Source organism: Coregonus clupeaformis, chromosome 15 (assembly GCF_020615455.1).
Source record: "Coregonus clupeaformis isolate EN_2021a chromosome 15, ASM2061545v1, whole genome shotgun sequence".
Taxonomy (NCBI): Eukaryota; Metazoa; Chordata; class Actinopteri; order Salmoniformes; family Salmonidae; genus Coregonus; species Coregonus clupeaformis.
In genome coordinates, this window is record NC_059206.1 from 59,192,050 (window position 1) to 59,264,138 (window position 72,089).

General features: G+C 43.5%; 1 protein-coding gene across 1 annotated transcript; it reads right to left on the reverse strand.

Annotated features, from left to right (window-relative positions):
- Positions 1-299: 299 nt before the first annotated feature.
- On the reverse strand, positions 300-57,782 carry LOC123492680 (transmembrane protein 132C-like). The gene is made up of 3 exons (XM_045225458.1): positions 57,282-57,782; positions 10,037-10,955; positions 300-369 (listed from the first exon to the last, which is right to left on the reverse strand). The coding sequence occupies exons 1-3, from the start codon at positions 57,328-57,330 to the stop codon at positions 300-302; spliced, it is 1,038 nt and encodes a 345-aa protein (XP_045081393.1). The 5' UTR covers positions 57,331-57,782.
- Positions 57,783-72,089: the final 14,307 nt, after the last annotated feature.

Consider the following 72,089-nt stretch of genomic DNA (forward strand, 5'->3'; position numbering starts at 1 on the left):
GTTATCCACCTCTGCCACTGGATATTTACACTGATCCCTACTTTTATAATAAAGGCGCACTGGGACAGGTCTTGCTATGTCTAATCCCTATGGTCCAGAATCAAACACTCTCCTCACAATGTTTAGACAGAGGGAGTTGGGAGTAAGAGAAGTGAGAACACACACACGCACACAAACACCCACACACAAGTCCACTACGAATACACACGCAGGTACATTGCACGCGTGTGCGCGCACACACACATACACACACACACACACCCACACACATACAGACACACAGACACACACACACTGTGTCAGAAGCCCTGCTCAGTTTGAGAGGTGTGCTCACAGGAGGGCCTCACAACTACAGAGCAAGGTGTCTGACTAGAACCCAGGGGAGACACTGTCAGAGAAACAGTTCCTAGACATGAGAACCACTACAAAGACTCAGTTTGGGCATTTCCCTGTAAAAAGCACCATGAGCACTAACATATGAAGTTCATAGGAGCACATCAAATTTGGTGTCAAATGAAAGTCTATATATTTTTTGAATTTAAGGCATTTATAAATGTTTCAACCATTTTCCACCCTAAAAATTAAGAATAAGCAAAGGCTTTGGTTTCTGGTCAAACAGATGGAAAAGGGGTCTTAGAAAACATCTAGCAGAAAACATCTACAATGGGAATTCGTACTAGTCACAAATCACAGTTAGGTCACCTGCTACTGTCCTCCCTTCCACTGGCATACTGTTATGTTCAGCTCAATGTTCTCTTTCTGTCGCATGGTGGTCAAAGCAAGAGTGTGAAAACAGTCTGGACAACCCCTCCCTCTCTCTCTCCCTGTCTCTCTTCGTACTCTCCAGTTAATGTCACCGCTCCCAGCGATTACTGACACATACCCATGAGGCCCCTCTTTCCATTTCCGGTCCGCACCAACCAAATGTGGTCTTGTTTGGGGGCGGAGCTCATTAGAATAATAGCCTGTGTGCAGAATTATACCCAAATATGCAAAGGAGGATATAAACATGTTCTACCTTTGTGTTCCTATTCAGGATACATCACCATGAAGAGAATGACATTCATAATGATGCATTTCAGTATAGTACAGATCAGGGACCCATGATGTCATTCTGTTACCGTCATTCTGTTACCGGGTGTTGATCCACTTCACTTACTGTAGTTCAATAACCAAAAGAGAGTTTTTCAAACTCAAGATGTCATATCATAGCTGATACCCAATTCTTTCTACAGACATCTTTGGATCTTAATTCAGAGTAGATATTTCACATAAAAACTGAGGGAGATTTTACTGTCATTCTGTTACCAAACTTTATATATGCACTGTTCTTCGAGTAAATGTGTTTTTGTAAATGTTTCTGTGGAAATTGTTCAAAGTAGTCCTTGTGCATAGAGTTGTATGGTTTGTTTAACTTTGCAATCAATGGATTTGTTTGGCATACTTTTAAAGTGAAAAATCTGCTTCATTCTGATACAATGGAGTTGCCCAATTACAAAACCTGCCTTCCAGTGTATCCACTCTAGAGAAACCCCTGCTTATACGCCTGAAAGGCCCAATATGGAGGCTTTGATGGTGGGCTGGTGGATAGCGTGTAGATGGCTGATGTGTGTTGGGTGTAGTTTGTAGTGTGTGTAGCTCTTATGTGGTAACTCAGGCCTGAGATGCTCTGTGTAGTTCTAAGCAGCTACTCCTATGTTAGTTCTGTCTGATGATAAGATTTTAGAAAGGCAACACTTGATTTTTCTCCCTCACGGGTACCCAACGGGTGACTGTGTGTGTAACCATGCCAAGTTCTTGGAATTATCCCCTTGATTTGGGGACTGGTGTGTGATATTGGCATTTGAGAGGGCTATATGAGGGCTGCTGATTGAGAGGCTTTCTGGAGTTTCAAGTCGTGTGTGCGTGTGTGTGTGTGTTTGTGTGCATGTGCGCGTTTACAATGTGCTTGTGTGTGTTCACGTGTGTCTTGTGTGTTTATATGTGTATGTATGTGCATGTGGCTTTGTGTGTGTGTGTGTGTATTTATGTACAGTGTGCTTGACAAACAGGATCTATGTTAAGGGATCCTGTGTATAGCGGGTAACACTTCATCATCTATTCATGGACCCTGGGGCAACTCTCAACCCTCTCCTCCCCTACAGTAGATCTCTCAGGGCAGCTGATTTTACTGCATATGTTCCAGTCAACATGCATCTCTGGGACTGGACTTGATCCATGGGCGTATGGTAATGCAGCAGCAACCTGGATAGTAATTCATGTTCTAGTCATTATTTCAACTATGATATACTGTATTTCATACTTGACTTGAAAGACTCTCATATTATTAAATGGATGAAATGTGGTTGTGACGATTGTTCTTTGTCTGCCATCAAATAAAATGCATGCCTTATCTCAGGGATGGACAGCTGCCCATGCGTGGCCCCCCTTTTGTAGATCCGCAGATCAATTTCCAAAAACATACTGTATATATATTTTGGGACTCAGTCGAGTCGAGTCTCAACTTAGTGTTGAGAGTTAGAATAGTAGAATACACAAGGTGCAATTTTGAAATTTGGTTGTGCATCAGCAGTTTTTCTCTTGTTATGGCAATCACTGACAGTCTCTCAATTAGCCCATGTCAGATTGGTAAATGAGTCTAGCCAGCTATCTAAACTTGTAGCAATCATGGTCAAATTACAGACCGGAGGCCCCCATTTATTTTGTGATGATATTCAAAATGATTAAAACATTTAAAATTGCAGCAAACTTGCTTTAAAACTGCAAAATGGTCTCTGCGCCCCATGGCAAAATGTGTAGAATTGCAGAACAATAACTCCAAAACGTATTTTTTGGGGTTGTATTTGCTGGTTCTCTTTGCTGTTCTCTTTGCTTTTTTTTTACTTGACTGTGATAAGGGCTCGGGAAAAAAGTGTCCTGTCTGCTTCTACAAGCAAGCACCACTGCTGAGGTCACAGCCTTTTTAAAGATTGTGTTCCATTATATAATATAACCAGTTGATATTACGGTTTTGATAAATACATCTTAAATGGCACAGTTTTTTTAATTGACTGAATATACAGTATGTGGAGCAATTTAGCAGTTAGGATTTGTTATCTGTTGCGGTTATGATAAATTAGGCATTGTTGCGCACTGTTGGCATATAGGCCTAGATAAATGTGCACATATTTTTTTCGGGTCTTGTGTTATAAGGCTCGAGTTCAATATCATTTATTGTGGCAGAACCTAAGAAAAATATATGTTCTGTTCATAAATATGGAATCCACCGTGAAGAAACAGTGTAGAATTGCAGGAAATGGTTTTAAAAATGATTTACAAAAATGATTTGTTAAAGTTTAATAATAAAAAAAATGCACCCCTACTTTCAGACAAAGTCAGGCGCCATGCACACACACACACACACACACATACACACACACACACAAACACACACACACACACACACTCCTATGTTTGCTAATCATTAAGACCACACACATCATTTAAGACTACTGTAAATTCATGATCTATTTGTCAGGCTAAAGCTTCCCAGTGGAATCGACTCCTTGCCTCATTAGCAATCTAGAGTGGCTGCCATTGAAATGGGATTTGCATATTTCATAATGCAAATGAAAACAATTTCCTCGTGAACAAATTAACACAATTTTCAAAAGATAAATAGCCCCAGCTGTTTTGTAACTTTTACTAAACTATCAAATTTGTTTCCGCAGGTTCCCCAAGGGACATATACTAATGCATGCTAATGAGCATGCATTAGGTTATCAAAGGTAACTGGGAAATTCTCACACACCGGGGCACCAAATCCAGATAGTGTGTTGTTTTCAAGTTAAATATGTATATTTTGTCGGCAAACTATATTTTATCAGGCAGTTCATCCATTCAACCAGACATGTTATGCTATCCATAACCAATTCATATCAGGGGTTAGGCTGATCTTTAACACTGGTCAGAGTTACTGGTAATGTGTCTGTACTGTTGGATATAGGCCAGCGGATGGCTGAGAGATCACAGTGGAGAGAAAAGGTTGGAGTAAAGATTTTTTCTCCTCTGTGTATTATCGTTAAAGGTCACTAAGATAGGCTTTGCCTCCATTTTCCATACTTATTGTATCTAGCTGTCTTTTTTTACTCTTCCTCCTTCTCTCTCCCCCTCTCTCTCCCCCTCCCTCTCCCCCTCTCTCTCCTTCTCTCTCTCTCCCCTTCGCTCCTTCCCTCCCTCCCTCTCCACTTTCTGTTGTGCATATCTCCCTCCATGTATTGAAATGAAGCGGGACTATGTGCTGGAGGCATTACAGACCCCTAAACCTGATAAGCTGCCATCTCAGTTTACTCCATCCTTCCTCTGGAGCTGATGAATACAAGGGCCTGAAACAACAGTTTATCCACTGTGTGTCACTTCCTGCCTCCCTCTGCTCTTTTGTGAAGACTTCCTGTTTACTCCCACTCCACCACTTGTCTTCTGTGAAGACTCCTACTGTGGTGGGGTTCAAGGGCACTGTTGGGCCCACACTCCATAGAGGATCCATCTAGTGTGATAGTGTGATGGTGACACAGAGACAAGTGCCTCTAAGGCTACAGTACGAGTCACATGCTAGGGTCAGACTCTTTTCTCCAGGCCCTTTAAACTTGTGAATTGCCTTGCAGACGTGGCTTGGAGGCTACTGAGGCACAGAGTTGAAGAACCGAGGGTGACGTTCCCCAGAGTTTGAAGCCCTCTGGTCTCAGTGAAGAGTTGGTGTTGGGTGTTGAATTTAGATCTGACTTTCTCTGGTGTGTTAGGTTTTGTATTTAAGAATGTGTTTTTCTTAGAGGCTGGTTGCACTGTAGACTGTTATGCAGTTAACAAGAAACAGTCATTATGTACATTTCAGGGTTCAGTCTTCATGCACAACAATATAGTCTGAACCAGAAACCAACAATATTGTCTACTAGAAACGACCGGCCAAAGACGCATTGAAAAGGAAACCTCATACCGTCGCTACCTCCCTTTCTAACACTGAACGGCAAATCAAATTGTATTTGTCACATGCGCCGAATACAACAGGTGTAGACCTTACCGTGAAATGCTTACTTACAATCCCTTAACCAACAATGCAGTTCAAGAAATAGAGTTAAGAAAATATTTCCTAAATAAACTAAAGTAAAAAAGTAAATAAAAAGTAACACAATAAAATAACAATACCGAGGCTATATACAGGGGGTACCGGTACCGAGTCAATGTGCGGGGCTACAGGTTAGTCTAGGTCATTTTTACATGTAGGTAGGGGTAAAGGACTATGCATAGAAAATAAACAGCGAGTAGCAGCAGTGTAAATAGTCCAGGTGGCCATTTGATTATTTGATCAGCAGTCTTGTGGCTTAGGGGTAGAAGCTGTTAAGGAGCCTTTTGGACCTAGAATTGGTGCTCCGGTACCGCTTGCCGTGCGGTAGCAGAGAGAACAGTCTATGACTTGGGTGACTGGAGTCTTTGACAATTTTTCGGGCCTTCCTCTAACACCGCCTAGTATATAGGTCCTGGATGGCAGGAAGCTTGGCGTTGTCGTGCCCTCTTCACGACTGTCTTGGTGTGTTTGGACCATGATAGTTTGTTGGTGATGCGGACACCAAGGAACTTGAAACTCTCTACCCACTCCACTACAGCCTCGTCGTTGTGAATGGGGGCATGTTCGGCCGTCTGTTTCCTGTAGACCACGATCAGCTCCTTTGTCTTGATCACATTGAGGGAGAGGTTGTTGTCCTGGCGCCACACTGCCAGGTCTCTGACCTCCTCCCTATAGGCTGTCTCATCGTTGTCGGTGATCAGGCCTACCACTGTTGTGTCGTCAGCAAACTTAATGATGGTGTTGGAGTTGTGCTTGGCCACGCAGTTGTGGGTGAACAGGGAATACAGGAAGGGACTAAGCACACACCCCTGAGGGGCCCCCGTGTTGAGGATCAGTGTGACAGATGTGTTGTTGCCTACCCTTACCACCTGGGGGCGGCCCGTCAATAAGTCCAGGATCCAGTTGCAGAGGGAGGTGTTTAGTCCCAGGGTCCTTAGCTTATTCACTTTATTATTCAGGTAGTTCTCCATCCTTAGCCCTGGCCTGTGTGTCTCTGAGGTCTGAGCTGGTCAGTGTGATCCGGCCTGATTGGTGGTCAGACATTGATCTGCTGTGATAAGCGTGTGGTTTGGAGAGAAGCCCTCGTCAGCTTCTGAAGCTGCTGGCCCTGGGTGGCTAAGCCTTGATCTGCCCAGGGGTGTGTGTGTGTGAGTGCATATGTGTTCACGTGCATTTGCACATGTTAGGTGTGTGCATGTGCATGTGTGCGGTGTGTATGTGTGCCAAACCCATGTGTGTATGTGGGTTGGGATCCTTGTCATGTCCAATAATCCCAGAATCCTCTGATAACAGGAGTCCTCCCCTAGCAACCCTTCCCTCCTGCCTGCTCTCTACCCCAATCGCCTGCACATTGATGATTGTGTGGTCCGATCACGCTGCTCATAAACAGTTTAATCCTCTTAGTCTGAATTTGAGCAGCAGATAAGCCCTGGCTGAAAAACACGTCCAAATGAACCAGCCTAGACCCTGCATGTATACCAGACACACCATACACTGGCTGAGAGGAACTCACTGTATAGTAGGCTAAATGGAACACCAACAGCATCAACTGAACTGCTGATTAGTGAGTTTAGGACTTAAGTTCACATACAGCAAACACCCTGTGGGAACCATTATTCAAAACATATAACCTTGGAAAATATGAGCAGCATGACTGTAGAAAAGTTTAAGGAGAAATATGATTCACATTCCCTCTCTCTCCCTCTCTCACTCGCACACACAGCACACACTGACAAGTGTATTAAAACAGGGGTTCTCAAAGTGGGGTACTGACGGGGTCAGCGGCCAGATCTAAAAATATTTAGATATTTTTTATGAATATTACTAACAACAGATTTTTTTTTTAATTGGCCAAGGGATCCTTGGAATAAGTTTAAATTGTGTATGTAATACGATACAATACAATACAATACAATACAATACAATACAATACAATACAATACAATGTCATATTATTCATCTACAATGTATGTTCTTAACCCTGGACAACATGGGACTGGCAGGCTCACAGGGATATTGGTATCCACAGTACTCCATCAATTATCAATTTTTCAACTCTATACTTCTTTTTTTTTAACATAAATGCACTGTAATTTATTATACAACTGCAAAGTTTTCTCACTGCCTCGTGGCAAAATGTGTAAAATTGCAGGATATTAGCTTGAAAACTGCAACATTTTCTCTCCAATACTAAGATGCGGGCCTTAGAAATGTCCTTCCCAGGGCCTGAGATTTGGTTCATCCGGCCATGCACTGCCAAAGTCATAGTAAAACTCCTTGTATGCTATTTTTATCTAACTCAAGTTGTGTTCTGATTATTACATTTACATTTTAGTCATTTAGCAGACGCTCTTATCCAGAGCAACTTACAGTTAGTGAGTGCATACATTTTTCATACTGGCCCCCCGTGGGAATCGAACCCACAACCCTGGCGTTGCAGGCGCCCTGCTCTACCAACTGAGCTACAGGAGGATTATGTTGGGAAAACGAATAATAAACAGTAAAAATAAAAATAAACATTGGCAAAAGACAGTAATACAGAAGGTAACCTCCCTTCATGCCTACTTCTCAAATGCTGTACATATCTGGCAGCCTCTTTAAATCATTACTGAAGACTATAATTTTGTTATATTAGCAGCCCACATGAGTGGGTCCCTGATGAATTTGCTATCAGAAAAGGGGTCCCCAGCCCCAAAAGGTTTGAGAACCCCTGTTTTAAAACGCACACAGACCAAATACTCTGGAAGTTCATCGTCAGTCGGGTCAGAAAAATGAATGAGGCTTCTTAGCAGATTTCCTGTTCGCCCAGATTGACAAATTGGTATGGGCCCTTTGTCAGAGCTCCACTTTGAGCTCACTAGTGTTTTTCTCCGCTGTGATTACAATCTCAGGCATGAAAGTACACTAATGGAAATGCATATTTTCTTACATTTCCATTTGCACGGCCCGTGGGATGTCGCTTTGTCACTTTCTAATTAACGCTCAAAGCCCAATTAATCAATAAAGAGCTTCCCTCTACTGCTGCACACTCAGTTCAACTGAACTATTCCTCAGCGTTTAACTGTTTTGATGTTAGGCACAGCAATAAATGTCTATAAATTGCTCAATATATTTATTTGAGTAAATAATTTACACTGAGTGTACAAAACACTAGGAACACCTACTTCTCCATGACATAGACTGACCAGGTGAATCCAGGTGAAAGCTATGATCCATTATCGATGTCACCTGTTAAATCCACTTCAATCAGTGTAGATGAAAAAAAATGGATTTTTAAGCCTTGAGACAATTGAGACATGGATTGTGTATGTGTGCCATTCAGAGGGTGAATGGGCAAGACAAAATATGTACGTGCCTTTGAACAGGGTATGGTAGTAGTGTCAGGCTCACTGGTTTGAGTGTGTCAAGAACTGCAACGCTGCTGTGTTTTTCATGCGCAACAGTTTACCGTTTATATCAAGAATGGTCCACCATCCAAAGGACTTCCAGCCAACTTGACACAACTGTGGGAAGCATTGGAGTCAACATGGGCCAGCATTCCTGTGGAACGCTTTTGACACCTTGAACTCCATGCCCCAACTAATTTAGGCTGTTCTGAGGGCAAAAAAGGTGCAACTCAATATTAATGTTTTGTACAATCAGTGTATATTTTTTGTACAATTATTGATGTTTATACATGTTGTTATTATAAGAATAACTAGTATCTAGCTGTATGCACATATAGTGCATTGATGGTTCCAAACTTCTTCCATTTAAGAAAGATGGAGGCCACTGTGTTCTTGGGGACCTTCAATGCTGCAGAATCTTTTTTTTACCCTTCCCCAGATCTGTGCCTCGACACAATCCTGTCTCGGAGCTCTATGGACAATTCCTTCGACCTTATTGCTTGGTTTTTGCATTGACATGCACTTTCAACTATGGGACCTTATATAGACAGGTGTGTGCCTTTCTAAATCATGTCCAATCAATTGAATGTACCACAGGTGGACTCCAATCAAGTTGTAGAAACATCTCAAGGATGATACATGGAAACAGAATGTACCTAAGCTCAATTTCGAGTCTCATAGCAAAGGGACTGAATACTTATGTAAATAATGTTTCTGCTTTAAATTTTTTGTACATTTGCAAAAATGTCTAAAAACCTGTTTTCGCTTGTTATTATGGTGTATTGTGTGTAGATTGATGAGGGGAAAATGTATTTAATCAATTTTAGAATAAGGCTGTAACGTAACAACATTTGGAAAAAGTAAAGGAGTCTGAATACTTTCCAAATGCACTGTATAGCACATACATGTTTTCAGATGATAATATTTATTTAAAATACTTGGTATGAGAAGGAGTAATGATTTCAGCAGCTGTGTTGAAGTATGTTCAACTATTTCCAATCATAAAGCAGATTAGTTGGGTGTAAAGAATCTCTGTAAGATTATCAGCCAGTGAATATCTTGCACAAGCATGACATTTAAAAACCAAAGAGTGTGAACTGTGAACATATTTGATGAATCACCATGAAACTCCATGGAGATGACAGACGAGTCACAGCTCTCTGAGCCTTCTGGTTTCCAAGCAAACCCAAAGTGAAAGACAGTATGTATAATATTGTTCCAATATTGTATATTCTGTATGATATCTATGTGGACTTGTGTCTGTATTCTGTTTGTATATTATCTGTTGCTGACAGCACTTTCTCACTAAGGCAAATTCTGGGTATATGTAAATGTACTTGCCGAATAAAAGTGATTCTGATCAAATGTATGTAAAAGTGATTCCTTGTAAATGTAATGGAGAAAAAAAATTTTTTGAATTGAATGGAACGGCACAGTTTATGCTTTATGCCTGATCTCCCTTGTAAAAGAGGTCTTCTGACCTTAATGGGACTTCCTGGATAAAGGTTAAATCATAATGCCTCACTTTGACTTAAGGAGGCCCACTCACCTGAGGGTGAAAATCTGTACAGGTGACAGGATGGAGAGAGCCAGGAAGGTGGAGACTGTCTCCCTCTGTCTGATTGGTCTAGAGGGAACCATCACCACAAAGTTACTGTCCAGCCTCAGCTCTGACATGGGCTGGAACAGACGCACGCTCCCAATGCGCTGCATGGGTGTGGGCCCTGAGAAGTACCCCATGGGCCCCTGGTGCTCTGTGCGCATGGAACTGCTCTTCCTTGAGTCCTCTGAGCTGCACTCCCCAGTCTCCGTGGACTGTACCATGTAGTAGAGCTCCACAGGGGTGCCCTGGGGCTGCTCCGGAGATCTCTGCCTCCCGGGCCTCACGGTGGGGGGGCTGAACCAGCTAGCCAGGGGCTCCAGCTCGGCCACACACATCCCCAGCTCCCCCTTCAGACGACACGTGCCCCGCACCTCCTGGGTCTCGTGGAAGGCAAACATCCTGACACAGGGCAGCCTGTGGATAGTGGTATAGTCATCCCAGTCCCTGCCTCCCACATAGAACAACACCTGCACCTTGGGCCAACTGGGGTGAATCCTCTCACTGATGATGAAGGTGTGGATCTTCCAGTTGTAGGTGAAAAGGGATGGAGAAGAGGAGGAGGACGACGACAGGGAGGTAAAAGAGGGTCCATTGAAGGGTCCGGGGCTCTGTAGGAGCTCCAGGGGGATGTGTTGCTGGACAGACAGGGGTCCATAGCTGGCGTTGATGGAGGGCATCTGGCGGGCCTGTTGGATGAAGAAGGGCTCGGTCCTGGCCTGCAGGCTGGAGTTCCTCATCAGATCCTGGTTGGCCTCCTTTAGGAAGAAGGCTGCCTTGGCATTGAGGACCTGGTAGCTGACGGGCAAGTAGCTGGGCATGGGGCCGTACCTCTGTAGACCATCAAGAATCACCCTGCTGTCTGCCACTGGAGGAGAGAAGAGGGGGGAGAGGTTAGCTATCTACCTGTTAACCTCTATAACAAAGGGCAGAGCAGAGAGATGGGAAAGTGAATGAAAAAGGTTCTTTATGGGAGAGAGCAATTCAGGACCCCGGACAGCGTACTAAACACTGAACATTGTGAACATACAGTCTCTTTATCACTATGCTTTCCTGGTCATACACATTGCTATTACAATGTCTTAAAAACAAATTATTTGCTACAAAATGTTCATATGACATCCCCTTCATGCATTATTGCGCTCATTATATGAAGTAGCGCATAAAATAACTTGCAGTTAAACAGAGAGACTAGAAGACCATGGATTAGGAATCAAATCTCATCTACAGTGATAGACTGTTTCTACTGATAGACACGGTTCCTTGTTTAATCCTGTTTACTCACTCACTTAGTCAGTCAACTCAGTCACTCAGTCATTCAGTCACTCACTCTCCTCTGCTCTATCTGAACAGGTTGGTTCACATCCTCCACACACTACTCCTGTCTTGAGTCTGAACTAGACCCTGTTGTCGACCCTGACACACCCAGAAGGGCCTCAACCCCCCCAACTCCTCCACCTCATTTACACCTCCCCACTCCCCACTTCTGTCTCTCCCACTGATGTATGAAGAACTGGAGACTGTGTCCAATATGTTCGACCGTTGTTTTCAAGGTATTCTACTCATGTTCGCATACGCTGATTCATGGACCGTATATATCCGTGTCGCATCCTGTTTACACAGATCAACATCACATGCGCAATAGCACTCAGTGCGCACAGGGAGCAGCGTGAGTGGCGACGACTTCATCACGTCATCCGAAAACATGGCAGACTGAATTAATATAAAATGTTAATATCCTCGGCTGTGAGTGATGGATTTTGGGGGGGGGGGTCTGAGCAACAATTATTTGAATAATTCAATGGATGTTTTATGCACAAAGGTAATGACTAAAGTGTCTTATCAGGGATTTTCAAATCTGACTTCTCTATGTGGCCGTCTATGGAAATTGTATTTCTGGGCCGGGCGTCAGTTAAACTGCAGTCCTGAAGCAAGACTGTAGGTTCAGTTGAAACCGTGCTTCCAGACCGGAACCCTGTCGCCTTGGTCTCTCCCTTCCTCCCCCTTCCCCCTCCCCACTGCCTCTTCCCCCTCTCTCCCTTTGCCATCAAACTCCAGATGTTTGGTCCGATGGAGGATTCCGGGAGAGGCTATTGATTTCCCGTCGTGGCCGAGCGGTGCGGCGGGGAGCGGGGAGACACGGCAGTGATTTGTGACAGCCCATGGCAGCCTGGCAAAGACCAGCCTGGAGGACCGGGCACCACAAGCTGTGGTCGGAATATTGAGGGCCATAAAGCACAATGTCTGTCTGTCTGTCTGTCTGTCTGTCTGTCTGTCTGTCTGTCTGTCTGTCAGAGTTGAACAGAGAGACTTCAGGGATATGAATGATGGTTGATACTCGAGTTTCAGTACATGAAAGTAGGCTACGACTACTGTGTGATGTTACACAAAGGCTGAGTACAGAGGGAGAGCAGTCAGATGCTTAGCCGTGATGTAGCATGCCTCACAGAGAGATAGAGAGGTGTGTCTGTCTCTCAGGGAGAGTTGCCACACTGTTCTAGTTTTCACATACAGTAGTCCCTTGATAGAGACACATAAACTACTTCATTACAATCAAAGTGCTGTAATCACTTCCTAAACGTCAGAATGTTTTTCTTCAGCTTCAAACAGCAATTTAACAATCACTATAATCTCACTCCTATAGAAAACATACAGTATTATGCATGATTATCATGGTTGATCAACGCTGCATCATACCATTACAGGTAGTACCACACAAAAGTAGAAACAATTAAATGTGTCTGCCACCATGGCGAAATGCTGCCACAACACTGCAAAATGTCAGTGGGTTAGGTTAAATGTGAGTGGGTTATATTGGCTGCTTCAGTCTATGCCCTAGTATGCCCTAAGTATGCCCTAGTATGATTCCGTGCAGTATGACTTAGCGGGAGGCCTCCTACACTCTACTGCAGGTTGAGTAAAGGCACCGAATGTGGATCTAGTGTTTGTCTGCAAATCGTTCAGCATACTGGGTTTTAGGGACCACCCGCTGTAGACGTCTGACTGATGCCATTTTTCACACGATTCTACATGTACAAACGGTACGCACTCAGTTCGCAAATTACATTGAGATGCTAAGTACTCTGGGCCAGCAAACGCTACTGGTGTGTCTGAGCCCTACAGGACTTAAGGACCATAAAGGAGAGTAATCCTTGCTCCCGTGTGTGGCTAATCTAGCTGTGCCTATGCTGCGCCTCCACGGTCAAAGAGAGATGCCACAGCAGGATGGGGTGGGAAAGAGTGGGGAGAAAGGTGGAGCATGGATGAGAGGGAGAAAGACCATAATGCATTGCAAGCTGTAGACAGAGAAAGACTGTGAAAGAACATCCTCAGCTCCCTCAGGAACAGTAAATGAAAGTACATGGACCAGTTGATATAGTAACCAATAATCAATTCCACAGGAATAGTCAAACCCATGGCTATAATGTTATGATCAGTAGACCGCAACCCCAGCATCTGTTGTATTTTTATATATATATATATATGGCCTGACCTTACAAATAATTAATCAAACAAAATCCTCCTCGGTGTTGGGGCGGGGGTCTCTTCCTATGAGCTTTACAAGCTGTGTACCAGAAACACACCCACCCACTGAATACAAAGTGAATATGAGAATATAAAGGGAAATATACACAAACAAAATTGTGTATTCTTCTGACTCAAACTAGAGTAACAGCATTATCGTACATATTTTACTGTCTCTATGTGAAATCGCTTAATAATAAGCACTTACAACATCAAATCAAATCAAATTTGATTGGTCACATACACATACAGTGGGGGAAAAAAGTATTTAGTCAGCCACCAATTGTGCAAGTTCTCCCACTTAAAAAGATGAGAGAGGCCTGTAGTTTTCATCATAGGTACACGTCAACTATGACAGACAAATTGAGAAAAAAAAATCCAGAAAATCACATTGTAGGACTTTTAATGAATTTTTTTGCAAATTATGGTGGAAAATAAGTATTTGGTCACCCTCAAACAAGCAAGATTTCTGGCTCTCACAGACCTGTAACTTCTTATTTAAGAGGCTCCTCTGTCCTCCACTCGTTACCTGTATTAATGGCACCTGTTTGAACTTGTTATCAGTATAAAAGACACCTGTCCACAACCTCAAACAGTCACACTCCAAACTCCACTATGGCCAAGACCAAAGAGCTGTCAAAGGACACCAGAAACAAAATTGTAGACCTGCACCAGGCTGGGAAGACTGAATCTGCAATAGGTAAGCAGCTTGGTTTGAAGAAATCAACTGTGGGAGCAATTATTAGGAAATGGAAGACATACAAGACCACTGATAATCTCCCTCGATCTGGGGCTCCACGCAAGATCTCACCCCGTGGGGTCAAAATGATCACAAGAACGGTGAGCAAAAATCCCAGAACCACACGGGGGGACCTAGTGAATGACCTGCAGAGAGCTGGGACCAAAGTAACAAAGCCTACCATCAGTAACACACTACGCCTCCAGGGACTCAAATCCTGCAGAAGCAACAGTGTGTGAAAACCTTGTGAAGACTTACAGAAAATGTTTGACCTGTTTCATTGCCAACAAAGGGTATATAACAAAGTATTGAGAAACCTTTGTTATTGACCAAATACTTATTTTACACCATAGTCTGTCATAGTTGACGTGTACCTATGATGAAAATTACAGGCCTCTCTCATCTTTTTAAGTGGGAGAACATGCACAATTGGTGGCTGACTAAATACTTTTTTTCCCCACTGTATTTAGCAGATGTTAGATGTTATGTAGCGAAATGCTTGATAAAGGGTAGCCTTTTTTACGCTAAATTCATTCAGTCTAAACAAGAATATTCAATAGACAGCTCCTAGATGCTTCATGTGTGTTTGAAACTACTCATTAGGAAAATTACAGTCATTTAGTCCTTTTTTACCTTTTACACAAAATATGTTTCCCCATAAAAACAGTTGTATTCAATCTCTGACACTTCCAGTTGAAAATGGTACATGAAGCACTTTGCAATCACTTGATGTGAGACTGGTCTACAAAGAAAACATTTGTCTCTGGTCATAAGTGCACTGGAACACTAAGGGCATGTTAACATTAAGCCCCCAATCAAAATAAACAGAGACAGACAGTTAGGATGTCTGTCTCAAAGGTACACTACCGGTCAAAAGTTTTAGAACACCTACTCATTCAAGGTTTTTCTTTATTTTTACTATTTTCTACATTGTACAATAATAGTGAAGACATCAAAACGATGAAATAACACGTATTGAATCATGTAGTAACCAAAAAAGTCTTAAACAAATCAAAATATATTTGAGATTTGAGATTATTCAAAGTAGCCACCCTTTGCCTTGATGACAGCTTTGAACACTCTTGGCATTCTCTCAACCAGCTTCACCTGGAATGCTTTTCCAACAGTCTTGAAGGCCAGGTCTTGTATTCCCATTTGAACTTTGTGGTGCTTTAAAATGTTGGGAAGCGCAGTAATAACACATTTAGATGATAACTCAACTAAAAATCAAACATTGTTTTTCTAATGGAATTTGGGAATTCAACAAACTTCTGGCTATCTTTTTGAGTGGGTGAATAAAGGTTGAAATCTCATTGATCAACGTCTCAACCAAATATTAACCAAATGTTCACGTTGAAATTATGTGGTGTGCCCAGTGGGTTGTCCTTGAGGTAAAATAAAAAGAGATGCGCTTTGATATGTGCTATTGTTGGACAAGGCTCTTACAACCAAAATCCAATTAGATATTTTTGAATCTTCAAGTGTTCGGTATAAATGTCAGCAGCTCTTCTGGCAGAAGCACAGCCATTGGCAAACTGGAGAAGTTTAAAAACCTTATCAAAGACAGTTACTGACAATGCCTCCATACACAAAAGAGAGAGAGAGAGGGAGAGAGAGAGAGAGAGAGAGAGAGAGAGAGAGAGAGAGAGAGAGAGAGAGAGAGAGAGAGAGAGAGAGAGAGAGAGAGAGAGAGAGAGAGAGAGAGAGAGAGAGAGAGAGAGAGAGAGAGAGAGAGAGAGAGAGAGAGAGAGAGAGAGAGAGAGAGAGAGAGAGAGAGAGAGAGAGAGAGAGAGAGAGAGAGAGAGAGAGAGAGAGAGAGAGAGAGAGAGAGAGAGAGAGAGAGAGAGAGAGAGAGAGAGAGAGAGAGAGAGAGAGAGAGAGAGAGAGAGATATGAAAACAGCAGGTCCGGGACAAGGTAGCATGTCCAGTGAACAGGTCAGGGTTCATAGCCACAGGCAGAACAGCAGAAACTGGATCAGCAGCAGATATGTGAGGGTATCTAAACCCATCGAGCATGTCAAGTGACTCAGCTTTTTTTAAACAAGCAAAACAACGTTTTGCTTCGTGTGGACTAAAGATAATACTGGTTGTTACCAGACCACAGGGTTTCAGCAAACTACAGCAATAGCTGATCACAAACTGGGACCGGGGGTTAATCGGATCACTTACAGAGCCGGGCTGCACTTCATCTTTCATCGCCAGGCAACACATTAATACTGCAATCGATACGTTAAATTATATTTCCCACACAATTTGTGAAAAATTGAGCAAAATAAGGCATAGTGACTAGGCCAACTCCTCAGACTTGACTGCCCTTGACCAGCACAAAAACATCCTGTGGCGTACTGCATTAGCATCAAATAGCCCCCGCGATATGCAACTTTTCAGGGAAGTTAGGAACCAATATACACAAGCAGTTAGGAAAGCAAAGGCTAACTTTTTCAAACAGAAATTTGCCTGTAGCACTAACTCCAAAAAGTTTTGGGACACTGTAAAGCCCATGGAGAATAAGAGCACTTCCTCCCAGCTGCCCACTGCACTGAGGCTAGGAAACACTATCACCACCGATAAATCTACAATAATCGAGAATTTCAACAAGCATTTTGCTATGGCTGGCCATGCTTTCCACCTGGCTACCACTACCCCGGCCACCAGCTCTGCACCCTCCGCTGCAACTTGCCCATGCCCCCCGCTTCTCCTTCACACAAATTCAGACAGCTGATGTTCTGAAAGAGCTACAAAATCTGGACTCCTACAAATCATCTGGGCTAGACAATCTGGACCCTTTCTTTCTAAAACTAGCCGCCGAAATTGTCGCAATCCCTATTACTAGCCTGTTCAACATCTCTTTCGTAACGTCTGAGATCCCCAGAGATTGGAAAGCTGCCGCGGTCATCCCCCTCTTCAAAGGGGGTGACACTCTAGATCCAAACTGTTACAGACCTATATCCATCCTGCCCTGCCTTTCGAAAGTTTTTGAAAGCCAAGTTAACAAACAGATCACCGACCATTTCGAATCCCACCGTACCTTCTCCGCTATGCAATCCGGTTTCCGAGCTGCTCATGGTTGCATCTCAGCCACGCTCAAGGTCCTAAACGATATTATAACCGCGATCGATAATAGACAGTACTGTGCAGCCGTCTTCATCGACCTGGCCAAGGCTTTCGACTCTGTCAACCACTGCATTCTTATTGGCAGACTAAATAGCCTTGGTTTCTCAAATGACTGCCTCGCCTGGTTCACCAACTACTTCTCAGATAGAGTTCAATGTGTAAAATCGGAGGGCCTGTTGTCTGGACCTATGGCAGTCTCTATGGGGGTGCCACAGGGTTCAATTCTTGGGCCGACTCTTTTCTCTGTGTATATCAATGATGTCGCTCTTGCTGCTGTTGACTCTCAGATCCACCTCTACGCAGACGACACCATTTTGTATACATCTGGCCCTTCATTGGACACTGTGTTAACAAACCTCCAAACGAGCTTCAATGCCATATAACACTCCTTCTGTAGCCTCCAACTGCTCTTAAACACTAGTAAAACTAAATGCATGCTCTTCAATCGAACGCTGCTGGCACCCGCCCACCCGACTAGAATCACTACTCTCGACGGGTCTGACCTAGAGTATGTGGACAACTACAAATACCTAGGTGTCTGGTTAGACTGTAAACTCTCCTTCCAGACTCACATTAAGAATCTCCAATCCAAAGTTAAATCTAGAACTGGCTTCCTATTTCGCAACAAAGCCTCCTTCACTCATGCTGCCCAACATGCCCTCGTAAAACGGACTATCCTACCGATCCTTGACTTCGGCGATGTCATTTACAAAATAGCCTCCAACACTCTACTCAGCAAATTGGATGTAGTCTATCACAGTGCCATCCATTTTGTCTCCAAAGCCCCATACACTACACACCACTGTGACCTGTACGCTCTTGTTGGCTGGTCCTCACTACATATTCGTCGCCAAACCCACTGGCTCCAGGCCATCTATAAATCACTGCTAGGCAAATCCCCGCCTTATCTTAGCTCATTGGTCACCATAGCAACACCCACCCGTAGTATGCGCTCCAGCAGGTATATCTCACTGGTCATCCCCAAAGCCAACACCTCCTTTGGCCGCCATTCCTTCCAGTTCTCTGCTGCCAATGACTGGAACGAATTGCAAAAATCTCTGAAGCTGGAGACTTAAGTATAAGTTGTCAGAGCACCTTACCGATCACTGCACCTGTACACAGCCCATCTGAAATTAGCCCACCCAACTACCTCATCCCTATATTGTTATTTATTTTTGCTCATTTGCACCCCAGTATCTCTATTTGCACATCATCTCTTGCACATCTATCATTCCAGTGTTAATACTAATTGTAATTATTTTGCACTATAGCCTATTTATTGCATTACCTCCATAACTTGCTACATTTGCACACACTGTATGTATATTTTCTGTTGTATTTTTGACTTTATGTTTTGTTTTACCCCATATGTAACTCTGTGTTGTTGTTTTTATCGCACTGCTTTGCTTTATCTTGGCCAGGTCGCAGTTGTAAATGAGAACTTGTTCTCAACTGGCTTACCTGGTTAAATAAAGGTGAAATAAAAAATAAAATAATAAAAAAATAGGCCAAGATGGATGAGGTGAGTCATATACACTATGTATACAAAAGTATGTGAACACTCCTTAAAATAAGTGGATTTGGTATTTCAGCCACACCCGTTGCTGACAGGTGTATAAAATCGAGCACACCGCCATGCAATCTCCATAGACAAACATTGGCAGTAGAATGGCCTTACTGAAGAGCTCAGTGACTTTAACGTGGCACTGTCATAGGATGCCACTTTTCCAACAAGTCAGTTGGTCAAATTTCTGCCCTGCTAGAGCTGCCCCGGTCAACTGTAAGTGCTGTTATTGTGAAGAGGAAACGTCTAGGAGCAACAACGGCTCAGCCTCGAAGTGGTAGGCTACACAAGCTCACAGAAAGGGACCGCTGAGTGCTTACATTTACATTTTAGTCATTTAGCAGACGCTCTTATCCAGAGCGACTTACAGGAGTGCGTAACGCGTAGAAATCGTCTGTCCTCAGTTGCAACACTCACTACCGAGTTCCAAACTGCCTCTGGAAGCAACGTCACCACATTAACTGTTTGTCGGAAGCTTGATGACCAAGCAGCCACACACAAGCCTAAGATCCCCATGTGCAATTCCAAGCGTCGGCTGGAGTGGTGTAAAGCTCGCCGTCATTGGACTCTGGAACAGTGGAAACGCGTTCTCTGGAGTGATGAATCACGCTTCACAATCTGGCAGTCTGACAGACGAATCTGGGTTTGGCGGATGCCAAGAAAATGCTACCTGCCCCAATGCATAGTGCCACTGTAAAGTTTGGTGGCGGAGGAATAATGGTCTGTGGCTAGGCCCCTTAGTTCCAGTGAAGGTAAATCTTAACGCTACAGCATACAGGGACATTCTAGACGATTATGTGCTTCCAACTTTGTGGCAACAGTTTGGGGAAGTCCCTTTCCTCTTTCAGCATAAAAACGCCCCTGTGCACAAAGCGAGGTCCATACAGAAATGGTTTGTCGAGATCGGTGTGGAAGAACTTGACTGGCCTCCACAGAGCCATGACCTCAACCCCATCAAACACATTTGGGATGAATTGGAACGCCAACTGCGAGCCAGGCCTAATCGCCCAACATCAATGCCCGACCTCACTTATGCTCTTGTGGCTGAATGGAAGCAAGTCCCCGCAGCAATGTCCCAACATCTAGTGGAAAGCCTTCCCAGAAGAGTGGAGGCTGTTATAGCATCAAAGGGGGATCAACTCCATATTAATGCCCATGATTTTGGAATGAGATGTTTGATGAACATGTGTCCACATACCTTTGGTCATGTAGTGTATATTTTATGGACATCAGCAATACATCTTCCCTTATGCTTCCCCCGTTTTAATTAGCTTTGAAACGGCAACATATTCTCTCAGCCTCATTGCAAAATGTGTGTACAATTGCAGGATATTAGCTTTAAAACAGGAACATTTTCTCTCAGCCTCATGGCAAAATGTGTAGCATAGCATGAGATTAGCTATGAAACTGCAAATATTTTTCTCTTTGCCCCAAGGCAAAATGGCAGGAAGTTAGTTTTTTTCCTCACAAAAAAGCATTCCTAAAAATAAAATTAAAAATGATGGTACGCCACTGGCCAGACGTTGTCTATCTGAGCATGTGCACTCCGGTCTTGATGAGTTTGTGAGGCGTGAGGGAGAGGAGACGTGTGAGGAATCATAAACCTAAAGTCAGAGGAACAGCTAGCCACAGACAGTCATCTCTCTCAGATGAACGAGCCTCCATTACATCGTAACACAACACATTCCTTACTGCCATACTGATGGTCATTATCTAGGAGAAAGGGTATGAGGAATATACAACAGAGACTTATCAAGGACATTGCTAAAAGTATTTAGATGCAACAATTCTAGTTATAGTCATCAAATCTGTCCGTAGAATGTTTGTAAAATATATTTCAGCAGTCATAAAATGTACATGAACTGGGGATAATTAAGTTGGAAAAGCAGACAACTGAAATTAGAAAATATATTTAGTATCAAGGACTTTACTTAAGGAAGTATTCTACTTCAATTCTTCACCTTCATCAAATCCGTGTAGAATGGAGAAAACGCTTTTAAAAAGATAATTCACATTAGTCTAGGCCTTCATGAGATGGAGCTGAATCAAGTTGTTTGTTGCCCCAATTAGGGCCTAGGGGTAATTGTTCTAAAGCAGGATGCTTCAATTCCTGCTTCCCTGGTTGGACATTATGCTTTTCAATGATATAGGAATCTTTAAGAAACGCTAATGGAAAAAAAAGACCAAGTCAGGCATTAGTCATGCATGGCTGGGGAAAACTCTTTCAGCATCTGCCTAGCTTCCCTTAATCTACGAGGAAGCAATTTTCTGCACTAAAGTTTGCAGGGAGCCATCTCTCCCGAGTGGGGTTACTGAGCAATGAACAGTGCTCCGGCAGTCGTGGCAGAGGGAAAAACAGAAGCTTTCCGCTTTAAGACACATTGGGGACCTGAATGGGCTTTTTATGACACTTCAATCCTGTCCATTGCCTGTAAACCTGATGCTGTGCATTGTATCGAGGGATCCAGGGAGGGGAATTGCAGTGGAGGGATCGACGCTGCCTGCAGCCAGCCACCATTTAGCCGAGATGAACTAGGGAGGACTGACTCTCAAAGTGAAGTTGGCCAAATATGCTGAGATGAGCAATGCAGCAGTTACCCTTCCTATAAAGGCAACTGGATGGCTCGGCTTGTGTCGTTTATGGCCACAGATTGGGAAGAGAGCATGGGAGCCAGTCTTCTTCCTCTTTCCCATGTCAATGTGAAATTATCATCAGATTTCGCTGTTCTCTTGTTGCAAGCTGCCAGCATTCAAAGTGATTGAAATAAATGTGGTGATGACAATGACAGATTATATGGTGCTTTGCTCAGACATGAGCCAGGCCCTGTGTCATAAATAACAGTGTCTGTAGACACATGGTAATCACATCCAAGTAAATCCATTTCAGGTGTAGACCCCGGCATGATGTTTATTGGCAAAACTGGGAAATTAGATGCAGTGAATAAGGCTGGAATAATGCAATGGGTTGCAGGTGAGGAGGGTGAATAATATACCTGCATTTACAGGAAGGTTACTTTGAATGAGAGTCAATGGTCCTTGAGAACAAAGTAGGGATTACATGATTTCGAAGGATGCAACAACATTATATGGTCTGACCAAGATTCCAACATGTCCATTATAACTAGGGCCAGGCAGAATGTACACAAGGGGATTAGAACTAATGCATACCTTTGTAATTAATTCAAATCAAACTACAGACTGTTGGACCTCTAAAAGTATTGTCACAACAACCCTGCAGATTCAATCTGATCCAAATCATAACAAACAAGAGCATTCAGAAGAGGGTATTGTCAAATTCTCCCAGGAAGTGGAAGGCTAATGTCAAAGGCAGGAGGTTATGGTAACAGGAAGCTATATTTAATTGCTATCAAAATACAATGAAAGATGACTAATTGTCAAAACCAAGGTCTCTTGATGGATTTTGTGATATTATAAATTGACTATTTCCCTGTATTGAGAAGGATACTGCACTTCTGAAAAGTATTCTCTGTACTTCGAACACTGAGGTGTTGAAAGCATACCCATGCTGTTCAGACAGATGCTGAGCTGCTGAGTGTACAGTATGAACTGAATATATTTAAACACCAATTAAACCAAAGCCTCCCCCCAATTTTCACTCAGCATAGGGGGAGCTGCTTTGTCCGACAGCAACAGTATGAGCCGAATTGCTCTGAAGATTTTACATTCATCATAAACGGGGAGGAAATTAGGTGAAAGAGAGTGATTTTGGGTATTGAAAGCTGAGTGATTTTGAGTAAAATGAAAATACAGTTTGTTTTGAGGTTAGACTATTGGATAAAGGTTTGTTATTCTAGTAATCTCGTTCACAGACACTTCCTCCAAAATGCCCAAAGAGTCTGGTGGACCAATGCATCAAACTTGGCCTTCCTTAACCAATACAATTGGCTTAATCGGTTTAACCTACCAAACAATAATCTCCCACAACACCTTCACCCTAACCCTTCCCCGTAAACTAGCACACCCAGGCTTATATGCACTGTGCGCAATAGCCTGGGGACAAGGTTATTATTTTAGTGACTGCTGCTGTTGAAGAGGTGGAAGATGAGGCGGAGGAGGAAGAGTATGATGTGAGCGTTTTCTCTGTGCAGCGCCAGTAACTCTCTGTAAACATAAATATATATTGAGCCAGCTCGCTCCGTCGTATGGATGATCAAAAGTTTTGCCTCTAAAGCCTGAAATCTAATATCTGTGAGAATAGTCCAGATCCATTTACAGTCTGGGTGTAAGTAGTAAGCAGCCGCTGGCAGAGAGACAGGATTCTGTTCATCAGTAGTATAGTGGAGATGGGGAAATCTGCTTCTGACAGCAGCGTAGTGATAAACAGCACAGGGGAACAGAGTCTGGGCTAGGATGGCCCTGAGGAATTAAACATGTGCAACCAGGAGGAAGGAAAAGCAGTATTTCAGTACAGCTCTGAAACTCTGAAATGAAATGAACTCAGGGTCCACTGCATGCAAAGCTCAGAGCGCACACGCTGACGCGATATCCTCTCCCAAAGTGCCACAAAGAATTTGAGTCTCGCTTTGTTTCGGGGGGTAGAAAACGCCTCACTGTCATTTTCACTCAACTGTGAGGCATGGCGCTATCTTTCAGGCCTTCCTCCCCCAGTCGCCTGATATTGTGACTAACAGCAGGAAAAAAGTTTGATAATTACCACTAGCTGCCTCAGGTTTTGCTGAGAAAAAGCTTTTCAGAGAGTTTCCTTCTTTTTACAGCCAGTCATAAAATAAGGAGACGCATCATAAAATGTCTCAATACTCTACCACCATGGCACTCTTTAAAAAGCTGTCTCTTCATGGAACATCACTTTCGGGTGAAATATGGAGCAGCAGTGTCCAAGGTAGCATGGCCCATAGGCAGAGAGTAAATCCTATACCTGGTTAATTCGGAATCAGCCATGTCCTCTTCTTTTACAGAAACAAACTGTCTTTGTTGGGCATTAAAGAGCTCACTGAACTGAGATGTGCCATTGAGGAGGACTACTGTCCATATCGTCATAATGGGCTCTTAAGCTTGCATTGATATTGCTAAACAATGGATAAGCGGCTATTGTAGATACAAACACCTCCTGGAGAGGCAAATCTATCACACTGTGATACTTGTTGGTCTCAAAGTAAAGTGGGCCCAATTAAATCCCATCTATTACTCTTAAAACCATTAGCGCCCACCTCTCCAGTGCAGCCAACATGGTTGACTCATATAGACTTCAAGATCCCACACTGGCCAGGGTCACATGACTGTAAGCTGCAGGATATGCAAGGATCAAACTTCTCCCATACAGAGGTCTCACATAAGGGCCCTGGCATCATCTCAGAAAGAGAGTACCACACATTTTTACATTTTAGCAGACGCTCTTATCCAGAGCAACTAGGGTTAAGTGCCTTGCTCAAGGGCACATCGACAGATTTTTCACCTAGTCAGCTCAGGGATTAGAACCAGCGACCTTTCGGTTACTGCCACAACGCTCTTAACCACTAAGCTACCTGCCGCCCACACCAAAGGCAATAAACATCAAGCAGATTACACTGCATCTGACGACAACACAACTGATGTGTCAAATACATTCAGAAAATCAACTAACAAATAGTTAGTCCACCCCAATGGTGGAACAAGCTCCCTCACGACGCCAGGACAGCGGAGTCACTCACCACCTTCCGGAGACATTTGAAACCCCACCTCTTTAAGGAATACCTGGGATAGGATAAAGTGTTCCTTCTAACCCCCCCCCCCCCCCCAAATTGTAAAGTGGTTATCCCACTGGCTATAGGGTGAACGCACCAATTGGTGAGTCGCTCTGGCTAAGAGCGTCTGCTAAATGACGTTAATGTGCCCTTGAGCAAGGCACTTAACCCTAATTGCTCCTGTAAGTCGCTCTGGATAAGAGCGTCTGCTAAATGACTAAAATGTAAATGTAAATAAATACATATCTAGAGAATGTAGAAACTTACAAATATATAACATATAATAAATAAAAGTGCATAGGAGACTTTAACTGACATTAAACCTGCATATCATTAACCTTCCTGGCAATCTTTGTTACAGAAAGTATTTTTATAATTTTTATAATTTTCATAGGAAGTAATCAAATCAAATCAAATTGTGTTTGCCACATGCGCCGAATACAACAGGTGTAGACCTTACAGTGAAATGCTTACTTACAAGCCCTTAACCAACAATGCAGTTTTAAGAAAAATAAGTGTTAAGTAAAAAATAGATAAGTAAAACATGTATTAATAATTAAAGAGCAGCAGTAAAATAAAATAAAATAACAGTAGGGAGGCTATATACAGGGGGTACCGGTACAGAGTCAATGTGCGGGGGTACAGGTTAGTCGAGGTAATTGAGGTAATATGTACATGTGGGTAGAGTAGGTTCCATCATGTGTGCATATAAAATATATTCTTCTGAAACCCTCACATCACACGAAGACAGCTTTGTGACATGGGAGAGAAGAGGGGAAAGAAGGAGTGGGTGTATAACTGGCACTATAAAAGCGTCTTCAGAGCACTGTAAATGACTTCTAAATGGCTATGAAATGACAGCTCCTTCAAGTAATACAGTGAGGGAAAAAAGTATTTGATCCCCTCCTGATTTTGTACGTTTGCCCACTGACAAAGAAATTATCAGTCTATAATTTTAATGGTAGGTTTATTTGAACAGTGAGAGACAGAATAACAACAAAAAAATCTAGAAAAACGCATGTCAGAAATGTTATAAATTGATTTGCATTTTAATGAGGGAAATAAGTATTTGACCCCTCTGCAAAACATGACTTAGTACTTGGTGGCAAAACCCTTGTTGGCAATCACAGAGGTCAGACATTTCTTGTAGTTGGCCACCAGGTTTGCACACATCTCAGGAGGGATTTTGTCCCACTCCTCTTTGCAGATCTTCTCCAAGTCATTAAGGTTTCGAGGCTGACGTTTGGCAACTCGAACCTTCAGCTCCCTCCACAGATTTTCTATGGGATTAAGGTCTGGAGACTGGCTAGCCCACTCCAGGACCTTAATGTGCTTCTTCTTGAGCCACTCCTTTGTTGCCTTGGCCGTGTGTTTTGGATTATTGTCATGCTGGAATACCCATCCACGACCCGTTTTCAATGCCCTGGCTGAGGGAAGGAGGTTCTCACCCAAGATTTGACGGTACATGGCCCCATCCATCGTCCCTTTGATGCGGTGAAGTTGTCCTGTCCCCTTAGCAGAAAAACACGCCCAAAGCATAATGTTTCCACCTCCATGTTTGACGGTGGGGATGGTGTTCTTGGGGTCATAGGCAGCATTCCTCCTCCTCCAAACACGGCGAGTTGAGTTGATGCCAAAGAGCTCGATTGTGGTGTCATCTGACCACAACACTTTGACCCAGTTGTCCTCTGAATCATTCAGATGTTCATTGGCAAACTTCAGACGGGCCTGTATATGTGCTTTCTTGAGCAGGGGGACCTTGCGGGCGCTGCAGGATTTCAGTCCTTCACGGCGTAGTGTGTTACCAATTGTTTTCTTGGTGACTATGGTCCCAGCTGCCTTGAGATCATTGACAAGATCCTCCAATGTAGTTCTGGGCTGATTCCTCACCGTTCTCATGATCATTGCAACTCCACGAGGTGAGATCTTGCATGGAGCCCCAGGCCGAGGCAGATTGACAGTTCTTTTGTGTTTCTTCCATTTGCGAATAATCGCACTAACTGTTGTCACCTTCTCACCAAGCCGCTTGGCGATGGTCTTGTAGCCCATTCCAGCCTTGTGTAGGTCTACAATCTTGTCCCTGACATCCTTGGAGAGCTCTTTGGTCTTGGCCATGGTGGAGAGTTTGGAATCTGATTGATTGATTGCTTCTGTGGACAGGTGTCTTTTATACAGGTAACAAGCTGAGATTAGGAGCACTCCCTTTAAGAGTGTGCTCCTAATCTCAGCTCGTTACCTGTATAAAAGAAATGCAAATTAATTTATAACATTTTTGACATGCATTTTTCTGGATTTTTGTTGTTGTTATTCTGTCTCTCACTGTTCAAATAAACCTACCATTAAAATTAAAGACTGATCATTTCTTTGTCAGTGGGCAAACGTACAAAATCAGCAGGGGATCAAATACTTTTTTCCCTCACTTTAACTCAGACTACAATACAATATGTTGTTGTTATTCCCTTTCTCTCAGGGCAAGAGAAGGGTCCCCACAGGGCCAGCACACTCTCCTGCTCTTCCTGTGCCTTAGCAACAGTGTAGCAACAGATGGGAGATGTTTGTATATCAGTTTGTACTACAACTACAGTAGTTATGAATACAGAGCAATAGCTTGTGATACTGTAAATTCACTTTCAATTCACTTTGAATTCGGAGAGTACGACCCTGCCTTACACAGGAAGCGGCACAGGTCCTAATCCAGGCACTTGTCATCTCCCGTCTGGATTACTGCAACTCGCTGTTGGCTGGGCTCCCTGCCTGTGCCATTAAACCCCTACAACTCATCCAGAATGCCGCAGCCCGTCTGGTGTTCAACCTTCCCAAGTTCTCTCACGTCACCCCGCTCCTCCACACACTCCACTGGCTTCCAGTTGAAGCTCGCATCTGCTACAAGACCATGGTGCTTGCCTACGGAGCTGTGAGGGGAACGGCACCTCCGTACCTTCAGACTCTGATCAGTCCCTACGCCCAAATGAGGGCATTGCGTTCATCCACCTCTGGCCTGCTGGCCCCCCTACCTCTGCGGAAGCACAGTTCCCGCTCAGCCCAGTCAAAACTGTTCGCTGCTCTGGCACCCCAATGGTGGAACAAGCTCCCTCACGACGCCAGGACAGCGGAGTCACTCACCACCTTCCGGAGACACTTGAAACCCCACCTCTTTAAGGAATACCTGGGATAGGATAAAGTAATCCTTCTAACCCCCCCTTACCCCCCAAAAAAAAATTTTAATAAAAAAAAACTTTGTCAAGTGGTTATCCCACTGGCTATAAGGGTGAATGCACCAATTTGTAAGTCGCTCTGGATAAGACCGTCTGCTAAATGACGTAAATGTAAATGTACATTTCCCTTTTGTTTACAATAATGTTGGAACAGACTTTAGAAGGTGGAATGGGGGGACGTTACGCCCAGGATGGACATTGGACATTGGGGCAGCCATAATAGCTATTGGCCTATAGACCTGGTGACATAGCATCTTGGCGGCAACTCATTCCCACTGCCCTTGTATCTGCCTTGCCTGTGTTTGCAGAGATCTATGAGGCAGTCCACTGATGAGACCAGATCAATACTTACGCCCCCTATTATCATTTCAAACCAAACAAGGGCCCCAAAATGAATCTTTCCATTCCAAGTTAACGACTTCTCCTGAATAACACCATGGGAAAGGCTCTTTGTTTGTGTTTGTTCATATTGATCTGACACCAAGTGGATGGCCCGAACAAATCCATTTGACTCATGTTGGGCCTGTCAATACAAACTATTTCCCTGACTTTGATTTGTTGTTTCTGTCAGAAAAAAAGCAACATTGAGTATTCAGTCAACCAAGCACAACAGTTCCTTTTAAAACAAAACAAAACAAATACATAGATGTCTTTATTTCCCAGTTAAACATTGTGGTTTGGCTTGTAGACCCTGTGCTCATTGGTGCCAATGTAACAAGCACCCAGCTTAGTGCCCAGAGTGGCAGTTAGTCCTGGCACCAGTCCCCAGCCTGGCACAGACCACCTCGACCTACCAGTCCAGGGTTTTGCAGGATTCTCCAACTAAACTCCACAATGTTGTCAGAACCACCCAGTGTTTAATTTATAAATCGTGAGGTGCCGGAACAAAAAGTGAGTATGAGAGGGGGGTGATCTGTGGAGCTCTGAGGTACAGGAATGCATGAGAAAAAAATATCACCTTTATAATAAAACGCATACATATCATCGCATTTGCGTAGTGGCATAGAGCAGTAGAGTAGAGGCACTTACAGAAGTTGCACACATGGGGTACATTTTAGTAGCTTAGGGTCTGGGAAAAATGTGGCCTTTTATCAGTGGTGTGTATTCACGGATGCCAAGAGAAGCGAGGCTTCCCCAAAACATTTACCAATAAAAGAACAGAAAATCATTTATCTTTCGTGTGTCTGTGTTTCATAATTTTCCTTCAATTCGCAAGAGGCTGAATGTATCTCACAGGAGAAAGCATCCGAGCGAGCCAAACAGCCTCCCGCTGTCTCTCTACGTGTAGGCCATCTATCTGATGCTGTCTGGTCCAAACGAGTATGACATTGTTACTGCCCGTAGCATTGAAGGCAAGGGAAGCCAGCGAGCATTTTGCCTACCTTGATAAAAAAAGTATAAAAAAATTAGCCAATCAGCATTGCGCTAAACTGAGCGATCTCAACTGTGAATGGTCTTGGTGCACCAAAAAAATTTGTCAAGGGAAGCCACCTTGGATTCTGGCGTCACTCCTATCAAATCCCATTGAGAGCATACGTCATTGATAGAAAAACTTGAAATGTTGCATCTCGTTGTGTTGTTGTCCTCCAGTGGCTAGCTAGCTAGCTAAAATTGTCCCTTTCCTAAATTAGCCATGGATGGAGATTTGGACTTGTGGTTTTACCCACGCACCGCTACTGCCAATGATTATAACGACGATTCTGATCCAACCATTAATTCATACATTGCCGTTTCTCTACAAGTACAAGTGAGTCAACATGTTTTTCTACTTGCACGAATGAACGCACGCACACACACACGCGTGCATTGATTGATTGGACTAAATCGTTTTTGGTATCTTTTAGTTGTCACTGTATTAGACTAAGCAGAGGTGATTTGATGATGTTGAAATGTTGAAATGTTGAAGTTGAAATAGTGCTGGAGGCAGCTCCAGTATTCTTTGCGACTTGCGGTAACTCTGTGGTTCTAAATCAATAGTTGTTTAGTGGTCAGAAAATGTCGGAAACATTAACTTGCTTAACCGTGCTGTAGGTCATGTAACTGTCTGTTAGTGTACATGCAATATGCTTTGTGGACTTCACTGGACAGAGGTTGCTATCCAGTTTTGTGATAATACAAAGGTGTGGTTGAATTTATTCTGCCACTGTGTCTTCTTATTGTCTCGGCCTTTAGGCCTATATATCACAGTCGCAAGGCATATTAATTAACAGCTTATAGCTTTTTTGAGGGGTGGGGTGGGGGGGCTTGGCTTCCCCAGTGATTTTACCCACGCACCGCTACTGCCTTTAATAAATGCATTTCAAGCAATTCTACATCATTTTACATGACTGGAGACTTTGGCAGAATCTTTTTGAATACCACACAAATGATCGAAATGACAGGCTATTGACACTGACAAACTGAGAATCTGAGATCAATAAAAACTACATTGTGTTGAATCCATCAATAGCCTAGGCCTAGGTGTGTGGAGACATATTGTAGGCAACAATATGAGGAGGAAATTATAGTCCTAAAATTGCTTTCCAGTTTCACTGACTCACCCAATAATGCGCAGCTCACTCACCGATGATGGCCGATGCATTCGTGCCAAAAGCCTATCTCTTGTTTTACTTTGTAAAACAATATTTGGAAGTTTATCAAATATTTTGGTAGCCTACAGCATACGGATTAGAGTCTTCTCTTTTCAGCATGAGCCATTTGCTTTCCAACCTGTGTTTTTTGATATATTGTGAAAGGCCTGTTTTGTCTGCATGCTGTTCACTGACAGATTTGCCGCGCGTTCCCGACTGTAGGCTATGAAACCACCCACAAGTCCACAGCACCACACCTCAGCACTCCAACCCAGAGCTCCACAGCCACTCAGCCCATTGTTTTGCTTTCTCCCCAGGGCTCTCTTTCCCAATGCAGAGTGTGTGTTTCCCAGGTCATACCCCTCATTCAGCCAAAGATGAGATGGCTTTGGGGTCATGCTGTGCCCTCGCCAGGGTCGCCTGTTGAGAAAAGTGTGTGTCGCATGACTCCAGATCTATGAACAGAACTCATACTGTGAGCTGTGGGATGGAGACTCCCCATCTCCACTAGCACCACTGTTACTGTTGTAGCTGTTACACTGTACAGTAGCTGCTGCTGCTGCCAGAGAGCTGACAGCTCCCACTGTTCACTGGTCTGGATATGAGATGAGTATTGGACATATTCTGGGTGGTCTCTCAACACCACACACTCACACACACACACAGACACACACACACACAGTCATCACACTATGACAACACAGAGAGTGTTCAAGCTGAGTGAGAGGGTGTGTGTTTACTTTGTGCACACAGACATACTACTGTTTGTAAATATGTCTGCTTGCTTGTACTGTACACATGTGTGACTCTCTATAGACTCTATAGACAATTCTCTGTGATTGTGAGCCCCACCTCCATTCAGTCCTGTTGTCTAATGCCAATTTGTTCATTAATCGTCATGTGTAGCACAGCACTTATAACACATTTACTGTGGAGAGGGATAGAAAGAGAGTGATAGAACAGAAGAGGGATTGTAAAAAATAGTCTAGATTCAGTGGAAAAGCCCAATCTGCCATATTCAATATTTACAGCACGCCAGCGGAGACAGAAAGCGAGTGAGCCCTACAGCCAAAACCAACCATTTGCGCCCGCTGCCTCGCTAATTGGGCACATTCGTCTTTCATTTATCACTGGATTGAAGTGCAGGAATAGCTCCAAAAGCACACAGCCGCCATCTTAGAACAAGTTTACTGAGTGCCGACCAAAATAATTGAAAGCGTTCTACAGCTGGCTCTGCCGCTCAAGATATGGGGCAAAAAGGGCTTTTCTTGTGTACTTCTTGTTGGTCGCTCTAAGAGTATTAGAGCAAAAGAGACAGACCAAGAGGAAGTGAGATGATTGATTGAACAGTGAGTCGTTGAGGAGAGAAAGATGGGCTGGATGATTGCTCTCCCTCAATATGGCCAAAATACAGTGGGGGAAAAAAGTATTTAGTCAGCCACCAATTGTGCAAGTTCTCCCACTTAAAAAGATGAGAGAGGCCTGTAATTTTCATCATAGGTACATGTCAACTATGACAGACAAAATGAGAAAAAAAAATCCTGAAAATCACATTGTAGGATTTTTTATGAATTTATTTGCAAATTATGGTGGAAAATAGGTATTTGGTCAATAACAAAAGTTTCTCAATACTTTGTTATATACCCTTTGTTGGCAATGACACAGGTCAAACATTTTCTGTAAGTCTTCACAAGGTTTTCACACACTGTTGCTGGCCCAATTTTGGCCCATTCCTCCATGCAGATCTCCTCTAGAGCAGTGATGTTTTGGGGCTGTCGCTGGGCAACACGGACTTTCAACTCCCTCCAAAGATTTTCTATGGGGTTGAGATCTGGAGACTGGCTAGGCCACTCCAGGACCTTGAAATGCTTCTTACGAAGCCACTCCTTCGTTGCCCGGGCGGTGTGTTTGGGATCATTGTCATGCTGAAAGACCCAGCCACGTTTCATCTTCAATGCCCTTGCTGATGGAAGGAGGTTTTCACTTAAAAATTCACGATACATGGCCCCATTCATTCTTTCCTTTACACGGATCAGTCGTCCTGGTCCCTTTGCAGAAAAACAGCCCCAAAGCATGATGTTTCCACCACCATGCTTCACAGTAGGTATGGTGTTCTTTGGATGCAACTCAGCATTCTTTGTCCTCCAAACACGACGAGTTGAGTTTTTACCAAAAAATTCTTTTTTGGTTTCATCTGACCATATGACATTCTCCCAATCCTCTTCTGGATCATCCAAATGCACTCTAGCACACTTCAGACGGGCCTGGACATGTACTGGCTTAAGCAGGGGGACACGTCTGGCGCAGCAGGATTTGAGTCCCTGGCGGCGTAGTGTGTTACTGATGGTAGGCTTTGTTACTTTGGTCCCAGCTCTCTGCAGGTCATTCACTAGGTCCCCCCGTGTGGTTCTGGGATTTTTGCTCACCGTTCTTGTGATCATTTTGACCCCACGGGGTGAGATCTTGCGTGGAGCCTCAGATCGAGGGAGATTATCAGTGGTCTTGTATGTCTTCCATTTCCTAATAATTGCTCCCACAGTTGATTTCTTCAAACCAAGCTGCTTACCTATTGCAGATTCAGTCTTCCCAGCCTGTTGCAGGTCTACAATTTTGTTTCTGGTGTCTTTTGACAGCTCTTTGGTCTTGGCCATAGTGGAGTTTGGAGTGTGACTGTTTGAGGTTGTGGACAGGTGTCTTTATACTGATAACAAGTTCAAACAGGTGCCATTAATACAGGTAACGAGTGGAGGACAGAGGAGCCTCTTAAAGAAGAAGTTACAGGTCTGTGAGAGCCAGAAATCTTGCTTGTTTGTAGGTGGCCAAATACTTATTTTCCACCATAATTTGCAAATAAATTCATAAAAAATCCTACAATGTGATTTTCTGAATTTTGTTTTCTCATTTTGTCTGTCATAGTTGACGTGTACCTATGATGAAAATTACAGGCCTCTCTCATCTTTTTAAGTGGGAGAACTTGCACAATTGGTGGCTGACTAAATACTTTTTTTCCCCACTGTACCAGCACTTTACTGTGCTTGCCATGGGTACATCGTCGCCAGCAGTGTTGGGTGGCTGATATCTTAAGTGGCCAGTAATGGTCTGATGGAGGTACTAGCCAGGATTCAGTTAGACTGAATGGGAGCTGAGTGCACATTCTATCGGAAGAGTGGATGGATGCCAAGATCATGGTGCTTTTGTACATTGCCAGTCTCATGTAGTGTTTCAAACCTGTGGGCACAACATACACTTTACTACATGCCCCCAACCCATACTCATTTTGTAGCATAACATAATTTATTTCCACTTTAAATATACAGTTCCACAAATACTTTATCTAGAATTACCAAAATTAGTCATTTAAAACGCTCAGTATGCCTTAGGACCAATTGGCCCCTATCAAAATGACCTTTTAAATTCAATAATTTCATACTGACTATCACAGGTATAGAATCTGACATGAATGTATTTAAATTAAAAACCTAATTAGTCAATTAGCATGTGTCGGTAATGGAGCAAATAGGAGAGGCGGCTAAATTGCTCAGAGCAATTAAAGCTGTGAAATTGCATGTCCAAACAGCAGCGGACGGCGAGATCACACTGGGAACATGATTTAAAATAATTGCTCCTTATTATCGGGGAAATAATCCAGGGCCTCATGGGGATTTTTGGCACTGAGCGAACGAGAGGGGAAGAGGAAATGTGGCACAATACGCAGTGGAATGGAAAAACAACAAATTCAATCATTTTTCTAAGTATTCTTCAGTGTATGTGCCCCATAACCATAATATAATATTATGTTGTATTCTGGGCTGACTGGACAGAGACTTGTTAACACTGGGAGAGAGGCTGAAGTATGTCTTAATAAAACAAATCATATAGGCCTATACCCTCACAGTGATACACACAAGGCAGGAAGAATGTTGCCCTGGAGGCAACTGTCAGAGTTGCTGTAGGTAGGTGTGGTGTGGAATCAGGCGCAGGACGCAGAAGTAAAGTCCAAACAAAGTCTTTAGTAGATCAACACAAAATAATCCAAGAACAGCCCGGAGGCGAGAAAAGCGAGCACAGGCGTAACCAAACGGGCGCACTAAACATGTGCGTAAATCTCTCCTAAAAACAACAAGGAGGCAAACTACTAAATAGCGCACCAAAATAGGTAGCGCAGCAACACGGCAAGAAAACAATTACACACAACACCTAACTAACAACAAGGAACTAAATAGGGTGCTTAATGAGACATAACACAAAACAGGTGTGACAAACAGACAAAACCAATCAAACAAGAAACATAGAACGGTGGCAGCTAGTACTCCGGAGACGACGACCGCCGAAACCTGCCCGAACAAGGAGGAGGGGCCGCCTCGGCCGAAACCGTGACAGCAACTCTGCAGAGTGGTCACTAGCTGGCCAAGCCACAAAGCAATACAATCTGATTTTAAACCTAACCCTAATGCCTAACCCTAACCTTAAATGAAGGCCAAAAAGCTCATTTTTGTTTTCATGAATTTAAACGATAAATACATTTAAAGCCAATTTTGACTTTGCAGCTGGCCCATCTAGCGGAAATCGCTCAGTTCTACCTCCAGGGCAAGATTCAGGACAATAAACGTCAACCTGCCTATATACCACTCCCGCCCCCTTCTCTTCTATCTCAGTTTAGGCTGTCTACAGGGGGTCACGTGGGGCCATGTGGTGCTCTTATGTGCTGGGGTAGTGCTGGGGCTGTTTCAGATACAATCTATCCAGTGGCCACATTCCATCAGTCGATCACTGCTCCTCAAATCGATATCAGAGCGAAGCCAGAAATATTTATTAAAGGAAGGAGGAAGAAGCAGATTTCTTAGTTTGCCTTTGCAGGAGGCTGAAATTGGCGTGTTTACAAACCTGGATGGACTCAGTTAATTAAGATGAAATTATTCAATTCTGGTGAGATTGAGCAGTGATTGAACCCATGCTGCACGTGGAGACCGCTCTGATTAGCAGTCAAGCCAGCGCGTTCCAATACATTTTAATGCGAGAAAATATTCCACTTTTTCAATTACACACCCCAACAGCCCCCTAACTACCAAAACCAACTAATTTGCATAATTGAAATATAATTACAGTGTGCTGAAAACATAGTTCTGTTGTGTTTTCTATTACAATTGTTTTCATTTTGCCTCCAGTTTTTTTCTATGGTTGAGATGGGGGGGGGTTTCTCCTGAAATGGATATTTCTGAAATCAATCTTTGAGGAGACGCCTCAAGGTCAGGGAACGGGTCAAAATAAAACTTTGAATCAGAAGAAAATAGTTAATCTGGTCAGAATCATTTCGAACAAGGTAGTGAGGCTCAAACATTTACAATTACTGAGAGAAAGTATTTTTCACAGCCCTCTCACAATATTTTCAAACAACTAACTGCTCCGGGCATGTTTCAAACTTCTTTATAGGCTGGTCCCTCTTCTCTCCTGCTTTTAAAGATTAGCCTGGAGAGACGGCATATTCCAGTATGTTAGACAATAGACAGAGCAGATGGTTAATATATTGTCTTATCTATACATGGCTCATTCAACAGCTGCTTAGCATTTGCACTCAGCATCATGCCGGTCATTTCCACTCAAACAGGTGTGAAGGTGACCTGTGTTCACCTGGCTCCCAGATGGTATTTACCCATCCTCTAGGTGTAAAATTACCCACAGCTGGGTCCACCACCCGCCACTAAACCACACTCTGGAAGTCAAATGTGTGTGTTTGTGTGTGTGATTGTGCGTGTGTGTTGTTGCAGTGTATTTACATCTGGTTGTGATGAATAGGGACACACTCAATCAGTTCACATGCATGCACAAACACATACAAACAAACATTAATCATTGCCTGCTTAGAGCGGCCAGCTTCTGCCCATGATGGACTTACTTCCCCTTGAATAGCAAACTCAACCTGCCTCTAGCATTCCAATATCCCACCACCTCAACACTACTTCATCAGAAAGCTGTGATGCCAGGAGCGAGACCTGCACTCAATAAAGTGTTCCATTAATTTCATCAAAACTAATAATAGCATGCTTGCAATCCTCTTGCTGAGCCAGGGAAGCAGTGTACAATGAGTTGTTGCTGGCCTAAATTATCATATAAAGAGGAATAAAGAAATGTATTGCATGCCGTTCTCCAACTTTTTTCCACATAACACTGCTGCATCAAAGCAGAAATCAATTTATTTTTGACTGTGCGTTATTGAGTCACTGCATGCAGCCCTAGTTTATGAAGATGCACATTATAATTAGTCTACAAAGACTCATTGAATATTCAGCATTCAGCACTCCAGATACATCACATGATTCCTGGGACATTGTCCTGGGACAATGAAAATAGATGAGAAAATAATTGAAGTTTGTGTTGCTGGATGATTAGCAAAGTAGAAAGCCCTATTCACATTCACCCTACATCTGACTGCACTTCATCTTGCTATATTAAAGAAATTACAGTGATAATTATAGATAATGCGTTAATTTAATTATAATATCACATTTATCAGGATCTAAGCTTCAGCCACTGTGAATGTCTCTCTAGTGTAGCTGCATTTGAGTCTCTTTTTAAAGGTGTTATTAGTTATCTTTTGTCTTATGAAAAGCAGGCTTTGTCTGACTGAGTAAAAAAGGTTTTCTCCCTGCTTAAACCCAGCAGTGTCACAGCAGTACAAAGCAAAGAAGACAGTCAGGCCCAGTGTCAGTATCATGCCACAAGCAGTGCAGCCCATCTCCCTGTGCCAGCCCCGAACCCCAAGCCCCAAGCCGTGGGAAAGTACTGCTCGGATTATCTCTAGAATACATTGTGCTGAGCAAGTGTCTACTTCAGAACACGTCTGAGTCCTACTGAGCACCCTGTAATACTAGACTCGGAGGGCTGAAAAAGCAAGCCTTCAGCCTCCTCCTATTCCACTAGCCGTTTAGCAGTGGAGCTATGCTTGCCAGACATATAACAGTCCTAGTTCTACAGTCAAACACAGCTGGTGAACGAGAATACCCTTTTACTAATGTATTCCCCAGCAAGTCGATCACGGATTTCTTCATGTAGCCCAGTTCTATCACTGGGCTCCCATAGTCCCTTAGCTAAACAACATGGCAGAAGTTCCTTCCACATTCTACCACAAACACATCCCACATCCATCCACCATATAGGACCAAACCACAACCAGTGGAGCGTTCTACAGCACGCTCATCTATTCAGCATGAGTCTTTGATCCACCCTTTCCAGCCTACAGAATTACGCAGCACCCCTCCATCCACCATCTGATGTTGAATAACGAAGTGACCCATAATTTTAGTCGAGCCACAGGGAGCCATTTTCTAGCTTTGATTAGCAGCCATGTCAGGGTGCTGTGTGTTGTGGTGGTGTGAGCTGGGCCAGAAATGTCAGGTCATCAGATTCCTCACTGCCTGCTCCACGCACACTCAAAGGGAGGGAGCGCAAAACATCAGCTCTAAATGTAATTCCAATCTGATCAGCTCACCACAGAGTAAATTAATCAGATTTACATATGTTTTACATTTTAGTCATTTAGCAGACACTCTTATCCAGAGCGACTTAAAGTTAGTGAGTGCATACATTTTCATACTGGCCCCCCATGGGAAACGAACCCACAACCCTGGCGATGCAAGCGCCATGCTCTACCAAGTGAGCTACAGGGGACATATGAAAGAGGTTACAGTTGTACGACAACAGAATGAAAATAGTGCTAATTAGTTTCTCAGCGTGCACTAATATCTACCTGGGTGAAGGCAAGGTGTGGATTTAAGGAAAACAAAGCAACGTTTACCAGCGCACCCTGTGAAACCTAATTACAAACTGGAGATAGTGGGAGTAATAACATCGGGAGTATTCTCGAGTAGGGCTGGGAGTAAACATTTTGGCGTAAAGGTACGGCGTCTTTAGAGTTCGTTCTGTGGTGTATATCATGGCACGTCATCAATATGTTCTCTGTGTTCATCTAAAAATTATTTTAAAAGTTTCCTCTGTGTAGTGCACGCCAAAGGACTTTTCCAATGTGTGTTCTCTGTGTGATGGGTTTGTTTGATGCCAATCTATGTTTCCTTCTATAGTAGGACGCTGTGCTGCGTTCTGTCACATACTGCCTTGCCTTCATTCCACAGCCAGGTCATATGGAAAGCTGTGCCTGGACAGATGGGCCCTAATCTGTGGTCTGCTATTGTAGCCTGATCTGGATGAAGACAGACACACAGAGCCTTAATAACACATCTACAAAGAAAGACAAAAGCCCAATGCAGCCGTTTTTATTTCAATATCAAATCATTTCTGGGTAACAATTAAGGATAAAATATAAACAAAAATAGCTTTTTAGACTGTGTGGGAGTGGTCTGAGTGGGGAGGGGAAGGGCATCAAAGTGCTGGAGGGGCCTAATGGGAGAGAGGTTATTGGCGGAGAGGTTTGGAACTCTTTGTCATTGGTCTATTACAACTTAGACCGGTTTCACATTGACAATAGCAAAGGGACATTTTTGAGAGGTTCTCGAGAGGTATCGATTCTCGAGAGACAATACTGTTATGTAAACTTGAGAAATTATCATGTCTCGAGCACTACCTCCAGAGGCCATGTAAAACTATGGAAGCCCATTGGCGCCACCATTTAAGAAAAAAAATAGATAGGCCTACTATCTCAAGAAAAATGTATTACGCAAGTCAAACGACGTAAATTAACATTTTTAGATAGTATATCACACAAATATAATCTTTTTTTTATTTTTTCATTTGTAAGATTGTGTGCTGATTTCAGAGGTGGCACTAAAGGTCCCAGGCTGGTGGGGGGAAATTGTTTTCCTGGGGCCCAGAGTTTTTCCTGATCTGGTGGGCTAACCTAACCAGGTAAAACTCCAGGTATGACTCAACATCTCAACTCCCCGGTGAATTATACCCACGTTTTCAGTCGCAATATGCTTTTACCACATGTAGCCTAATGATTTGCATGATATTGATCAAATGAAGCATGGTTTGATGTAATGTTGTAAGGTAGGCCTACTGTACTTTTATCCTACTGTACTTTTATATTCATATTAGAGGGGTAATTGTTAATTTTGATAGACTTACATTACTTGATGAAGACATGTTGTTTGCTTTAGTTAGCAGTAACTCCGCTTTTGTCTTGAAGCTAAAATGTAATGTGTACAGACAATGAAATAAACCCTTTAATTTTCTGCACGTGCTTGTGAATTGTTGCATTATTCAAGAGTTTAATATGGTTTTGTTGCAATAATTAAGAGTGTATGCCTATTATAGTCTGTGATGCTTAGCCTCCTGTCTAGTGGCTACTGTGACATTTACTGTACTTTTGAGCTGCGAAGCAAGAACATCAACCGAACCCTCTCTTGGCTTGGGACATTCCCGTCGCTAATGTGAATTGAAAAGTGTATGTATATTTTATGTAAATTGAAATGTTGTGCCGATAACTCTATTCAGTGAGAATAAACCCTTATACCGCCTGGGGATGTCACCAGGCAAGCCAACAAACTCCACCCATGCAAAACCTGCTGTATATTGTATTTTCAACCAGAAGCTATCAGGAAATAACACTGATCAAATTTCATCAGCTATTGTATATAATACAAAACACAGGAAAAACAGAATTTAAGATTCCAGTCAAGATCTACAGGTGGGCAGAGTCATCCACCATGATGATCAGGGTAATGAAACCCCTCTCTAAAACGCCCACCTCGGGCTGAGAGAGTGAGACCAGAGAGGACCACATCAGCCTTGGTGTCCCCCTCATCAGTTACCCTAAACACATACAGCATTCCACCCATCACTGAAAACCCCTGCCGTTCTCCTGAGAAGCAGAAATGCTGCATTTATGGAGATTACATGCACTGGTAAAGAGAGCCCAATTACCTGCCCCAGAAAGCAAAGTAGCCCTTGGAGACCCCAGACCACAGTCTATACAGCCCCAGACACAGTCAGCCCCACTGACCCACTCAGACCCACTAACCCACTCAGACCCACTCAGATCCACTGACCCACTCTGACTCGCTGACCCACTCAGACCTGCAGCGAAACAAAGGGGATTTCATGGCTCAGTTTAAATCCACAGGCTTTGGCTGCGTCTCGGCTCCCCCTATGTGGGCCTTTTAAGAGCTGATTTATCCTCCATTACTAAGCGCTGGGCTGGTCCAGGCAGGGCTGGCTCCAGGCAAGTCGACAGCAGCAAAGCTACTTCAGTGCTTAGTGGGGATCCGGCAGGAGATCGGCCAGTGAAAGAACAGCTCAATGAGATACATTGGAAACCACTATAATTGTCCTGGATGAGAGACAGGAACACACTAAGCATTGATCAGATCACAGAAAATACATAGATCAGGAGTGATCAGTTTGGGGTCAATCTGGGGACCTGCCTTGCCAATGCCATAGGCTCTTGTCATGTTGACAAAATGTTGCGTGAACATCTAACCTTCCCTGATTGTGGAAAAGAATAGAATATAAATGTACTCATGTTGTATGGTGGTGTATGGTGTGTGGACAGGCCACAGTGGTTCGACAGCCACTATGGAGCAAAGGAATACAAGACGAGGGAGCAGCTGGAAGAGGAAATTGTCGGGTTGGTGCTCAGCGAGACGAGAACTGCCTCCCTCGCTTTGTCCTTCGCGTCACTGGAGTCAGCCTGGGAAGGAGAGGATTGCCTATTCCTTTTCCATTTCCATTCGTTCTGCTGGAGCTCCACTCTGGACAGGGGAGGGAGAGGAGGGGCGAGGGAGTGGAGGAGTGGAGGGCAGGGGAGGAGAAAGGGTGAGGGGGGTTGCAATACCATCTTATCAGGGATCACAGACTTCGTCTGCAGAAAATAATCATGTAAATGATGCATGGGTCAGCAGGATTTTCCAATGACTGCTGGATTCCACTCGCCACTCTCTGCCCACGGAGCAGCCAACTACAGCAAGTACTTCAGAAGAGAAGGAGAATGGACGAAGTCGAGATGTGAGAAGTAGGTTGAAAGTAAGGACTTGGAGGTGAAGCTCTTGATTCCAGTGTTAGATTATGTAATGAACTGAGGCCCGCTTTCATTTGTTCAACACAGTGTCCCATTGAAGAGGGAAAAGTATTGCTAACACTGTTGACTTCCTCCCCATTCAAATTAATGGACACAAAAACAAATACACTCACATGCACGCACACACACACACACACACATTCACATAATAATATTGTCAAAGCCTGAACACTTTTTCTCATTCCCTGATGAAACCTATTTCACTGCAGATCTCAATTTTCTGACAAAATAGGGAGTAGCGACTGGCCTCCAACACATACAATGCTAACTAGAAATAGACCAATATGAGTTTTCCTAGGGGAGGTAGACATTTTCTTGAGCCCAGACTGGCCTTTAGCGTGCACATCGATCAGCATCCATCTCTCATTCTCATATCCAATGTACTCTGCTGAGCAGTAAACACAGTACACACAAACAGTATAGGCTATACCAAACTAAAAAGGCATAGCACAAAACTAACTTTAATGGGTATGGTATGGTATTGTTGCCAGGAGTTATAGGGTTCAATGTAAGTCAATTGAAGAAAGAGCTGTTTTGAATCCTTCCCAGATTTTAGAAAGCATTATTTATCACCAGTCACATGGCACACCCTAATATATATTCATTATAGGGAAAGGTTTGTCAGATGGTCAGAGAGTATGTTATTCAGTAAATAAATGCTTCAAGCATTCCAATTAATCTACCCATGCTCCAAATGCATATACACGGTTCAGTTGGTTAACACGTAAGAATGTAGGTTTATGGAGTAATTCCTATTTCTAATATTGTTCGTATTGGTGGAGCCTTCAGCAATGTTTACTGCACCTATTGAGGCAGTGTTGCTGAAAATTGGTTAGGGAATTGCTTCTTGGTTTGGGAATCACATTTTTTAAATTGTGGAATAACCTCCCTTGGGTCCCCGGTTCAATTCCTGAGCCTCTATTAAGTTTGGAATTAAAATTCACCTGTCTACATTTTCCGCCTTGGTATAAGAATGTGTGTGGAGTTTTGTTTTGCTAGGTTGAACTTTTCAAGGTGTTTTTCGTTTTTTGTTCCCTTACATTTGATGAACTAGTTGGGGAATTGATCAATGGGAAATAGCTCGGAGTTAACCCATTCCGAGAACAAGACAATCAGAAAGAAAGAGTATCTCATCACCGGTGTTCCACAAAAACAGACCATAATTTCATGCCAGCTTTCAAAACCATTCAAGCCATTATCAATAACATGGTCATGTTGTTTGATGCCAGATGCCCAATAACATCCTGCTCTGTGGGGTGGATAGCATTGAAAACCAGCTATGCCTAGTTGTTATGGGACTGCTGACATACTAGCTCACCACAGGATCTGTGTACGTACAATCCTGCTTGATTGTACTACTTCTACTTGGAAAATAATATAAATCTGTCTCCTTCAAAATAAAAACGTATTCTGACGTGTTCCTCTAAACCTCATACATTTAACGTAAAGTCAAGGTGTTAGTCCACCTCGACAGGGAATTCAAACAAGGAAAGACAGAAGATGGAAAAGATCAACCCCCTCAGAGATTAGAGCTGCCAGTGGAGGAGAGATTGGCTAATGTCTCCCTGTCTATGACTCCTGATTTGGTAGATGTGTGGGATGTGTGGTAAGTCTTTCAACTAATGCTCTGTTAGCTATGCTAATGTCTCCAGACCTCCTGTGATGCCTTCTCCCGCCTGGCGGGCTCTGATGTTGTTTGCCCACTGAGATGAGTGCGTGGGGAGCAGCGTGGAGCTTCCGAGCTCCCAGCCCCATCCGGGGGAGATGTGTACCATATTCCCAATGCTCCCCCACTCCTTCCCCGACTCCCAGATCTCAGACAGAAACCAACAAAGTCTCTATTTCATCTTACTGCCTACATACATCTAACCCCACTCCATTCCCACATACAGTGGGGACCGAAATTATTGACACCCTTGATAAAGATGAGCAGAAATGACTGTATAAAATAAATAATTAAAATACTGAGGTACTGTATATGGTATGCAAAACAAATGTGGGAAATTATATTTGTTCATACTAATACAGTTGCTTTTAACAAGTTATATTTTTTTCTCTCAAAAAGGTAGAGGTCAAAATGACAGTATTGACACCCCTGTTTTCAATACCTTTCAATACCTCACCTTGCAAGGATAACGGCACTGAGCCTTTTTCTAAAACATTTTATGAGTTGGAGACCACATTGGGAGGGATGTTCGACCATTCCTCCAAACAGAATCCTTCCATATCCTTGATATTCTTTGTCTGCACTTATCGACTGCCCTCTTCAATTCAAACCACGTTTTCAATGGGTTTCAAGCCGGAGACTGAGATGGCCATTACAAAATGTTGATTTTGTGGCCAATTAGCCCATTCTTTGTAGATTTTGATGTGTGCTTGGGGTTATTGTCTTGCTGGAATATCCAATTGTGACCAAATTTCAACCTCCTGGTAGAAGCAACCATGTTTTGGGCTGAAATATCCTGGTACTGGGTCAAGTTCATGATGCCATTGACCTTAACAAGGGCCCCAAGACCAGTGGAAGCAAAATAGCCCCATAACATCAAAGATCCACCACCATATTTTACAGTAGTTATGGGGTTATTTTCCACTCATGCATCCTTATTTCACCGCCAAACCCACCACTGGTGTGCGTGGCCAAAGAGCTCTATTTTCATGTCATCCAACATTAGTAAACGCCTGGAGTTTGCTAAACAGCATTGACACTTGGATTGGAACAGCTGCTTTGGTCAGATGTACCTCTGATCACATTCGTGTGAAACAATGAAGACAGATTTTTTTTCTCCTCTGGGTTTATTCATTGGTGTTTCTAGGAAAGTGAATGACACACAGTCTACACAAATAATGACACACAGCTATACACAAAGTAAATCCCATACTGTAGCTAGGCCCTTGTGTTATGATTTAACTGGATAGAACCCAAATGCAGACAAGTACACCAAGCCAGAGAAGTTTTAACAGGTTTATTATAATGTTCAATAGTCCAGGTTTCCAATAAATGGGGAAGAGCAAGTCCAGGTTACAGGGAGGGTACAGATCCAGGTCAGGGCAGGTGTGGTACCGTAATGTCCTAGTGTCCGTGGTGAGTCCAAAGGAGAGGCCCGATAGTGGAGAGCAGGATGGTGGTGGCAGGAGTGAAGCGGAGGCAGGAGTCAGGTTCCAAATATATGGTTGTCTTGACTATGATCTGACGATGAGTGGAAAGTTTGACCGGGTCTTAAAGGCTGAGGTGATTATGGTGAATGAGCTGCAGCTGGAACCCTGACTCCCGCACACCAGACTTCACTCCTGCAATCAAGGACAGACAGAGGGGGAGGGGGAGAGCAGAGAGAGAGCTACCTAGCAGCAGTAGGCCTAACAGTACCCCCTCTACGGACGCCACCTGGCGGCCGACAGGGTTTATCAGGATGTAACCTATGAAACTCACGAACCAGAGCAGGATCCACAATGAAGCTCCTGGGCACCCAGGAACGTTCCTCAGGACCATAACCCTCCCAATCCACCAGGTACTGGAAACCACGACCCCGGCGGCGAACATCCAGAAGTCGCCGGACAGTGTAGACCGGACCCCCACCCACGATCTTGGGCGGAGGAGGGGGACGAGAGGGCGGGCACAAAGGGCTAACCGACACAGGCTTAATCTGGGAAACATGAAAGGTTGAATGAACCCGTAGGGGAGGCAGGAAGCTGTAGCTTAACCGCGCAGGGGTTAACAATAGACAGTATCTTGAACGGTCCTATAAAACGAGGCGCCATCTTCTTCGACTCCACCTTCAATGGAAGGTCCCGTGACTTCAGCCATACCTCTTGACCAGGAGAGTAACCGGGAGCCTGGGACCGGTGACGGTTGGCTTGCCTCTGCATGTACGCCGAAGCTCGGGACAGAGCTACCCTGGCCTTCCTCCAGACCTTGCAGCAGCGGCGCATGTGGGACTGCACCGAGGGTACCGCAAGTTCCCTCTCTTGGGAAGGGAACAGGGGAGGTTGATAACCCAGAGCACACAGAAAAGGAGACAAACCAGAGGAAGCGTTAGTCAAGGTGTTATGAGCATATTCCACCCAGGGGGAGCATGGAGCTCCATGACCCAGGGTTAGACCCAGTGACACAGCGAAGTGCGGTCTCCATCTCCTGGTTCGCTCTCTCGGCTTGCCCGTTGGTCTGGGGTGATATCCAGAGGACAGGCTGGATGTAATGCCCAAAGCTTTACAGAAAGCTTTCCACACCTGGGAGACAAACTGGGGACCCCTGTCAGAGACAATATCCGTGGGTAGACCATGAGAGCGGAACACATGTTCAACCAAAATATCAGCCGTCTCTCTGGCAGTGGGCAGTTTAGGTAGGGCCAAAAAATGAGCGAACTTAGAAAACGATCAATCACCGTAAGAATGACAGTCTTACCAGATGAGGGGGAAGTCCAGTGACAAAATCCATAGCGATATGCGACCAGGGCCGGCTGGGTATAGGTAGAGGTCGTAGATGACCAGCGCTGGCCTGGGTGGAGTTTTTACTTCGTGCACATACCGTACAAGCAGCAATGAAGGCTCGAGTGTCCGCCTCCATCGTGGCCCACCAGAACTTCCGTCGCACAAAGTCAAGGGTCCGCGAAACTCCAGGGTGACAGGTAAGGGGAGACGAGTGAGCCCACTGAAGTACCTGGGAGCGAGCAGACTCAGGGACAAACATCCGGTTAGGAGGACCCCTCCCAGGGTCAGCTTGATGATGTTGAGCCTGTCTAACAATCCCCTCGATGTCACATGTGATGACTGCAATACTGCAGGTAGGAGGCAAAATGGGTTCAGGGTTACTACCAGTATCAACAGCCGAATGAACACGAGACAGGGCGTCAGGCTTGACGTTGCGTGACCCAGGACGGTAAGACAGAGAAAAATTGAATCTCCCAAAAAATAGTGCCCACCTGGCTTGACGGGGGTTGAGCTGCTTCGCTGACTGGAGGTAAGCCAGATTCTTATGATCCGTCCAAACGATGAAGGGTTGTTCCGCCCCCTCCAACCAATGTCGCCACTCCTCGAGAGCCAGCTTAACGGCGAGCAGTTCACGATTTCCAACATCATAATTCCTCTCTGCCTGAGAAAGTTTCCTTGAGAGAAAAGCACAGGGATGCAGTTTGTTATCTTCAGGAGAACGTTGTGATAACACTGCACCTACCCCAGTGTCGGATGCATCCACCTCCACGACAAACTGGCGGTCGGGGTCCGGCTGCATCAGAATGGGGAGCCGAGGCGAAGCGATGTTTCAGTTCTTCGAACGCTGATTCGGCCCCCTTCATTCCAAGCGAACGGTCGTGAGATGGAGGTGAGAGCGGTGAGTGGCGCCGCAATGCGGCTGTAGTCCTTGATGAACCTCCTATAGAAGTTCGCAAACCCCAGGAATCGTTGAAGTTGTTTGCGGGTAGAGGGAGCTGGCCAGTCCGTGACAGCAGAGATCTTAGCTGGGTCCATCCGCAGCTCCCCCTGAGCTATGATGTAACCCAAAAAAGAGGTCTCAGACACATGAAATTCACATTTCTCCATCTTCACAAACAGTTTGTTCTCCAACAACCTTTGCAACACCTGGCGCACATGCAGTTCATGTTCCTGGGAGGACTCTGAGAAAATCAAGATATCATCCAGATAGACAAAAACAAACCGATTCAACATGTCCCGAAGGACATCATTGACTAGTGCCTGAAAAACAGCAGGGGCATTAGACAACCCAAAAGGCAGCTTCCGTCTCGCTTCCGCATTGTCTCCGTGCTGCTCTGCTGTTTGTTGCTACTTGGCTACCTAACAAACTATTCACGTTTTACTTTTAATAAACGTTTAATCAATCTCTGTGTTCAACAAATTTACCAACTTTTTAGTTTTGTCCTCACTCATCTTTTTTCGTTAAACTTTTTTCACCCCGGACGTTTATCCCGAGACAGAAGAGTCATTTTCCTGTGCGTTTTAGCTGCCAACTTTACGTTATTTTCCTTTTTTCCATCGCAACTTTTTTCCCTTATTCAACTTTTTCACTCCGGACGCTTTATCTGGACATGGTTCATCAACATCTTCAACAGCCGAAGCTAAGTAGTAACATTAACATGATGTCTTCTAATTGCAGTCGCTGTACTCATAATATACAGGAGAATTCTCGCCTTACGGCGAGAATAGCTGTGCTACAAGCCCAGCTTCAGACGCAATCGTTAGGCAAGGGTAATATCAGTGTAGGAAAGGAAGAAACAGCGTCTGTGCCACCAGTAAGTACAGACAGTAATGTTAGTATAAATCCCCCGCACAGTCCCCGCAGCCGGACAACTTTCTCATGGCTTCTGGAGGGAAATACTGTTGGAATGCTCAACCGGTGTCGCTCATTCAGCCGACAGAAACCTTCAACCGGTTTTCCCCATTATGTAGCGAGTCGGAGTCTGAGTCTGAGTCTTCTCTAGTCTCTACTCCTCCCGTTACGGGGTCTGAGACTCCGAAGGCTCCCACCATTAGCTCTGACAAATTGAAAACCCTAGTCATTGGCGACTCCATTACCCGCAGTATTAGACTTAAAACGAATCACCCAGCGATCATACACTGTTTACCAGGGGGCAGGGCTACCGACGTTAAGGCTAATCTAAAGATGGTGCTGGCTAAAGCTAAAACTGGCGAGTGTAGAGAGTATAGAGATATTGTTATCCACGTCGGCACCAACGATGTTAGGATGAAACAGTCAGAGGTCACCAAGTGCAACATAGCTTCAGCGTGTAAATCAGCTAGAAAGATGTCGGCATCGAGTAATTGTCTCTGGCCCCCTCCCAGTTAGGGGAAGTGACGAGCTCTACAGCAGAGTCTCAGCACTCAATCGCTGGTTGAAAACTGTTTTCTGCCCCTCCCAAAAGATAACATTTGTGGATAATTGGCCCTCTTTCTGGGACTCACCCACAAACAGGATCAAGCCTGACCTGCTGAGGAGTGACGGACTCCATCCTAACTGGAGGGGTGCTCTCCTCTTATCTACCAACATAGATAGGGCTCTAACTCCTCTAGCCCCACAGTGAAATAGGGTGCAGGCCAGGCAGCAGGCTGTTAGCCAACCTGCCAGCTTAGTGGAGTCTGCCAATAGCATAGTCAGTGTAGTCAGCTCAGCCATACCCATTGAGACTGTGTCTGTGCCTCGACCTAGGTTGGGCAAAACTAAACATGGTGGTGTTCACCCTAGCAATCTTATTAGGATAAAGACCTCCTCCATTCCTGCCATTATTGAAAGAGATCGTGATACCTCACATCTCAAAATAGGGTTACTTAATGTTAGATCCCTCACTTCAAAGGCAGTCATAGTCAATGAACTAATCACTGATCATAATCTTGATGTGATTGGCCTGACTGAAACATGGCTTAAGCCTGATGAATTTGCTGTGTTAAATGAGGCCTCACCTCCTGGTTACACTAGTGACCATATTCCCCGTGCATCCCGCAAAGGCGGAGGTGTTGCTAACATTTACGATAGCAAATTTCAATTTACAAAAAAAAATGACGTTTTCATCTTTCGAGCTTCTAGTCATGAAATCTATGCAGCCTACTCAATCACTTTTTATAGCTACTGTTTACAGGCCTCCTGGGCCATATACAGCGTTCCTCTCTGAGTTTCCTGAATTCCTATCAGACCTTGTAGTCATAGCAGATCATATTCTAATTTTTGGTGATTTTAATATTCACATGGAGAAGTCCACAGACCCACTCCAAAAGTCTTTCGGAGCCATTATCGACTCAGTGGGTTTTGTCCAACATGTCTCTGGACCTACTCACTGCCACAGTCATACTCTGGACCTAGTTTTGTCCCATGGAATAAATGTTGTAGATCTTAATGTTTTTCCACAAAATCCTGGACTATCGGACCACCATTTTATTACGTTTGCAATCGCAACAAATAATCTGCTCAGACCCCAACCAAGGAGCATCAAAAGTCGTGCTATAAATTCTCAGACAACACAAAAATTCATTGATGCCCTTCCAGACTCCTTCTGCCTACCCAAGGACGTCAGAGGACAAAAATCAGTTAACCACTTAACTGAGGAACTCAATTTAACCTTGCGCAATACCCTAGATGCAGTTGCACCCCTAAAAACGAAAAACATTTGTCATAAGAAACTAGCTCCCTGGTATACAGAAAATACCCGAGCTTTGAAGCAAGCTTCCAGGAAATTGGAACGGAAATGGCGCCACACCAAACTGGAAGTCTTCCGACTAGCTTGGAAAGACAGTACCGTGCAGTACCGAAGAGCCCTCACTGCTGCTCGATCATCCTACTTTTCCAAATTAATCGAGGAAAATAAGAACAATCCAAAATTTCTTTTTGATACTGTTGCAAAGCTAACTAAAAAGCAGCATTCCCCAAGAGAGGATGGTTTTCACTTCAGCAGTGATAAATTCATGAACTTCTTTGAGGAAAAGATCATGACCATTAGAAAGCAAATTACGGACTCCTCTTTGAATCTGCGTATTCCTCCAGGGCTTAGCTGTCCTGGATCTGCACAGCTCTGCGAGGGCCTGGGATCGGGAGAGACACTTAAGTGTTTTAGTACTATATCTCTTGACACAATGATGAAAATAATCATGGCCTCTAAACCTTCAAGCTGCATACTGGATCCTATTCCTACTAAACTGCTGAAGGAGCTGCTTCCTGTGCTTGGCCCTCCTATGTTGAACATAATAAACAGCTCTCTATCCACCGGATGTGTACCAAACTCACTAAAAGTGGCAGTGATAAAGCCTCTCTTGAAAAAGCCAAACCTTGACCCGGAAAATATAAAAACTATCGGCCTATATCGAATCTTCCATTCCTCTCAAAAATTTTAGAAAAAGCTGTTGCGCAGCAACTCACTGCCTTTCTGAAGACAAACAATGTATACGAAATGCTTCAGTCTGGTTTTAGACCCCATCATAGCACTGAGACTGCACTTGTGAAGGTGGTAAATGACCTTTTAATGGCGTCAGACCGAGGCTCTGCATCTGTCCTCGTGCTACTAGACCTTAGTGCTGCCTTTGACACCATCGATCACCACATTCTTTTGGAGAGACTGGAAACCCAAATTGGTCTACACGGACAAGTTCTGGCCTGGTTTAGATCCTACCTGTCGGAAAGATATCAGTTTGTCTCTGTGAATGGTCTGTCCTCCGACAAATCAACTGTACATTTCGGTGTTCCTCAAGGTTCCGTTTTAGGACCACTATTGTTTTCACTATATATTTTACCTCTTGGGGATGTTATTCGAAAACATAATGTTAACTTTCACTGCTATGCGGATGACACACAGCTGTACATTTCAATGAAGCATGGTGAAGCCCCAAAATTGCCCTCGCTAGAAGCCTGTGTTTCAGACATAAGGAAGTGGATGGCTGAAAACTTTTTACTTTTAAACTCGGACAAAACAGAGATGCTTGTTCTAGGTCCCAAGAAACAAAGAGATCTTCTGTTAAATCTGACAATTCATCTTGATGGTTGTAAAGTCGTCTCAAATAAAACTGTGAAGGACCTAGGCGTTACTCTTGACCCTGATCTCTCTTTTGACGAACATATCAAGACTGTTTCAAGGACAGCTTTTTTCCATCTACGTAACATTGCAAAAATCAGAAATTTTCTGTCCAAAAATGATGCAGAAAAATTAATCCATGCATTTGTTACTTCTAGATTAGACTACTGCAATGCTCTATTTTCCGGCTACCCGGATAAAGCACTAAATAAACTTCAGTTAGTGCTAAATACGGCTGCTAGAATCCTGACTAGAACCAAGAAATTTGATCATATTACTCCAGTGCTAGCTTCCCTACACTGGCTTCCTGTTAAGGCAAGGGCTGATTTCAAGGTTTTACTGTTAACCTATAAAGCGTTACATGGGCTTGCTCCTACCTATCTTTCCGAGTTGGTCCTGCCGTACATACCAATACGTACGCTACGGTCACAAGACGCAGGCCTCCTAATTGTCCCTAGAATTTCTAAGCAAACAGCGGGAGGCAGGGCTTTCTCCTATAGATCTCCATTTTTATGGAACAGTCTGCCTACCCATGTGAGAGACGCAGACTCGGTCTCAACCTTTAAGTCTTTACTGAAGACTTATCTCTTCAGTAGGTCATATGATTGAGTGTAGTCTGGCCCAGGAGTGTGAAGGTGAACGGAAAGGCTGGAGCAACGAACAGCCCTTGCTGTCTCTGCCGGGCCGGTTCCCCTCTCCACTGGGGTTCTCTGCCTCTAACCCTGTTGCAGGGGCTGAGTCACTGGCTTGCTGGTGCTCTTTCATGCCGTCCCTGGGAGGGGTGCGTCACTTGAGTGGGGTTGAGTTACTGACGTGATCTTCCTGTCTGGGTTGGCGCCCCCCCTTGGTTTGTGCTGTGGTGGAGACCTCTGTGGGCTATACTCGGCCTTGTCTCAGGATTGTAAGTTGGTGGTTGGGGATATCCCTCTAGTGGTGCGGGGGCTGTGCTTTGGCGGAGTGGGTGGGGTTATATCCTTCCTGTTTGGCCCTGTCCGGGGTTTCTTCGGATGGGGCCACAGTGTCTCCGGACCGCTCCTGTCTCAGCCTCCAGTATTTATGCTGCAGTAGTTTATGTGTCGGGGGGCTGGGGTTAGTTGGTTATACCTGGAGTACTTCTCCTGTCTTATCCAGTGTCCTGTGTGAATTTAAGTATGCTCTCTCTAATTCTCTCGTTCTCTCTTTCTCTCTGAGAACCTGAGCCCTAGGACCATACGTCAGGACTACCGGGCATGATGACACCTTGCTGTCCCCAGTCCGCCTGGCCTTGCTGCTATTCCAGTTTCAACTGTTCTGCCTGCGGCTACGAAACCCCTACCTGTCCCAGACCTGCTGTTTTCAACTCTAAATGATCGGCTATGAAAAGCCAACTGAGAGACCTGAGCCCTAGGACCATACGTCGGGACTACCGGCCGTGGTGACTCCTTGCTGTCCCCAGTCCGCCTGGCCTTGCTGCTATTCCAGTTTAAACTGTTCTGCCTGCGGTTATGGAACCCCTACCTGTCCCAGACCTGCTGTTTTAAACTCTAATGATCGGCTATGAAAAGCCAACTGAGATTTATTCCTGATTATTATTTGACCATGCTTGTCACTTATGAACATTTTTGAACATCTTGGCATGGTTCTGTTATAATCTCCACCCGGCACAGCCAGAAGAGGACTGGCCACCCCTCATAGCCTGGTTCCTCTCTAGGTTTCTTCCTAGGTTTTGCCTTCCTAGGGAGTTTTTCCTAGCCACCGTGCTTCTACACCTGCATTACTAGCTGTTTGGGGTTTTAGGCTGGGTTTCTGTACAGCACTTCGAGATATTAGCTGATGTAAGAAGGGCTATATAAAATAAAATTGATTGATTGATTGATAACCCGATACTCAAAATGTCCCAAGGGTGTGTTGAAGGCAGTCTTCCATTCATCACCCTTACGAATGCGCACCAGGTGATACGCATTTCGTAGATCCAGTTTCGTAAAGATGGTAGCACCATGAAGGAGGGGAAAAGCAGAATTAATCAAAGGCAGAGAATACTTGTTCTTAATGGTGATGTTGTTAAGTCCACGGTAATCAATACAGGGTCTGAGGGTCTTATCCTTCTTAGCAACAAAAAAGAATCCCGCTCCTACAGGTGACGAGGAAGGACGCATAATACCTGCCGCCAAGGAGTCCCGAATGTAGTTCTCCATAGCCTCCGTCTCCGGCCGGGAGAGATTGTACAGGCGACTGCTGGGGGAGCGGGGCTCCTGGCTGGAGGTCAATGGCGCAGTCGTAAGGCCGGTGAGGAGGAAGAGAAGTAGCTCTGTGTTTGCAGAAAACGGATGCCAGGTCATGATACACGTCAGGAACAGCAGAAAGATCCATGGACTCCAGTGGAGGTTGAGGCACAGTACTGGCAGGAGTCTGAGCAGAACACAAACAATTCACATGACAAAATGTGCTCCATGAAACAATGCTACCTGTCACCCAATCAATGTGTGGATTGTGTTTTATGAGCCAGGGGATACCAAGGACCAGGGAGTCTGTGGGCAGTCGATAATATGGAATTGAATGTTCTCCTGATGATTTCCCCGACACTCTAAGACAAACAGGAACAGTCTGATGGGTAATGCGGGTCAACAATTGTCCATTTAGACCCTTAGCCTGCAGCGGACAGTCCATAGGAACAGTCTCCAAATCCATTTGTTGAGCCCACTCTCTATCCAAAAAAGCTTTCGTCGGCACCAGAGTCAATCAGCGCACTAACAGAGAAATTCTGGGACTGCCACTGGAGGGATGCCTGGAGCAGAATGCGGGGAGAAGAGGAAGAATCCGCTGCTCGGCTCACCAAAACTTCTCCCATAAATGATGAGCCGGCCCTTTTCCCGGACGAACTGGGCAGGAAGGAACGAAATAACCAGCTTCTCCACAATACAGGCAGACCCGAGCCTGAATACGACGTGCACGCTCCTCTGAGGACAACCGTGCACGACCCACCTCCATGGCTTCGGGTTCAGTGCTCCTCGTATCGACTCGGGAAGACACGGCTCTCTCCGTAGGGACGATGCAGGAAGGAGTTTGTTGATGACAGACAGGTTGCTTGGAACTAACACTCCTCTCCCGGCGGCGCTCCCGAATCCGATTATCCAACCTGATAGTGAGTGAAATAAGATTATCCAGCGTAGGCGATTCATCATATGACACCAATTCATCTTTTAAAGTCTCCGACAAAGCATTGATGAACACTCCTTGTAATGCCTCGTCATTCCAACCACTCACTGCTGCTAAAGTCCGAAACTCCACTGCCATCTCCGCCACACTACGAGCCCCCTGCCGAAGAGAAAACAACCGTTTCGCAGCCTCCTTGCCTCGCACGGGGTGGTCAAAAACCTTCCTCATCTCCGTGGTGAAGGCCACGTAAGCGTTGCAAATGTCCGACTGACTCTCCCAGACCGCGGATCCCCAGGCACGAGCGGAACCGCTAGTAGAGTTGATAAGGTAGGCAATACGGGCTCTTTCTGAGGCGTAGGTGAGGGGCTGTTGTTCAAACACTAACGAGCATTGAGTCAAAAAATCGCCACAGGTTCCCATGTTCCCGTCATAGCGCTCTGGAGCAGGAACAAAAGGCTCTCTGATCTGGGCTGAAGGGGTAGTAAGGGCAGACACTTGATTGGTGAGTAATTGAACCTGATTAAGCAGCACCTGACTGTCCTCAGCAATCGTCTTAAACAGGGTATCATGTTGGCCAAGTAGAATGCCCTGATTGGCTATGGCAGTCCAAATCTGAGTGCACTCTGGGGTGGTATCCGAGCTACTGTCTGCTGGGTTCATGTTGGTCAGATCATACTGTTATGATTTAACTGGATAGAACCCAAATGCAGACAAGTACACCAAGCCAGAGAAGTTTTAACAGGTTTATTATAATGTTCAATAGTCCAGGTTTCCAATAAATGGGGAAGAGCAAGTCCAGGTTACAGGGAGGGTACAGATCCAGGTCAGGGCAGGTGTGGTACCGTAATGTCCTAGTGTCCGTGGTGAGTCCAAAGGAGAGGCCCGATAGTGGAGAGCAGGATGGTGGTGGCAGGAGTGAAGCGGAGGCAGGAGTCAGGTTCCAAATATATGGTTGTCTTGACTATGATCTGACGATGAGTGGAAAGTTTGACCGGGTCTTAAAGGCTGAGGTGATTATGGTGAATGAGCTGCAGCTGGAACCCTGACTCCCGCACACCAGACTTCACTCCTGCAATCAAGGACAGACAGAGGGGAGGGGGAGAGCAGAGAGAGAGCTACCTAGCAGCAGTAGGCCTAACACCTTGGTCATGTAATTTTACTGTAGTACATATTACTGTAGTGAAGGCATGAGCTGGCGCACACCCAGAGAACATTATTTAGTGTAGAGATGCTGACTAACTGTGAATAAACTGAAGAAGCCACAGTGATGCCGAAACGTTTGTGGTTTCTTACCCAATAAATTACTGGGAGTTTATAATCCCTCTCCAAATTCTTTATCTCTACCTCCCCAACAGGTGAATGCTATGTCTAAAAGGTCCATCGCATTAAAGTAAAAATCAATTGTCCTTTAAAATCTGATGTCATTTTCAGGGTTTACAGTAATCAGCAGAGCACAGTAATACAACTAGCAGCAGAAAACAGGCTGTGGAATCAGCATTGATTTGAGGAGGAGCAATCAGATTAATGTACTCAACCCTCCTCAAGATGACCTGTGTTTCCATGTTATGATTCTTATAAACTGTTCTATAACATACTGGTCCTATATGTGCTGGTGCAGTGAATACCCCAGCCACTGCTGCACTCTTCCTTATGTTTTTACACACCATTCCTCCCTACTGCAGCTCTTTATATATATAATGTTTTTTTTTGTCATTTAGCAGACGCTCTTATCCAGAGTGACTTACAGGAGCAATTAGGGTTAAGTGCCTTGCTCAAGGGCACATCGACAGATTTTTCACCTAGTCGGCCCTGGGATTAGAACCAGCAACCTTTCGGTTACTGGCACAACACTCTTAACCACTAAGCTACCTGCCGCCTACTTCACACTGCTGCTCCCTAACCATAGAGTCCTATAACATGTACTGCTTGTTTTACTCTACTGTTCAGTCAGGTTTATAGTGCCGACCTCTGGTCTTCTGCAGTGAAATGGTTTGTGTGTGTGTAGGATTCTAATCTCAGAAAGAGACCACCCAGCCCCCAGAGCTCCTCTACCCCTCAAGGGAGAGCCGTCTGTGGAACTGGGCCAAGACATCCCCTGAGGCTCCACACACCAGGAGGCAGAGAGCCAGCAGGACAGAATCCATTCAGCCCTTTACCTTTAAGTGAACTGTCCAATGATGTTTTGGTACTTGACCTCTCCCACCTGCACACATATGCAACACACACTCACACACGCACACACAAACAAACAGGTACAACCACAAGAGTACACACTGAGAAGATCCCTAATACATCACACTCTCTTTCCCCACACACAAATGCTGTGTACTGGCACACACACTCTCTTCCCAATTGCAGGCTTTGGCAAGCAGCCATGCTGAGTACATGCCCAGACTCCCTCTCTCAGCCCAGCATTAGGTATATAGAACATGACTGGGGTTCAAAACCATGGTGGGACACACCTGCAACTATGCTAAAACTATGTCAAGTTCTATTCACAATCCCCATAATCCAAACCAACCTGTCCTTGACCCATAGCCTAGAATATTACACATATAGAGTTTAGTCACTACCAATGACTAACACATTATTTCTTCCCTCTATATCCCTGCCTTGAGTACAGTCATTCCCATTTCTTGTATAACATCTCACCACTCCAATTGGTATTTCATATTGCAATTTAGTCATCCACTTTCCAGGAGAAAGAGCAAGAGATTCTCACATTTCTGTTAACCCATACCTATTCTTAGCCTTGTTCATGATGATGACTAACATTAAGATTATACATTAGAAAAGGATGTCAGAGAGATCATTGAGAGAAAGTTGATGTGATTGCTACTAACTAGCTATTTAAATAGTGTCTATTAAATAGCAATTAAATAGTGGCTATACTGGATATGATTGGATACTGATCACAGAACACATAGGAGATTATTCCCAGAAAAAACCTGATTTAAATATGATGTGAATAGTTTTTGCAGAAGGCATCGCATCTCAATGAAAGACAATTACAGTGTGTGACGCGCACGGAAATTGCGCTGAAATTGCAGTATAGCCTATTATTCTTATTAATAAAAGTGGGATTAGGAGAATTTCTCACCTCCGCAAAGAACGACCACGGTAAACCCCATTGTGCAGAGTAGAGCCATCTTCCCTTCCGGTGATTCAGAAACTTCCACACGTACAAAAAAGGGAAAAAAGGTGGGACGGCTCTGGTCCCTACCGACGCTCCCGAGGAAAGGTGCCACAACTTTGCGCACAACTTTTCTCTTGTCTCTTTCAATAATTAACAGGATACACGTTTTCCATTAATTACACATTTGATGTATCTCCTCAGTACAAGTGCTGAAAGCTGACGAAAGTCCTACAGTCAACAGCCATCCCTGGCACGACAGGTACCCAAACAGTGCGAAATGTCTTGGTGCTGAGGAGGGAACTGAGCAACTCCAGGGGAATAACGGTCCGTGCCAGTATCCAACCCTGATGCAATAAACTAGAATTTATCCTTAACTAATTTGTTGATTTAATAAATGTAAGATTTTAATGGCCCCCGGTTTAGAGAGTTACCGAGTGTAGGTTGTATTGACCGTTCACATGTGTGTCCGTTGCGCAGACTATGATTCCTACATCACCAGTTGAACCGCCCAACGCTGGTCTTTGACATAACACGAGAAACGGTGCGCCCATATTTTTCCGATTGGTGCATCAGTGCTCTCCACATCAGACCCTCGCGCGCTGCACCACGTTATATTTATTGGCCACCTGTATTGTAAAGAATAACTCATGAAAACTATCTTCAATTTAGAATTAATCAAACATAATTGTCATGTTATAACATTTTCCTCAATAGACCTAGTCCATTTTTCTTTTGCGCGTGGTAGACTACAGTCTATAGGATACGGCGAGGGTCCCAAACAATGCATATAATTCCTCCATAAGAATAATTTCCACGTTTTCAACAGATGTTCAGCGGGAAAATGCTATTGTCACAGTATAGGCTAAGATGTTATATCCGGCTAATGTGTCCAGCTAAATTCTGATAGAGTAATTAATTTATTTCACTCTCTGAGATTAATCAATATGATGGTTGGGCTATCATAAGATTCCATCATTCTTTTAATAGTTATACTTTTTGTGTGTACAATAAGTGAAGAAAGAGTTGAATTAATCTCGTGTTCCTCTCACCCACTCTGCAGCTATGGCAGTGAGTGAGTCATGATCAGCGCGCTCCCAGAGAAACCGAATGGGATGGAACGCTCGCAGGGCTGGATTGGCAAATCTTTAGTAGGAGGCTTCACTTGCAGGCAAATTGCACCGACCCCTACCATATGTAGGCTAATTGCCAACATCCTTGAAATTATTGCATTCATATGAATTAGTAGGCTATAAAATGTTATAGGGTTATGATGATAAGCTTCCAGCAGAAACACCTTTCTGCAAAACATTGCCTGTCATTTGCTAAGGCCCTGCAATAGAAAAAGCATGTGTTAAACAGATTGACATCCAGAAATGATCACTTTGCAATGGTTCCCTTCACCTCACCTCTCTGGTCATTTTGAGAATAATTATAAATTGTCATGACAACCCCTCTATTTTCCATCCTACATTATTTAGAGGCTATTCTCTCATCAATTCAACACAGATCAGCTATGACATACGCAAAATTAAGTCCTTGTAAAGTTGCATACAACCTGTTGGGTTGATCTCACAGTTTACAGTATGGAACCTTCATAAGAATCAACAGTGCCCCCTATAGGATCTATCATTTTACAGACATTGACATCAACCACTGGGAGCTGTCTTTTCCCTTAGATCACAAACAGAAGTCTTTTTGTTTCTTGTAATGCAGCTTATGTGGCAACAGTGGCATTATATGATTAAAGAGCATAGTTGAATCATGACTGCTAAAGAGACTGGAATGAAAGATTAAAAACAAGCTAACACATATTGTATTACAATTACATTCCATAGAAGAGAAAATATGTAAAGATTGTCTGGTCAATTTGATGAACAAACCCCATGACAATTACAACCAGTGGTTTAGCAGAGGGCCTACATCACACAGTATATCTCTCAGTAGGCTAAATGGAGTGTAAGTGGTTTTACTAAACATGAAACACAGGACCGTCACAGGAGGAATGATGTGTGTGTGTGAATTTGAGGGGGAAAGTTTTATTTTCTTTCCTATGCTCTCCCTCCCCTCTCATCCCTTCCATCTGCCCAGGGGCATGTACGTAAGTAGACTTAAGATGTTAAAAAAACTAGGCTTTCATTCATTGTTTGCACAAACAACTGAGTGGTTACCTTACATTGTTTTGTGTCCTCGGTCATAGCACTTTGAGAGATACATATTGTCCATTACTGTAATGGTCACCTCACATCAAGATAACTTTTGATCTGATAAACATAAATGGTTTGTAGTGGGAAATGGTTGTTGACTGTGAAATCACATCCAAAAATAGTGCTTGAGTAAAAGTCAAAAAGTATTTTGTTTTAAATATACTTAAGTAGCAAAAGTAAATGTAATTCCTAAAATATACTTAAGTATCAAAAGTAAATGTATTAATCTTTTCAAATACCTTATATTAGGCAAACCAGATGGCATGATATTTTTATTTTACGGATAGCCAGGGGCACACTCCAACACTCAGACATAATTTACAAACTAAGCATTTGTGTTTAGTGAGTCCGCCAGATCAGAGGCAGTAGGGATGACCAGGGATGTTCTCTTGATAAGTGTGTGAATTGGACCATTTTCCTTACCTGCTAAGCATTCAAAATGTAACGAGTATTTTTGGGATTCAGAGAAAATGTATGAAGTAACATTTTTATTATTTTCATTAGGAATGTAATGGAGGAAAAGTAGTCAAAAAATATAAATAGTAAAGTACAGATACCACTAACAACTACTTAAGTAGTATTTTAACTTAAGTACTTTACACCACTGACGAGTCTTTACATGTAAGGCAAGGTTACTCATCTTGCAAGCATAGTCAAAAAATAAATACACAGAGAAAGAAAGAAAGAAAGAAAGAAAGAGCACACACATGTAACAATGTACGCTGGGAGTCGGGAATCAAGAACAGGGAGTGCATTTAATGATAAATAAAACATGGAACAAAACAAGAGTAGCGTACAGACAGGAACAGAGTAACAGAATCAATAACGTCTGGGGAAGGAACCAAAGGGAGTGACATACAGTGGGGGAAAAAAGTATTTAGTCAGCCACCAATTGTGCAAGTTCTCCCACTTAAAAAGATGAGAGAGGCCTGTAATTTTCATCATAGGTACACATCAACTATGACAGACAAATTGAGAAATTTTTTCTCCAGAAAATCACATTGTAGGATTTTTAATGAATTTATTTGCAAATTATGGTGGAAAATAAGTATTTGGTCACCTACAAACAAGCAAGATTTCTGGCTCTCACAGACCTGTAACTTCTTCTTTAAGAGGCTCCTCTGTCCTCCACTCGTTACCTGTATTAATGGCACCTGTTTGAACTTGTTATCAATATAAAAGACACCTGTCCGCAACCTCAAACAGTCACACTCCAAACTCCACTATGGCCAAGACCAAAGAGCTGTCAAATGACACCAGAAACAAAATTGTAGACCTGCACCCGGCTGGGAAGACTGAATCTGCAATAGGTAAGCAGCTTGGTTTGAAGAAATCAACTGTGGGAGCAATTATTAGGAAATGGAAGACATACAAGACCAGTGATAATCTCCCTCGATCTGGGGCTCCACGCAAGATCTCACCCCGTGGGGTCAAAATGATCACAAGAACGGTGAGCAAAAATCCCAGAACCACACAGGGGGACCTAGTGAATGACCTGCAGAGAGCTGGGACCAAAGTAACAAAGCCTACCATCAGTAACACACTACGCCGCCAGGGACTCAAATCCTGCAGTGCCAGACGTGTCCCCCCTGCTTAAGCCAGTACATGTCCAGGCCCGTCTGAAGTTTGCTAGAGTGCATTTGGATGATCCAGAAGAGGATTGGGAGAATGTCATATGGTCAGATGAAACCAAAATATAACTTTTTGGTAAAAACTAAACTCGTCGTGTTTGGAGGACAAAGAATGCTGAGTTGCATCCAAAGAACACCATACCTACTGTGAAGCATGGGGGTGGAAACATCATGCTTTGGGGCTGTTTTTCTGCAAAGGGACCAGGACGACTGATCCGTGTAAAGGAAAGAATGAATGGGGCCATGTATAGTGAGATTTTGAGTGAAAACCTCCTTCCATCAGCAAGGGCATTGAATATGAAATGTGGCTGGGTCTTTCAGCATAACAATGATCCCAAACACACCGCCCGGGCAACTCTTTGGAGGGAGTTGAAAGTCTGTGTTGCCCAGCGACAGCCCCAAAACATCACTGCTCTAGAGGAGATCTGCATGGAGGAATGGGCCAAAATACCAGCAACAGTGTGTGAAAACCTTGTGAAGACTTACAGAAAACGTTTGACCACCTGTGTCATTGCCAACAAAGGGTATATAACAAAGTATTGAGAAACTTTTGTTATTGACCAAATACTTATTTTCCACCATAATTTGCAAATAAATTCATAAAAAATATTACAATGTGATTTTCTGGATTTTTAAAAATCATTTTGTCTGTCATAGTTGACGTGTACCTATGATGAAAATGACAGGCCTCTCTCATCTTTTTAAGTGGGAGAACTTGCACAATTGGTGGCTGACTAAATACTTTTTTTCCCCACTGTACGTGACAACACATAATAATTCCCTTACAGTGCCTTGCAAAAGTATTCATCCCCCTTGGCGTTTTTCCTATTTTGTTGCATTACAACCTGTAATTTAAATTGATATTTATTTGGATTTCATATAATGGACATACACAAAATAGTCCAAATTGGTGAAGTGAAATGAAAAAAATAACTTGTTTCAAAAACGTCTAAAAAAATTAATAAAGGAAAAGTGGTGCGTGCATATGTATTCACCCCCTTTGCTATGAAGACCCTAAATAAGATCTGGTGCAACCAATTACCTTCAGACGTCACATAATTAGTTAAATAAAGTCCACCTGTGTGCAATCTAAGTGCCACATGATCTCAGTATATACAGTGAGGGAAAAAAGTATTTGATCCCGTGCTGATTTTGTATGTTTGCCCACTGACAAAGACATGATCAGTCTATATTTTTAATGGTACGTTTATTTGAACAGTGAGAGACAGAATAACAACAACAAAAATCCAGAAAAACGTATGTCAAAAATGTTATAAATTGATTTGCATTTTATTGAGGGAAATAAGTATTTGACCCCTCTGCAAAACATGACTTAGTACTTGGTGGCAAAACCCTTGTTGGCAATTACAGAGGTCAGACGTTTCTTGTAATTGGCCACCAGGTTTGCACACATCTCAGAAGGGATTTTGTTCCACTCCTCTTTGCAGATCTTCTCCAAGTCATTAAGGTTTCGAGGCTGACGTTTGGCAACCCGAACCTTCAGCTCCCTCCACAGATTTTCTATGGGATTAAGGTCTGGAGACTGGCTAGGCCACTCCAGGACCTTAATGTGCTTCTTCTTGAGCCACTCCTTTGTTGCCTTGGCCGTGTGTTTTGGGTCATTGTCATGCTGGAATACCCATCCACGACCCATTTTCAATGCCCTGGCTGAGGGAAGGAGGTTCTCACCCAAGATTTGACGGTACATGGCCCCGTCCATCGTCCTTTTGATGCGGTGAAGTTGTCCTGTCCCCTTAGCAGAAAAACACCCCCAAAGCATAATGTTTCCACCTCCATGTTTGACGGTGGGGATGGTGTTCTTGGGGTCATAGGCAGCATTCCTCCTCCTCCAAACACAGCGAGTTGAGTTGATGCCAAAGAGCTTGATTTTGGTCTCATCTGACCACAACACCTTCACCCAGTTCTCCTCTGAATCATTCAGATGTTCATTGGCAAACTTCAGACGGCCCTGTATATGTGCTTTCTTGAGCAGGGGGACCTTGCGGGCGCTGCAGGATTTCAGTCCTTCATGGCGTAGTGTGTTACCAATTGTTTTATTGGTGACTATGGTCCCAGCTGCCTTGAGATCATTGACTAGATCCTCCCGTGTAGTTCTGGGCTGATTCCTCACCGTACTCATGATCATTGCAACTCCACGAGGTGAGATCTTGCATGGAGCCCCAGGCCGAGACAGATTGACAGTTCTTTTGTGTTTCTTCCATTTGCGAATAATCGCACCAACTGTTGTCACCTTCTCACCAAGCTGCTTGGCAATGGTCTTGTAGCCCATTCCAGCCTTGTGTAGGTCTACAATCTTGTCCCTATCATCCTTGGAGAGCTCTTTGGTCTTGGCCATGGTGGAGAGTTTGGAGTCTGATTGATTGATTGATTGATTGCTTCTGTGGACAGGTGTCTTTTATACAGGTAACAAGCTGAGATTAGGAGCACTATCTTTAAGAGTAAGCTCCTAATCTCAGCTCGTTACCTGTATAAAAGACACCTGGGAGCCAGAAATCTTTCTGATTGAGAGGGGGTCAAATACTTATGTCCCTTATTAAAATGCAAATCAATTTATAACATTTTTGACATGCGTTTTTCTGGATTTTTCTGGACTGATCATTTCTTTGTCAGTGGGCAAACGTACAAAATCAGCAGGGGATCAAATACTTTTTTCCCTCACTGTATACACCTGTTCTGAAAGGCCCCAGAGTCTGCAACACCACTAAGCAAGGGGCACCAACAAGCAAGCAGCACCATGAAGACCAAGGAGCTCTCCAAACAGGTCAGGGACAAAGTTGTGGAGAAGTACAGATCAGGGTTGGGTTATAAAAAATATCAGAAACTTTGAACATCCCACGGAGCACCATTAAATCCATTATTTAAAAAATAGAAAGAATATGGCACCACTACAAACCTGCCAAGAGAGTGCCGCCCACCAAACCTCATGGACCAGGCAAGGAGGGCATTAATCAGAGAGGCAACAAAGAGACCAAAGACAACCCTGAAAGAGCTGCAAAGCTCCACAGCTCCACATCGGAGATTGGATTATCTGTCTATAGTACCACTTTTAGCCGTACACTCCACAGAGCTGGGCTTTACGGAAGGTGGGCAGAAAAAAGCCATTGCTTAAAGAAAAAAATAAGCAAATGCCAAAAGGCATGTGGGAGACTCCCCAAACATATGGAAGAAGGTACTCTAGTCAGATGAGACTAAAATTGAGCTTTTTGGCCATCAAGGAAATCCAACACCTCTCATCACCCCAGAGAACACCATCATGGTGGTGGCAGCATCATGCTGTGGGGCTGTTTTTCATCGGCAGGGACTGGGAAACTGGTCAGAATTGAAGGAATGATGGATGGCGCTAAATACAGGGAAATTCTTGAGGGAAACCTGTTTCAGTCTTCCAGAGATTTGAGACTGGGACGGAGGTTCACCTTCCAGCAGGACAATGACCCTAAGCATACTGCTAAAGCAACACTCGAGTGGTTTAAGGGGAAACATTTAGATGTCTTGGAATGGCCTAGTCAAAGCCCAGACCTCAATCCAATTGAGAATCTGTGGTATGACTTAAAGATTGCTGTACACCAGCGGAACCCATCCAACTTGAAGGAGCTGGAGCAGTTTTGCCTTGAAGAATGGGCAAAATTCCCAGTGGCTAGATGTGCCAAGCTAATAGAGACATACCCCAAGAGACTTGCAGCTATAATTGCTGCAAAAGGTTGCTCTACAAAGTATTGACTCTGGGGGGGGTGAATAATTATGCACGTTTTTTTTGTCTTATTTCTTGTTTGTTTCACAATAAAAAATATTTTGCATCTTCAAAGTGGTAGGCATGTTGTGTAAATCAAATGATACAAACCCACAAAAAAATCAATTTTAATTCCAGGTTGTAAGGCAACAAAATCGGAAAAATGCCAAGGGGGGTGAATACTTTCTAAAGTCACTGTATATGCCAGTGCACTCTGCTGCCTGTGTGTCTGTACTCTGGCCTCTGTCTGCTAATGTCAGGTCCAGAAATTAACATTTATCAGTCTCTGAGTAAGACCTTTCCCCGCGAGGGGAGAGTGACGTCTTACCTGCACTGCTCTTTTCCCTCCACCACTCTATGTTCTCTCACACTCAGTCATTATAATGGCAGGCAGTCGGAGGGAGAGCTCAGATCAAGGCTAAACTGTCACCAGCAGTCATTACCTACTGTAAGACAGGTAACCTTGAGTATATGGTGTAAACACCGCCTCCATTACATCTAATGTGTGGGTGTAAACAATGTAGGCCCCCCCCCCAAAATAAAATAAATCCCCCTCCTCATCAATGTGATTTTATTCCTGCATCTGGATCTGGAAAATGCTGAGTGGTAAGACCCTGCTGGCAATAGGTAAATATGTTGAATTTAAGTGGACAGACATCTTATTATGTCATTGATGTAACAGCTTGAGACTCCCATACCACCTCCCATTGAAGGGCATTAGCTTTGGCAGAGGGATGCAGGGATCATAAGCACATTCATAGGCTACCTCTAGAGTGGCCAACTACTGTGGGTTAAAGAGCAGTACTGATGGATAGATAAGTCACAAGGACACATTATGCCATCAGAGGCTGAAAGAACCAAAGCTGATATTACTGACATGATAGTGTTCCTGCATTATGAATACAAATCACTGGCACTCGTAAGACATTCTTTGAGAAAAAAATATTCAATTTTATTTGGAACGGAAAGCCAGACAAAATTAAAAGAGCATATTTATATAATGAATATGAATTCGGAGGACAGAAATTATTAAATATTAAAGCATTAGACCTATCACTAAAATCTTCAGTCATCCAAAAGTTATACTTAAATCCGAACTGGTTCTCAAGCAAATTAGTAAGATTGTCTCACCCACTGTTCAAGAAAGGCCTTTTTCCCTTTATTCAGATTACAACCTCTCACTTTCAGTTATTTGAAAAGGAAATAATCTCCCAAATGTCACTATTTCTAAAACAAGCCATAGAAAGTTGGTTGCAATTTCAATTTAATCCTCCAGAAACGACAGAACAAATAATGCAACAAATATTGTGGTTAAATTCAAATATACTAATTGACAAAAACCTTTATTTTTTGACAGAATGTTTAAAAAAGGTATAATCTTCGTAAATGATATCATCTGTAGGACTGGTGGAGTTATGTCGCACATGCAGCTAACAAAAGCATATGGAAATGTCTGCTCTACCCAAAATTACAACCAAATAATTGCAGCCTTACCGCAAAAGTGGAAGAGGAAAGTTGAAGGGGGAGAAAGTAAGGAACTTGTCTGTCGGCCTTGCATTAAAGAACATAATTGGTTAAGGAAAACTGTGATAAATAAAAAAGTATATCAGTTTCACTTAAGGACCAAAGGATTGACAGCCGTCCCATATAGATTGCAAAATAGTTGGGAAGAGATCTTTGACGTACCGATCCCATGGCATAGTGTTTATGAACTGACACGCAAAACGACACCGGATTCAAAAATTAGAATCTTTCAATTTAAATTATTATATAAAATTCTTGCTACCAATAGAATGTTATTTATATGGGGGATACAATCTTCCCAGCTCTGCAGATTTTGCTGTGAAGAGATAGAATCATTAGATCATTTGTTTTGGTTCTGTCCATTTGTAGCTTGTTTTTGGACACAGGTCCAGGAATGGCTAAAGGATTGCAATATTTACCTGGAACTAACCTTGCAGATAGCATTACTGGGTGATCTGAAAAGTCATAGTCAATCAATCAATAATATAATAATACTTTTAGCAAAAATGTTTATTTTTAATTCACAATCTGTAGAAGCAATGAGAATAGAAAGGTTCAGAACTTTTGTAAAACATCACAGTACGGTTGAAATATATATGGCAAATAGAAATCCTATATGGATGGTGTTAAGAGATAGATGGGAGGTATTGAATAGAGTTGAAGGATGGGACTAATAACAAATAACAACAAATAATAACAAAGATAGCTAATAATGTAAGCATACTGTGTCCATAATAAGTATATAGGTTGTATGTTGGGAGCTTTTGGGAAAGAGCACAGTTAGAAAGATATGGCATTTAGAAGCAAACCGGATGGACATCATGAAAATGATCGGAGAGGTTGAGAGTAGAAGAAGTTCAGGAGCAAAAAAACAAATATATATATATATATATATATATATATATATATATATATATATATATATATATATATATATATATATATATATATATATATATATATATATAAAGTATTGTAAAATTAACTCTGTCCATAAGGTGTAGATAGTAAGTATAGACCGGAAGTAGAGGCCTGGGCGTTGTTGTTCACTAATTTACTCCAAGTAGGGAAAGGATGGTGGGGTTGAAAAGTAATAAAGGGGAATATATATTTAAAAAATAAAAAATAAACATGGGGGATTGGAAGTGATGCAGACAATTACATTGATAGAAGATACAATCTATCTGCAATATTAAGCTGATCCATCCCCCCCCCAAAATAAAATAAATAAATAAATAAATAAATAAATAAGACATTCTTTCATTTTGTTCCTGCCAAAAAGCTCTTTACCGGGAGGTAAAAAATGAACAGTATGCCAGGACGGGCAGACAGCTTTTTGAACAGGTAGATTATATCTGAATTAGAGGCACGATCAAAGACTGGAGACAACGCAAACGTTAATTAGTTTGAGCCATATTGACGTTTATACCCAGAGACGCACCTTTACCATGCCACAGCATAATCATGCAAATGATCATCAGTGTGGAATCAGGAAGTACGGTAATAATGGCCATTTGTTGTTTTGCCCATTTCACCATCATCCCAGGGAGTCTGCTCACTCGTGTTGATGGACACACACGTAGAGCACTAACCTAATTAAGGCCAGCAGGACTCTAAGCAAAGGAATATGTTGTTGTTTTTTTGCCACCATGTAAAAATAACTAACCCTAATGGCATAAGCTAATTAATATGGTGGCCCTGCATCTAGAGTTTAATGTGTGTCTGGCCTATAGGGCTCTGGCTTTGTCTCTCAAAATGAGAGAAAGTGGTTTTATTAACAGCACTTATAAAGGTGTGTTTTAGTGAAGAGAAAATACTAATCACCACTATAATTTAAGCCTCAATATTAGCATTGATGAATCATGTGGCCAGACTTGTTCCCTACAGGCTGAGACGTTGCCAGACAGTTTCAATTAAAAATGGCCGATGAATCATTGTCATGAAGTCAATCTCTGAGTCATTAAAGGAAGCCCTGCCATTAGTACTTTTATGACATAAAGCATCACCAGCCATTCATCTGAGAGTCATTAGCATGCCCATCACATCACACACACAGTTACGAAGCCTCTCCAATGGTGAGGGGTGGACAGCTACCTGTCATGTGAATTGATAACCCTTACAAATGCCATAACTGTCAGTCCGTTCAAGACAGTGGATTAATACCCCTGACACATTTGAAAATATTTCATTTTCGGCTGTATTGGCTAAAACAACAATGCCCATTTCTCTTCTTGTAAATGTGCATAGAGGTGCTGGGAATGCCAATGGTCCAGAGGCAAAGCTGCAGGAAAATGTTTGAGTTGGGGGTGCACGCATCTGTAATCGCATTTGTGTAGTGGCATACAGTTGAGCAGAGGCATTTTTAGGATTTCCACAAGTAGATTTTTTTTTAGCAGCGTCCGATTTTTTTGGTGCCTTTTATAAACGCATTTCATGCAATTCTACGTCATTTACATGACAGAAGACATTAGCAGAATCTTTTCCTCTTGAATGATAGGGAAACATTTTAATTTCCGCCTAAACAGACATACCCAAACGTAATTATTTTTCATGAGATGGCCATAAACAATGACTGGTAATGTTGCATTGTTTTAGAAAGGTCTGGAACACAACTTTGTGGTAATTTGTTTAATAAATTGCTGAAGTGTACTCACTTTTGAGGACGCAAGCTCAAGTACAGATAGTTCAAATATTATGAAAATATGAAGACATTTTTTTTTCCTATTCAACAAAATAGGAGCAATAGCGCTTTAAATTACTGAAATGCTTTCTAAATATAGTAACAATCAAATTTTTAATGATTTAGTATACGATTTTGCCTTTCTTATAACTGTAAAATGAATATAATCATACTTAGTGACAGTAAAATATTGGCACTATTTCATAACTGATGACAGAGAATCTTCTCCTTAACGTCCACTGAGCGGCGCAGAGACACCATTCAAATGCGTGCAGACTCGTTACAACTTCAGTTTTAAGCATTTTGTCCGTCTGTCTCCAAGAGAAAGTGGTCTTGTTTAAATTCGATGAAATTATTTAGTATTTTTTCTTATTGCGAGATCTAAATCCAGCTGAGAATATCACAGCGAGATTAAACTACAACTGGTGGATTCGCTAGACTGTCACCTTTCATATGCCATCTCCCCAACTTGGCGCCGTCACCCAGAGGAAGAGCAAATACAGTATATAATTTGTCTGGATAGGCCAGAAAATTTGACACATCACTCCCTATGCAAATGTGAGGTCTGAAACCTGACACTTCAAGTCAGTTCCGCTGAGAGAGTGGGAGCAGAGAGCAGACAGATGGGGCTTTCTGGCACTATAAGGCACTGGACACTATAACGTTCACAGAGCGCTTTCTACACCAAAATGTAAGTCGGAACCGGTCCAGAACCTCCCATATAGGAGACTTAACATCTATGATTAATACCACATAAATGACCAAAATGAGTGGCTACTCTGACACTGACAAACAGATCAATAAAAACTACCTGGTTTTGAATGCACAATAGCCCAGGCCAATGAAAAGACACACTGTACTATATTACTATATAGTTTGTAAGGGAATCAACTCTTACAAGAGCAGCAAGTATATTTGTTGATTCAATAAGTATTTGTTGGTAATGCCTTGTGTGGCATCTTAGATGCTGGGTTCTTTACTGATGACTCCGAGACTTCGCTAATTGTAAAACAACAGAATACGTTTATCTCACATTCACACAGGTAACACAGCTAGTCATCACTCTTTGCTGCTTCAGCCCTACTAACGCTACTGCCTTCCCAGGTGACCCCATTGCCTCTCATTAGCCAATCACACTCTTTGGAGGGCAGTAACCCAATTACTATTTGTTCATTCAAATCATAACCCTCTTCGGAATGAATATGATTGGTTATTCTGAACAATAATGTTTCCAATACACCACACCTTGCTAGGGCAATTTAATTTAAGTGCTTTATTTTACCTAGTAGCCTAGTTAATCATTGCTGTTTGAACTGTCTGATTGCTCAGTACTTGTGACTGTTCTTGTGGACTTGGATTAGTTTCAGGCCAAGTTGTGTAATAGCCCTTGGTAACTGTTGGGTGTTTTAAGAGGGAGTGGCCTTACCTGTCTTCCCTGACTATTTATGGAGCCTTACTTGGCCGCAGTCTTAGTGCGTCATCTACAGTATAATTTGCAAGGGGATCAACTCTTAAAAGAGCAGCAAGTATATGTTTTGATTCAATAAGTATCTGTTGGTATTGCCTTGCTAGGGCAATTTAATTTAAGTGCTTTCTTTTACCTAGTAGCCTAGTTAATCATTGCTGTTTGAACTGTCTGATTGCTCTGTACTTGTGACTGTCGTTGTGGACTATTTGTGTAACAGTCTTGCTAAGTTGTGGGGGAGTTGTATTTTAGGGAGTTTTCTTCACCTCTGCCAGGCATTCAGCAATCAGTGCGGGAGGTGTGTCTTTCACCTTTATTAGGCATTTAGTGCTAGTACTTCAGTCTCCAATGTTTTTTTCAGTGGTAGCTGTAAGCGGCGGTATTGTCAAGCGACGGTGTTGTCACCAAAACGAAGACTGTTGCCGAAACAAAGACGTTCTGCCGAGTTGTTCGAGGAAGGAAAGAGAGGAAAGTTCCACACCACCCTCTCACTTGAATATATTACCTAGTTATTTTCTGATTATCTCATTTTGCTCTTTTGTAGCTTTGGCAAGTATGTGTGTGTTTCCCATCCCAGTTCGCTCCTCTACCTGTAGGTTTTACAGACACTCCCCACCACGTGGCTGCTACCCTTCTAATGTTGTGGACCCTGCGCGCACAACCCATGTGGACCTTCTAGTCTCCGACAGTGTTTGGAACTGCCAATCTGCGGTCCAAAAGGCCGAGTTCATCTCTGCCTATGTTGCCCTTCAGTCCCTACACTTTCTGGCCCTGACAGACAAATGGATTTCCCCAAAGAACCCTGCTCCTCCAGCTGCTCTCTCGTCATCTGACTATGTGTTCTCTCATAGTCCGAGAACATCTGGTCGTCGCGGTGGTGCCACAGGGCTACTCATTTCTCCTAAGTGGAGATTTTCTCTTCTCCCTCTCTCATTTGAATTCCATGCTGTCACTGTCACTTGTCCACTCAAGTTTAACATTGTTGTCATCTATCGCCCACCAGGTTCCCTTGGAGAGTTCCTCAATGAGATTGACACCTTGATAAGCTCATTTCTCAATGATGGCTCACCACTCATCGTACTGGGTGACTTTAACCTCCCGACGCCGGACTTCAATTTATTATTTCCATCTCTTTCTTTCTTTCCACTCCTTTCCTCTTTTGACCTCACCCTTTCCCAGTCACCTCCTACTCACAAGGCAGGCAATACGCTTGAACTCATCTTCACTAGAGGCTGTTTGCCTACGCATCTCACTGCAACCCCCCTCCATGTCGCTGATCACTACTTTGTTTCCTTTTCTCTCCATCTCTCCTCCAACGATACCCACTCAGCCTCTACCCAAATGGTCATGCACTGCCGCAATCTTCGCACTCTCTCTCCCCCTACCCTCTTCTATCCTATCCTCTCTTCCTTCTGCTAAATCCTTCTCCTGACACTGCCTCTTCGACCCTACTTTCCTCCTTTTCTGCATCCCTTGACTCTCACTGTCCCCTTTCCTCCCAACCTTCCCCTCCCGCTCCG

Excerpts from the sequence above, each read along its gene's own strand:
- LOC123492680 (XM_045225458.1), bottom strand. The coding sequence starts at position 57,330 with ATGGCTCTACTCTGCACAATGGGGTTTACCGTGGTCGTTCTTTGCGGA. Across the intron at positions 10,956-57,281 it reads CGTGGTCGTTCTTTGCGGAG|TGGCAGACAGCAGGGTGATT; the intron begins GTGAGAAATTCT and ends TCTCTCCTCCAG. Across the intron at positions 370-10,036 it reads GTACAGATTTTCACCCTCAG|TCAGACACCTTGCTCTGTAG; the intron begins GTGAGTGGGCCT and ends CCTGGGTTCTAG.